Here is a 72,089-nt window from a genome sequence, read left to right as displayed (position 1 = left end):
TGCTGATTCCATATCATTTAAGATGATTATATATGTTTATCAACACTACAGTTAAGTGGATTAAGTCATTTAAGGCTAGGTACTGCATTTTGTTTGCCCTACCCATCATGAAAACGCTTTTGTGAGATAGTGTTTAGATTAGAGGCCACATGGTGGTTTTGTTGCGAGGAATATTACCTTTCATATGATTTATTAAAGGTTCAGTTAGTGAATTCTATTCAATTAGAATGTTATAGCCTCAATTGGGGGATGGGAGTTTTTGATTCAAAATACTTCTGTACATTGGATTAAGCACTGTAACTTATATTGCAAGGATTTGAAGTTCATAAGAATGGGCGTGTGCAACCCAAAAACTGCTTTATCCCATTGGGTGTCACACTTTGAAATGAAATGAATGAAAAGCATTTTTATTGAGCGCAGCAGCTGCCCTGAGGCGTCCAGGCGCTATAACTGAAACCGAGTCTTCCAACTTGAAGAGCCAGGGAAGGTCAGAAATTAATGGAACAAAAAAGTTTTGAGCTGCTTCCGAAAGCTCGTCAGATTGGAGTTGCTTCTTAGGAGATAGGGAAGGGCATTCCATAACTTGGAAGCATTGTAGGCAAAGGAACGGCCTCCTGCTCTAGCTCTCTGGATCCTGGGGACTTTAGCCAAAAAGGCATTAGATGAACGGAGCAATTTATTAGGTTGGTAGGGTAGAATCAGGGGGTGATTAATTTCTGGGTGATTAATTTCTGGGTGATTAATTCCCAGAAATATCGCTACCCAGCTCAAATAACTGCATCTGAATAGGACCTTTGGTGCCTGGCAGGGAATATTTAAATAACAGAATCCAGCACACCAGGCAATGTTCTCAATATAACTATTTAAAATGTAGTAAAGCTGGTATAAAATCCATGGCTGATGTGCCTTCCCCCTTTCAACCATCTCTTTCCCATCCACCTACAGGACTGTGTTGCAAAGGATGTCTTTAAATCCTCATCTTAAATCAACAAACGAACCGAACACCCATGATGTGGCAAAAACAAATCCATTACTTCCTGGCGAAATTATGAAGGATGGTAATATCATGGACCTACCATGTAACTTGATATTAAATAACATTAAATAACATTAAATATTTCGGAGTAAGGAGACAATATGTCTTTGATTGTACTTGCTTTAGGTGCAATGATGTTGTAATTTTATTTCAATTTGCCTAATTAATTAAAACTTGGCAACATTTACAATAAAAAGAGCACCCGGAATTAAAATAAATAAATAAATAATAATTAAATAAAACCGTATCATGCAATTTTGTTGAAGTATTATGGAATATATTTAGAAACTGCCCTTTATAAAAGAGATTCATTAATTGAAACCATGGGGATGGCCAATCTGTGGAATATCGAACAGCATGTTAAAAACCGCTATAAGGAAAGTTGTAATTATTTCAATGATATATCGTGTCATTGCGGTGAACGATACAATATGTGTCACGTGAGATCAAACTCCTGGAGATAAAATACTTTGGTAGGAAATAAGAGTGCTGAAGAACTAATCTAATTTTGTAAAGATATGGAAGTACAGGGCACAATCTCGATCAGAGCATGCTTTTGATCTGTGGGAAATAGCCCACAAAGAGACCATCCACATAGCCCTTCAATGATGAACATTTTATAAGTTCAAACTCTACATTCACCATTAATTTGAGGAAAAGTCTTCATATTCTGAGGGATGGCTCTTTAGACTTAGGTTTCCAAAAGTAGGACTCTTCCCAAGCTCCTGTTTTAGAATTTTGTAGTAGAGTCCTACTGTCTACCAGTGTTGTCAAATTTGCTGGAAGTAGTGACCAATGCTTAAACATGGACAAGACGGAATGCCATGCATTTAAAGAAGACTGGTGCGGAGTAGGTCTTCCTGGCTCTGATTACCGTGACCTGCTCCCAGTGAACCTCACCTTCTGCGTAAACTAAGCAGCTGGCACTAATCTAAGGTTGCGCGCTCTAAGGACCAAGCGGAGGGTAAAACGTATTGTGGTATTTCATTGGGTTTGGAGGCGGAGGGGCGCTCAATATTGTCGACTCCATCCTCCTTCACACAACCCACCGACAAGCGGCACAGGCCACGTGCCCGGACTGCGCGCACATACCACCTTCAAAGACAACCGGCTGGCTCTGGCAAAGAATCAGGCACCAGGGCACTTTACATAGCGCCAGTTTCGTTACACAAGGACACATTCATTTTTTGTTCGACACGTGGAGATTAAGTGATTTGCCCAGAACCACAGGATGTTGATTGAGCGTCGTTGCCGAGGCTCGAATCTTGTGCCCCAGCATCGACATCAACCGCGCTGGCAGTACGGCTGCATCATCGCCAATAGCACTTGAGGAAGCACAACTATAGCGCCACGCTGCGGTTGTTTCAGCCGCAATTGACATTTTATTTCAGTCGTATCCGTGCTTGCTAATACTCCACAATGCTTGTTTACTCGTTTTGCAAGTGTTGCATAATGCATCCTGAACTCACTGCGAACAGCAACAACAAACTTGAAATAATATGTAAAAGTGTGACAGCAATTTCAGTAATGGAATTCTCATCCACTACAGCTCCTTCCCCATAAGTACCTGCATTCACGTGCGCAGCGAGATTTGCGCACTCCGGTTGTTTCAGGTGTTTGGCTGCGATATCGCAATCAGCAAGAGCAAACTAACTCCAACATGTTTAAATTTAACCCGCACAGTGCTAAAGTGCGTTCAGACTCCGAACTACTAACCGCCTCCATGCAGAGGGGGGCTGTGACGCATCTGGGCCACAGATTCAAGTTACAGCGTGTCCACTTAAATTTAACAAAGCGGTCCCGTTGTGTAACCTACACATCAATTTACAGCGTGTCCACTTAAATTTAACAAAGCGGCCCCGTTGTGTAACCTACACATCGTTAAACCGCGCCACGGCCGTACTACTAAATGTTGCACTGCAGAGCGAGGGGGGGTGTTTGTGGCGCACTGGAGCCCAGATTCAAAATACAGCCTGACCTTTCGAAGTTAATTAGCCGTTTCGCTGGGTAACACTAAACATCTGTTATTCGATGCCGGACCGCTCCATAAAGTGCAGGCTGGAAACAGACCTCGGACGCCCTGCTTACTAGACCGCGTGTCTGATTGCATGTAGCGAGAAACAGACCTCGGTCGCCCTGCTTACTAGACCGCGTGTCTGATTGCATGTAGCGAGAAACCCCGAGCACCTTATTACGGGTATCGCTGCAGACCCTGCAATTGCTGCGGAGTCCCTGGCGTGCTGTACTAGACCACGAGTCACAATGCGCGAGTCCAAAATTCCCCGAGCTCCCGTTATGCTTACCGCTGCAGACCCCGTAAATTGCTCCGGAGTCCTTGTGTGCCCCATCCCGCGAACAACTCCACGTAATCAAACCATGCATACATGACTACCGCCCTGATAAAGGGATACGTGGGGCGGAGCACAAAAAACGGCAAGGAGCGAGGAAACCCTGTCTGCTATCACTCATTATAGCCACCAAACTAATGCCTAAACGCAGTGAAAATGGGCCGTTAAACTAGTTCTCCGTGTATCCCGGCTAGGCCCACCTTCCCGCTGCGGGCAGCCGCCATGCGGCTGGCTGGTAACCCCCATCCGCCGGGCCGCTGCCGAATGCCGCCATGCGGCCGGACCGGTGAGGCTACTTATGTAATTGGGGCAATTGCGCTTGAGGGCTCGTGCACCTCGTGGCCGAAACCCTGGTTCCGTCCCCTTGTCTCCCGGAAGCCCTAACTCGCTCTGCTGGAAATGACCGGTAACCGCCGCTAGCCGCCATGCTGCCCGGCTGGTAATCCCCATCACTGTCGCATGCCGCCATGGGGTCGGACTGGTGAGGCTGCGTGTGCGCTTTGGGGCACATCGCGCGTGAGGGCTCATGCACCTCGTGGCTGAACCCAGGTTCAGTCCCCTCGTCTCCCGGAAGCCCTAACCTGCTCTGTAACAAAACAACCGGTAAACCGGAGCTACGGGGAGGCGCGGGCAGGCGGCCTTCGCCGCCGTAAAGCTAAAAGCATGGCGCGATCAACCTCAATCTGTCGACCGGGGCCAGGTGGCCCATCCGCTTCCCGGCCATGTAGGGGGCTGCCCCAGGGATATATGTGCCCATAATGCACTCCCTCCCCCACCGACCCGAACCCGAGGTCGCTAACCCATCCGCCCGCATCCAATATTGTGGCTACAACTCACCCCCCCCCCCCGTGGTCATCAACCACTGGGGCCCTGTGCAACCTGGTCATGCCCAGGGACGAGGCCCGGGGGGAGGCGAGAAAGCAGCTCATACCTGATTTAAGAAGGACGACGACGCACACGACGAACAGCGCTTGGGCCGCGGGCGGACAGCTTGCGAAAGAGGCCGAGCCGAGGGCAGCCGCTGTATTAATAGGAGTTACGCCCCTCCCGGCAGGTAGGCCCAGCCCTGGCCGGAGCCTGGTGGACACGGGGAGGGGAAAGGAGCCCCGCCTACCTCCTTCCACGCCCCCCCCCCCTGTAATGACTGGAGCTCGACGAATGGCATTAAAGCGCTGCCTCGCTCATGCTCCCCTGCAGGTCACGCGGTCAGCGGCAGAGTGAGAGAAGGAGTCAGGGGTCCACTGGACCACCAGGGATGAGGCGCGGGTGTAACCTGCGGGTGGAGGAGGGCCTCGAATACCAGCACTACAGGAATGCAGGGGCACAAAGAGGGCCTCACTTGGTGGTGGAGCTGCGGGGGTGGGAGAGCAGTCTTGCTGACAAATGAGTCAGTGGTATTGCTGTTTTACTCCTTCACAGCCTGTGCTTAATTTGTGAAAAATAAAAATCATAACATTTTAAAAAATTAAAAAAGGAGCCCATGTGTTTTCTTGAGAGCTTGAGCTGCTTATGCTCCAAAATGCCTGCGTTGCCAAACATCAAGTCTGACTAGTTTTGAGTCCATCTTCCTCTTTTTTATTTATCAACCTAGACTTCTTGTCTCTTTATGGCATTCTTGCGGGCCCTTTTGCAGGTTTGTCAATGTGTGAAAAATAAGTATTGTCCCAAAAATGAGTACAAGTGCCCACCACCTGTAACCACCAATTAAGCAGTGTCCCTCCCATTTTGTCTCGAGAACCGAACTCTGTGTATCTGCTTCACGCCAAACCCCCACTCTCACCCTTTTGATGAAGAATCAGGGATACTAATCACACACTGAAGCATACAAGTGACACACTAGGGCCCAGATACACATGTCATGCAACACAGCACAGCTTCCAACCATGCTCAACTGCAGTGCTCGAATGACAAGCCATAGCACCATATTTACAGAATTTGGGCTGCTGCTGGCGCACAACAGGCTGACATGCACAATGCACAGCCTTGCACTATGGTGCAGTGGTGAATGTGTGTTACGCAACATAGGATTTTTACTGGAGGTATACCCTTCCAGCAGAAATTCATGTAAGTATACAAAGTCAACAGGTTCCCACATTGGATGTGTGCAGAGCACTGCATTGCATATGTAATGTGTCGTTGTTTTGCAGAAATAAACAAATACATTTCCATCTTTGCACCTGCTTCCAGCAGGCGTTTGTATTTGAAGTAAAGTCTGGTCTGGATAGTTTAGTAGGTTGGCTTTGAGTCAAATCCGATTGGCATTTGCATTGATCTGCCCCAGAAGCAGCCCCTTGAGACGAAGTAACACAAAGTGGCACAAAGCAACGTTTGTATTCGTAAAATGTCATCCCCCCAGTGCAAAACTCCGTTTGAGCTGGACAACAAATAACATGTATCTCTTTGCATTACTTTGCTTAGTTCTAGCTGTAGCACAAGGCCTTAGTAAATCTGGGCCTAGGTCTAGTTTATAGTTTAGGGTTAGGGTGCTGGCAGCTAACAGTACATTCTATGGAGGCTTCTCACTTTGCACATCTTGCCTCCTCCTGCATACAGTGAGCATCTGCTGGTCTCATCAATGTCAGTTCTCACCTGTATTTCCGCAAGAGCGATCAGGATATAGTGACACATGGTCCCATATTTCTCCCACCACTGAGACCTCACAACACTGTCAAAACTAGTTGAGGTGGAACAGGGAAGAGGGAAAGGAAAGAGAAAAAGAACACAAGGCCCCACAGAGTCAGTGCAGGGAGGGTGGTGATACCCAGGGAGCCTCTGTGTGTCACTTGCATACAAAGAAGAGAATAGGGATATCGTTATATGTGTGAACCCACCAGGAATTATTCGACAGAGCTAACAGTGATTCATATATCTATATGACTGAATAGAAGTACCTGTAACAATACCCTTTTCCATAACTTAAGTTAGTGACTGCATACACAGGAGTGGTATACAATCAATGAAACAGAAAGAGAGAGCATAGGTCTGAGAAGTATAGCAGGTTATCTATTGTTTATACAGAAAGTCGTAAAATGCAAACATACCTAAAAGCTTTCTGTAGGAGGAGGAGCTACGCTGCGAATCAAGATGGCCGCGTAATCTCCCGGCTCCGCTAACCTCCACCAACAGCTCGATTATCCTGTCTTTCATCCTGTCCTTACACCTGATTTCCTTGTCTATGAAGGTCTACTGCTTCCGGAGGAGCAATCCAGAGATTTCTACCTTATCGGCTGACGAAGATACGCCGTGTTTCTATTCTCGGCCTAACATCGTGTTGAAGCCGGGGCCTTGATTTCTAGACTACCCGAGTCAGAGTTGAACAACATCGGCCGTGAGACCTGGACTGAGCCCGGTCTCCCGAAGAGTGCCTGAATTGTTGATTTTTCTGCGGATCCTTTGAACGATCCACACCTGGGACACGCCAGCGTGCCACGCCGGCTGCTGTGGCGGGGGCCCGGTGCCCGGTGCCCGGAGACCTTGCTGCCCCGTGGGGGTCGACGGGCTGGGTCCTCCCTGACGGCGAAGGTGTGTTCTATAAGACGAGGAGCGCCCATTATTTGTGATCAGATTTGCGTGACCTGTGACTCCGGAGCAGCCGGCCTCCGGGGTCCGAACCCGGCTCTGTCTCCTACTGAGAGGGGATGGAGCGGACGGAGGGCACACCATCGCTACGGGCCGTTGTGGCGGCCATTGGGGCGCTCCATTCGCACACAGTCGCTGTGTTCCGGACACTGATGGTGAAAGTGGACGGTATCCTGGAACCTGAGGACGACACCTCGTTTGGTCTCCAGCTGGAGATGGTACCAGCGGTGCATTGCATCTCAGAGGTCGAGGTCCCTGTGCATCGCCCGGAATTTATAAATCTCGACGGTCCCCTATTGCCGGCAAGCCTGTCCGTGCTTCCCGCTAGTGTCTTTTGCCTGACCCTGCTGCCACCTATCACATCTATGGACGATCTTCCATGTGGCCACGAGTTACTTGTTGATGGTTTCGGATGCTCGCTGTTTTTGGACATCTTTCCTAGTTCGAGCCGTGAACTTTTATCCTGTTTTCGATCCTCTTATGCTGAAAAGAACTTTTGTGCACGCTTTGCCTTTTCCATCAAAATGGCGGCTCGAGTGGCAAAGACTCTTCTGACGGACCGTACTGGCCAGGGCTGAACTTTCTAGCTGGATTCCGATATATTAACTTTCCGTAATGCCGGGATTGTGCCTATATTGTGATGGGAATTGGGTGGCTGTTGTTTATCCTCCCGTGACTGGTTTGTATAATTGCTGAATATTGATTTTATCGTGTCTCCGGGTGGTTGCTGTTGGCGGTGGGCATGGGAGTCCGGGAGTGTGTCTGCTCTCTCCTCCTCCGCTTTCTCTTTTCCCTTCCTTTAGGGTAGCTCTTGGGCGACAGGCACGCTGCTAGTGGGGTTAGGCCGTAGCCCTTGCAGGGGTGCAGGGTGGGGGGTTAGGGGTGGGGTTTTTTATTTTGCCTTTTTTATGTTCTATGGCCCCTTTTGCTTTCCCTTTTCCTTCCACGAGAGGTGGGCTGTTTATCTTTCGCGAATCCTTCATTGTTCGGGTGTTTTTCGCTGACTCCATTATCCTGTAACATTGTGGACGAGGTCGTGCGGGTGGGATTGCTTAGCTTGATTCATAGACTGCTTATTTCCTGTTTCCGCTATGTGTACCTGTGATGGGCCCTTTATTTCCTACAGTGATCATTGTTCGTATTATTCCCCCGCCTGGTCCTTATTCTGTGTTTTATTGCGAAACACCTGATGTTTGTATTGCCTACTCTTGTCTTACTGTTAAATAAAAAAATATATAAAAAAAAAATAAAAGCTTTCTGTAATCAGCGATAATATAAGGCCCCAAAAATGCAGTAATTCCAAATCCTGGAATAGTATATACATTAACTTCTGTTAAATGTATAGGGCCTCTTTGTCCTTATACATATATTTTCTTTAAAAGCAGAAACTATGTACTAAGCAATATTTTGTCTTTTTCCACAGGAATGCCAATACAATGAAAAGAACGGGTTCTCCAATGACTAGAAGAAAATATCAGAAAAGTATAGGCATATAACTCATAGTAGTAAAGACCAGGCTCAAAGCGAGTTACCACCTTTGTAGACTTGTGACACTTTATTTTTTTATTTTTTTTTATATTTCTTTTTATTGAAACTTTTAACAACATAAACAAAAAGAAATAATCAAGGCAGTACAATCAATCGAATGGCGGTGCGTCCTGCGGGGAGGAAAGCATAAGATCATAATACAATCATTGACATTGCAGGATGGGATGATTGAGGGATACAGCAAGTCCTGAGACAATCAAAGCAACATGATAGCAGGAATGTCGGGTCAAGGGGAGGGAGGATCCGCCACCAAGTGTGTGAAGGGGGGTGTACATATATCTCCCCGGTAGGAATTCCATTGACCCTAAATCTTACCCCACTTGCTGGGCCTGCCACGGGCCACATACACCGTCTTCTCCTTGAACATACACCAATCCATATTCTCCTTCCATGCCAGAACTGTGGGTGGCCTCTGGGAGCCCCACAACTGGGCGATATCCCTCTTAGCGATCATATTGCCAAGGGTCACCCACTGAGTCTGTGACAAATCATAGTGATTCGGTTCCCACACATTCAACAAGCATCGTCTAGCTTCAGGCAACAACGCAACACCCGTACCCTCTTCCATTACTGCATGCACTCGATTCCAGAAACGAACAACCGCCGGGCACTCCCAGAGTATGTGAAGAAAGGTGCCCGGAAGGCCACAACCACGCCTGCACAGCCCATCCGAAGCATAACCCATACTGACCAAGCGCGGACCAGTAACATAGATCCTGTGGAGAATCTTAAGCTGTACAAACCTAAGGCGGGCCGGAATTGCGACCTCTTTCGGCGAGGATATGGCCAGCTGCCAGTCTTCATCATCTAACTCCAAACCATCGCCAGTCCAAGCTTCCCTGAGTCGCTGTAAAAGGTCAGTCCTATCGTTTATCAACCTTTTATAAATAAGCGATATCGTACTGTCGGGAACGTGCCCATCCAGCACCCGATCCTCAAGTGGTGACGCCTCCGGAACAGTAGTACCCGGAGGGAAAACCGCCATCAGCGCGTGTCGGATCTGAGCATATCTAAAAAACTCCCTGTCACTCAGGTCGTACTCCAATCTCAACTCGTCGAAGGTTTTAACCCTACCCTTAGTCCACACATCATTCACCCTGCATATACCAATCACGTCCCATCTATCAAAGCCTTTCGTCTTCCATAGGGAGCCCAGCCTCTCGGAAGCATAAAGCGGAGTAGCGCGTGTAAGTCTATTCTTCCATCCCATGGCATCATTCGCACGATGCCCCACTTGCACCGCTATCTTGGTAGGGCCAGTGAGCAGCTTCCCTGCAGATTTCGTTTAAAGCGCCCTATTGTAGTCACCACCAGGCAGCAACCATCTATCCATTTCGAACGCGGGGTTCGACGCGGGATCGTACGTGCCGTGATTAATCGCCCCCAGTTGGGAGGCCCAGTAGTAGCGCTTAATATCCGGGAGAGCAATTCCACCGTCATACCAAGGAAGTGTCAACTTGGCAAGTGCTATGCGAGACCGTCCACCCCATATCAGTTGTCGCTGCAAGCTTTCAATCTCCCGAAAATAGCTGGCCGGGATGGTATCGCAAGTATTCTGTAGGGCATATAAAAATCGGGGCAGTGACATCATCTTAAATAGAGCCGCACGCCCGAGCGGGGACAACGGAAGCCTACGCCATGCCACAACATCGGATCGCAAGCGCTGAAGCGGGGGCAGCAGGTTACGTTCATAACGAACCACAGGATCCAAGGTGATAAACACCCCCAAATATTTGAAACCCGCGTGTACCACCTGTATTGGGCACCCACGCGGCAGGAGAGGAGGATCTCCCGAGAGAACGTACACGCAGGACTCGGACCAATTGATCACAAGGCCAGAATTTTTACCGAAGGAAGTCAAGACATCAAATAGCACTACCAGTGACTTCCGAGGCGACGTGAGATATAACAGGATGTCATCAGCGTAAAGTGATATCCGGTCCTCGAAATCAGGGGTCCAGCGTATACCCTTCATTGACGGCTCCCAGCGCAGCCAAGCCGCTAAAGGTTCCAAAGCAAGAGCAAAAAGAAGCGGAGACAACGGGCATCCCTGGCGAGTACCCCTTCCGAGAGAAAATGAGCCAGAAACACGACCGTTAACAACCACCTGAGCCAAGGGGTCTTGATATAATAGTTTCACCCAACTTATGAAAACTGGGCCAAAACCAAAACTTAGCAAGGACAGCCCAGAGATATGGCCATTCCAGCGTATCAAACGCCATTGTGGTGTCCAAAGAAGCCAAAATGGCCGATTCGTGCAGCGAGGACGCTCTCGCAAGGGCGCCATGTAGACGCCGAAGGTTCAGCGCCGTGTTCCGGTGCGAAATAAACCCGGACTGATCCGGATGGATCAGGTCGCAGACGACAGAGATCAAACGATTCGCAAGCACTTTTGCGAGGATCTTAGGCTCAGCGTTTGAAAGCGAGTTGGGCCTGTACGAAGCGCAGCAATCCCGCGGCTTCCCTTCCTTGTGAATCACGACGATAGACGCAAGCCTTTGATCGGATGGAAGGGTACCCGCGTCTAGCGATTCTAAAAACATCGAGCGAAGATGTGGTGCTATTTTGTCTGGGCGCAGCTTATAGAGTTCGATGAGGAGACCATTCGGACCCGTGGCCTTTCCTGATCTCACAGAGCGGATTGCGGTCGCTACCTCCTCAACAGAGAGTGTCGCGTCCATCAGTTCCCTATCCAGATCCGACAAGCAGGGCAAAGCAATGTCTCTCAGAAGCAAATGCGAATCCTGTTCCGGTCTGTCCGATACAGGGGAGTATACGGTTTGAAAATACTCAGAAAAACACTCCACAATCTCAACCGGGTCAGTCACTCTCACTCCATCCGCCCTAACAATCAAAGGAACCACACGACTAGCCCTCTCCTTCCTGTCCAACCAAGCTATCAACTTTCCGGCCTTTTCACCCACATCATACAAGCGGCCTTGCTGCTCTCTACTCATCACCTTGGCGGCATCAGTGACCAATGCTCTATAGTCAGTTTGATTGAGGCTAAGAAGGTGCAACCTGTCCTGGGTAACATCAGATTCCAGCTCTCTTTCTATGTCTGATATCTCAGTTTCAAGTCGGACCACTGCCTCGCATTTACGTTTCTTAGCGTTATTAATTAACGATAAGGCCTGGCCGCGGACTACCGCCTTATAGGCTTCCCATAGCGAGACAGACGATGACACAGACCCCACATTCTCCACAAAATAATGGTTGAGTAATTTGATCAGTTCCATACGGATATTAGGGTCACGGAGATACCAAGGGTTGACCGGGGCTACCCGGCCCTCAGTTTCCGGACCTGTTTCCATTACAAGCCATAAGGGGGAGTGATCTGAAATACCCCTAGCCAAATGTCTGATCTCCTTAACAAGAGGGGCCTGTGTCGCGGGCATCAGGATATAGTCAAGTCTGGAAAGACTACCGTGTGCACCAGAGTGGAAGGTGTATTGTAATTGTCCAGGGTGCAGCAGCCGCCAGCAGTCTATTAGACCCAGAGTGTCAAGGAAGCCACCCAGCCAGGACTGTGACCTCCCAAGATCCCTGGGTGGGTAGCGATCGACATGTCCGGAGACCACAGAGTTAAAATCGCCACCCACCACAAGGATGCCTCCGGGAGCCCCAGTATCACCCTCCCCAGGTCAGCAAAGGTCGCAGTTTGAAGGCCAAGCGGGACATAAACGGAAAGCAAAGTGACGACCTTTCCTTCCCACCGTCCCGTAATGGCAGCATATCTCCCCCTGTCGTCAAGGATGACAGCATCGATCTCAAGCTGGAGGGAAACTCTAACCAAGATACCCACCCCCCTAGAGCCAGTGGTAAAGCCGGAGTGTGCCAGTAGACGGTAGCCCCTACGGTTCATAGCCTGGCATGTGTTGCCCATCAGATGTGTTTCCTGCAACAGCACAACATCAGGGGAAAGACGTCTCAAGAGTTGTAACACCACGCTCCGTTTTATCCTGTCCCCAACCCGTTAACATTCCAAAACAGCAATTTTACCCCCCTACCCCCATCCCAAACGTAGTCGCAGCATCCACCCCACATTAGTCGCAGCAGCCAAGTCCAAATGTCCATCAATATAGTGCCTTGAAGGGAACAAAACAAGAACAACTCCCCCCCACCCCCAAACCTACCCAATAAACAAAACCCCCCACCCTGCACCCCTGCGTTAGACTCAAAGGCCCCCCAACTTGCAGTGTGCCTGTCGCCCTAGCAAATAACTAATCTACGAAAAGAAACCCCAGAGGAGGAGGAGACTCACTCCCCCCGCCACCCCTGGAGGGCCACCGTAATTAAAGAAAGTTAAAGGATCCGCAAACCATGCCGAAAGATCTATGTGCAGTCCAGCGAACCAAGTCACATTACTATTCCTGGTCTATCAGTCCACCCTCAGCTCCACCAGAATGTTCAGGGTGTTCCCGCTGCCTGGGCAGCGTGTCGAGCCAGTCACTTGCAGCCTCAGGGCGGTCGAAGAAGAACGTCCGATCCCCATGTTCCACACGCAGTCGGGCTGGAAATAACATTGCGTATTTCATGTCCCTGTCTCTCAATCGTCTCTTCACTCCTTGAAACCCCATTCTTTGCTTCTGTACCAACTGAGTGAAGTCGGGATAGAAACTCACCGTCGTGTTCTCAAATTTCGTGGGGCCACCCAAACGCGATGCCTGCAGGATAGCATCCAGATCACGGAAATGAAATATCCTGGCGATGATGGGCCGCGGGGTAGCACCCAGCTTAGGTTTACCGCCCGGCACTCTGTGAGCCCGCTCCACTGCAAAGAATTTACTCAGGCCTTTGGGTGCAAGATGGTTGACGATAAGGTCCTCTACAATAAGATCGACATTTAAGGTGTCTTAATTCTCAGGGACACCCACAATACGAACGTTGTTCCGCCTAGAACGACTTTCAAAATCTTCCAAGCGACGGGAGAAGGAGTCAGTAGTGGACTGTAGATCGCGGACCTCCGTTTGTAGATCGGAGACATCTGCCGTGACGCTGGAAGTCTTCAAGTCCAGGGATTTGACTTTTTCATTCGTCTTAGCCAAATCCGCCCTGATCAAGGTGACATCGATCGCCACTGTATCCAGTTTTTGCGCCAGGGTTTCATACTGCGCACCGATGGAGGCCTGCATACCCGCAATGGCGCCCATGATATCGTGCAGAGTCGGGTCTTTGTCCGCCGTAAGGTCATCTCTCTTGTCCGCTGGAGGCTTGCCAGTCCCACTGGGGGACCCCTTGGGATGAGTGTATCGGTCCATGACATTAGATTGTACGGAGCCCCCACGGTGAACAGCCTTGGTCTTCCGCTTGTCAACCTCGGGCTTGCCGGCCATCTTGGACGCTGGGCCACCGAGGGGACCCCGAGATCTGGTGAAAATGGCTACTTCAAAATCACCGACAGACGCTCAACCAAAGGACGGTGTGTTCCAAGTCACACACCGAGCGGTGATATACAGTCCTGGTCCTAGAGTGGGACCGGGAAGTGAAGTGATCCATGAGCGGCGGGGCCAGATCTGCTGCATGAAGGGGTCTGGGCCAAAAGCGAAACCGAAAGCCAAGTCCAGGGTCGAAAGTGGGACCAGGGAAGCCGCTGTTGTTCAATTACCGTCCAGGCAGTTCACCAACTCGAGCCCGGGGCAGGACCATGGAGCAGGCCAGGAAAGTTCAAATCACCATAGAATCGGTTCTCTTGGACCAATTCAAATTTTGAAAGCAGCTATCATATCAGCTTGGTTTCATCTGCGATGGTCCGTAGGCATATCCAGGATTATAGTCAGGATAAGTGCTGGAGGTGGCGAAGGTCTGGGAGCCCTGTGCTCACGCGACCATCTTGGTTGCGCGCGAAGCTCCTCCTCTGACTTGTGACACTTTAAATGGTCTTGTCATTATGTGTTGCAGGAAGTTCCAGTCAAAGGATCAGGAGCGGAGCATAAGCGGAAGAGGACGCTGAACAGCTGCCCACGGGACGCAACGACCGCGATGTTTGGCGAGCCCGGAAGACAACAAGGTAAGTGAGTGAGGGCGGAGGAATCGCATGCGTGTCAACTAGAACGTGGAGCGATCTTCTGCCCGGGAAGGCCAGCTCTTTGCTGGCAATACTTCGACCCTGAGACAGGCCCGGCTGGGAGCAGCGCAAGCCCGACAATCAAACCTCTTGTGATGTCAATGTACGCAATTATACGTGTATGTACAAAAACTAAATCGAATCAATGTTGTCGAAATTCCCCGATATGTCCCTCTCTGTCAACTCCGAGACAGAAATCCATGGTCAGGAAGGCCTTGCGCCCGAGGCCTGTGGCTACTGATTGACAGATCACAGTCACAGGTGGGGTGGCACATAACCAGCAGGACAAATGCACGAACAAGAAAAACCCAGATTAGGCCCACAGATAGACAGTGATACCACTATGGTCCTGTGAGATGCGCCCACCAATGGTCAGAGGGACACAAGTTCTCAAAACACCATAAAGTTAGATGCCACATGAAGTTAGGAACACTCAGCCAATCAGGACACAGCACACACGCAGTGATCACAAACTCCCTATGCTGTTCATTTGGACATGTTACCCACTGGCCCTCATTGTGTCCACGCAAGGTCAAGACCCACCTGCACTTGTCATCAGGTGGAAGTAATTTATGGCCTCATGGCAAGACCCACATTCCACTCCCGAAACAGGATCTATTAATTGTTTTATGATGCTTCAAGAAATGAATAAAAATACATTCAATATTATTGTACTTAGTCAGTATTTAGATCCGTTTCTATATGCTACACTCCCGGCTGTAGTGTTTGATTAAACCAACTGTTCCCGTTTTGCCAAACGCCTCTTGTCTTTGTTTTTTCAATGTAAATTCATATTTGACTCCCACTTCCACCTTCAAGTCTACACTGTTGCCGAACAAGAGCTCGATCTACCAGGAACCTTTTCAGTGAAAGAACATTGACAGATCTTCTGCAATTGGGTTTTTTAAACATAAAATCTTCAGAAGCAAATTGACCCAGGAACAACAGATATATTGTTGAAGTGTTGAAGTTACCAAACAGGTAAATGTATTACCTAAGTGGAAAAGACCTAATGTTTGTATTGAAAATCTCAGTGCTCCATGAGATGCGTATGAAACAGCAGATCAACATAGCTCACACAGCAAAAAGAGCACTTTCACTTTGCAGGAAGTCATGTTCCTGTCATCTGGGCATGTCGTTCGCCTCTAGTTCAGGTGCTGGGTGGTTGTGCCTACTCTTGTCACTTAGAGAACAAAATGATTGAAAGAGACAAACGACTTAAACAGGGTAAATGTTACACACCAGGAGAGATAAACCCATTGCAAACTGAACTATATTATTTGAAGTATGCAAATACATTAATCTAGAAGAGCACTGCAGGAGGTCAATGTAGTGATGAGGAGCCACAAAGTACGAAGCATGACACCTTTTTTCCTTGCAGTAAGATGCTTCCACACATTTATTTTATTTATTTATTTTATATGCTTATTGAGCGCCAGACTAGACTCCCGAAGGAGTATCTCCGCGCTATAACTGCAGGTATGAGTGAAATTAACAGTGTGACCAGAGATGATAAAATCATTGGTTGGTGGGAAACAGATAAGTTTTTAGATTCCTTCTAAAGTTCATATGATTGGTAATGGACCTTAGTTCCAACGGCAGTGTGTTCCAGAGTGTGGGTCCGGTGTAAGCCAATGCACGGCCACCTTGCCTGGCTTTCTTAACTCTGGGCACCTTCAGTAATTGCTGGTTGCTGGAGCGTAAGGAGCGTCCTGGGATGTAAGGCTGAAAGGTGTCAATAAAATATTTAGGGCCCATCCCTATTAGGCTCTTATGTATAGTACATAAGGTCTTGAACTGAACACGCTTCTTCACAGGAAGCCAGTGTAGACGAGTCAATAGGGGGCAGGAAGGTGTCCTAGGTGGAGCATTCATGACAATCCTTGCTGCAGTGTTTTGAATAACCTGCAGTTTCTTGACTTGCTCCTCGTTGACTCCAAGGAGCAAACCATTGCAATAGTCTACCCTACTGATAACAAGAGCATGGACCAATGTTTTCCTGTAATGGTCTGGTAGATAGGGAAAGACCCGCCTTAACATCCCGATAGCCCGAAAGCAGGTGCCGGCTACTTGATTAGTGTGATCCTTGAAAGTAAGTTGTTGGTCAAATAGTACTCCTAGGTTTTTGACCCTGCTATTAGGAGTAGGGACAGGGCCTAGTTCTTGAGGCCACCAATCCGATGACCAGAGTGCCGTCGCTTGACCAAACAACATTACTTCGGTTTTCCCGACATTACACTGCAGACAGTTAGATGACATCCAGTCTGCAATGGCACTCATGCCCTCTGCAAAAGATTTTTTAATTGCAGGTGTAAGATTTTTAAAGGGAAAAAGGAGTTGGGTGTCGTCAGCATACGACACGGGGGTGAACCCGAAAGATCTTGCTAGGTTGGCTAGGGGGGCCACATAAATATTAAAGAGAGTGGGGCTCAAACAAGAGCCCTGTGGCACTCCCTTATTGAGCTCCCTATGGATGGATTTATGGGAGCCCAACCTAACCTCTTGGGAACGCCCGGACAGAAAACTCTCCAACCACGCCAGGGCCTCTCCTTCTATTCCCACCTCCCTTAGGCGATGGAGAAGCACCTTGTGAGACACCGTATCAAAAGCGGCGGAAAGATCCAACAGCACCAGAATCATAGAGCAACCATCATCCAGGGCCATTTTGATGTTATTGGTCACTGTTTGAAGTGCTGATTCTGTGCTGTGGTTCGGCCTGAACCCAGATTGAGAATAGTCCAGGCCGTCCGTCGCTTCAAGATGTTGAGAGAGATAGGTGTTCACGTGCTTCTCCGTGATCTTGCCCAGGTAGGGTAGGAGAGAGATAGGGCGTAAGTTGGAAAGGTCTGTCCAGGGAGATGATGACTTTTTCCTTATCGGGTTCACCACTGCCTTTTTCCAATCTGCCGGGACCTGGCCAGTCCTGAGGGAGATATTGACCACTTCAAGGATGTGAGGACCTAGTAAAGGGATCAGGGGACCAAGCATTTTAGCTGGAATCAAGTCATTAGGGGAACCTGTTTTTATATGGTTAGAAAGAGTAAGAAGCTCTGTGTGATCAATCGAAGGGAATGACGTCAGAAAAGGTTTATTATATATGGAAGGAGTTGGAATAGAACAAGTTTTGATGTTATTTTTCCTGACGTTATTAGCTACTACTATTTTTTCATAGATGATGTTAATTTTATCTTCAAAAAATAGAGAGATTTTGTCACACAGATCCTGTGAAAAATCATCGGAGCTTTCACATGCCGTGGGTTTTATGAAGTTTTGCAGAATATGAAAAAGTTCCTTGGGGCTGTTGCCTGCTTCTGCTATTTGCTGAGTTAATTGTTGTTTCCTAGCCAACTTTATGTTTTTATAGTACTCTGCTTGAGCATTCAGAAAAATTCTACGACTATCATCGGTTTTTGTTTTCCGCCAGGCTTTTTCAGCTCGTCGGCATTTTTGTTTCTCTGCTCTCAATTCCTTCGTGTACCATTTTTCTTGTTTTGACATTGGATGTTGTTTATGTCTTTTTAAAGGAGCTATAGTGTCGATGGCTTTTTTGATCGACTCATTCAGCTTGGCCAGCACTGTATCTGCTGTGTCGGATTCCAAGAAATTGGGGTCTGTCCATGCTTCTTGAACTGTATCGAAATTAACTTTATGCCATTGACGTCTCCAAGAAGGGGGGAGGGGAGCATTTCTTGTGGGCCTTTCAGGGGTTATTAGCGTAAATTCCATATTGCCCCACTTTCACCCTAACCGCCACTCTGTCTCCAAAGTACTACAGCTAGATCAACAGAGCATGAGGATGCACGTAGAAACATAAGGAAGGGAAGCCTGAGGGAAAGACAAGGAAGGTGGAACATGACACATCTTAAAACAATGCAAAACACTACATCTGCTTCTTCTTTTGAAGAACTCAATCTTTTAAACCAGTGGTTCTTAACATGGGGGTCTAAGAGGTCTGCTCTGAGGAGTCCCTGATTCTTTACAAAATTAAATAATGTTAAAATTAAATAATTAAAATGTATAAAGTATATACAAGTAAAGATGCAAATTGAAAGTTTTAAAACCTTTTTTTAATTGGGAATTAAAAAACATATTTCAGTATTTTAGCATTTGCTTGGTGTATACTTGTGTTTGCATTTTTGAGGATTGTTTTGAGGACCAAATCATAGAAATTGCTTAGGGTGGAGGCACCGCTTCAACAATCCTACCTGCTTTGGTTGACACAAGGGCATTACCACAAGTCATGCCAGTGGTCTTTGTTGGTGCTGCATCAGAGGAGGAAGAAACGGCCGTCATCATGCCTAAGGATATTAGCAAAGCCACCAACGTTCTACTCATTTTTACATCCCATGGTCTGAGGCGATAATGGTCTGATTAGGGGAGACACTCGCATAGCACCTGTGACATTGCAGCGCTTCCAATTCTCCAACATCAATGCTGAATCAGCGGTTTTAACCAAAAGCAAGTGACCACTAAATTTGCCACCACCGTGGTTAGTGGGTCGGCATTAGATCTCAACTATGTCCCCTACTGGCAGCTGATTTCATTCTAATGTAATTTTATTTAGTTCTCTTTTGCTTTTCTTCTATGTTTCTTAGCAAAGCATTATTCATTCATGCATGGCCTGGTATTCCTGGAACATCTCACGTCCCTTAAACCAAGGGAGGCACTATTTGATCACGGCCAACCTGCCTCTCAATATTTGAAAAGTGGTCCTGCCAAACGCATTGTGGGAAGTGGTGTGATATGCCCACAACAGTATTCTCAATGCATTCTTAACAGATACGTCCCTCTTAATGGCGAACCGTATAGTTTCCTTGTTTAGTCATTTGGAGTGCCTAACTTGCCCATTACTCTGGGGGTGTTACAGCGATACTTTGCAGTGGGTGATACAGTTCAAGTGTAAGAAATTTGCAGTTTTGAGAGAAAAGAATTGACAACTTGCCCAAGGAACACTTCTCTGCAAAATATTTGCTTAAAGAACTCAAGGGTGTCCTTAGATGCAGGACATTCTAACAATTTAAGGCCAGTCCATTTGCTGTGTAAATCTACCATGAATACAGCATAGCACATGGCCAAGGGTAATATGTTCCTTGTTATATCAAATCTACACCCACCTTTTGCAACAGGCTTTCAGGTAAACTCATAAGCGTGGAATGGTTTGCAAGCACCTTAAGTGTTTTTTCAAACTTCCTGTATGCTCGGCACTCGCACACATACACATCAATATCTCAGTCCATAGCAGGCCATCAATAGTACATTAGATTTCCTTGGCGCTCCTCATTGCCCCATGTCATTTATGATGAAAGGCTTTGAGATACAATGTGAACAGCACTGGTACAAAGTGTCATTCCTTTTGATAATCTCATCATCAATGTTGGTGCCTCTCTAACCTTCCCGTAATCTCTTAAACTATTATCCCGACTTTTTATTTTTAGCTAACCTTCAACAATAACATTTGTGAATATGGGATACCCACGATCATCTTGAATGGCATTCAGTCAGTTCTGTAAAGTCACAACAGTCTTAATATTGGGCTCATCAGAAAAAGTGCTACTGCCACATCATCCACTTTCTCATACCACTTACTATCACAAATATCAGGATCGCAAAGCATTTATGATAATAAAAAGCACTGATTTGTTTTTATCCGGGATGTACTTCACAGTGAACACATAACTTGCACATCAATTTGGTAATATATGGTAATACATTCTCCTAACCACCCTTCCCCAGTGTGCATATGAGAAGTTTGTGATCAGTTCCTTTATGTAATGGCCTACCCAAGACAAAGCTTTTGAATGTAGTCAATGCCCAAACACATGCCAAATGTCCCCAATTCTATTACAGAATATTTTGTTTTGGAACCACTCGATTTGCGAGAAACAAAGGCCTTAATTCATTCTTCATGTGATCCAATCTGGCTCAACACAGCATTGAGACATGCTTGACTGGCATCTACAGTTACAAAAGAATTTGTCGATTGATTGAATGATTTCAAGGAGAGGGCTTCTTACAACTCTTTCTTAGTTCTGGCATGCTTTTCTCGCATTTCTCTCCCCAAACGTAGTCTACTTCCTTCTTAATTCAACATCGCATTGGTTACTTTTTCACTACCTTGTTTTTTCTGAATGTTTAAAATTATTCACAGTGGCAAGAGAAGGATGCAAGTTCATCCTTGTTAGTAGATTTGGTGTCTTGGTGATGAAGGAGCCCAAACTTGGTTTGGGGACAACTTTGTTTATGCTCATAATGTGCCCCAAATACTGGCTTGTAATGATTCACACTTGTCTCTTTTAAGGGTTAAGCCATTATCCAGGATTCTTCTCATGGCCTCATACAATGCTTTAGTATGTTCCTTTTGGGTTGTGGAATAAATGGGCACATCTTCTTGGAAGGCATGAAATCCTTCCATGTCTTCATAGAGTTTGTTCATGATATTATGCAACACATCAGAGAGGCAGAGTTCCGGCTTAAGGGCATGCAACACATTTTGAATGCAACCTGTGGTGTAATAAATGCTATGAGGTAATATGACTCCTTTTGCAAAACAACTTGGTGGTATGCAGCAATAAAATAAAATGTTGAAATGATTCTTGCATCCACAAGCTGGCCACCATTTTGTGGGTGAGAGGCTGTGGTTGACTCTCCATTATCACCTGATGGATAATTCGGCATAGCTCAATGCACAGTCTTATTTTCCTATTTTCCTTTTACCTACAACTATGGGAAGTAGCCATTTGGATGCAGTGAATGGTTCAATTGTGCCATCAGTCCGTTGTTTGTCCATTCTTTCCATTCTTGAAAGCAGAAAGTGGAGAGCTGCATACACTTTGCTTCACTTGTTAGGCTCCTTCATTTAGTTTGTTTGATGCAGAGCTGGACCTCTTTGAACCAACCCAGGTCCTGTAAAAAGAATGTTGAAATCCTATAGGTCAAGATCATTCTCAATCGTGCTGAATCCACATGGCGCTTTGCAAGAATTCATTAACATGTAGATTTTGCTGCTCAGTCAGTCCCAGGATATTTACACATTGGTTGACAACATAAATCCTGGTGGAAGTTGTCCTACATTCAAAGCATAGGCCTGCTTCAAAGACACCTTCAAGTTTGTTCTTATGATCTGTGTAAGCACACTGTGACTATACTACAGTCTTTCCTTAGTAGGTATGTTGTTATAATTATCCTTACAGCCGATGGAGACTCTCAAACCAGTATTTACGAGGACCTCCACGTCGGATTGATTGACCTGTACCACTCATCTGGGTTGGATTTTCTCATCGTACTTGTCCAGGATCACTAGCAACAAGGCAAGGTCCTACATGTACTCCTGGGTGTACAGATCATCCTTGTTCTCATCCTGAACAGTGAAGATCTTCTTGGGTACAGTTATAATGGGGCTGTGTCCACTACAGAAATTTAGCATGGAACCTCAGGTCGATGTCTTTTTTTACCTGCTGAGAAGTATAAAGGGGAGAAACAATGCTTCACAATTTAACTTTCCAACCCAATCAGGACTCAAGGACCACAGACTTCAATTTCAGTTTAGGGGTTTATTACAAAGCCAAAAAAAACCAGGACGTACAGGCTCCTCAACACAAGCTTGTAGAAATGCATGGGAACTAATACCAAGTCAAATCTCCTGATTAATCTACTCCGGTGAATCATTAAAAGAATAAAAAAACTCAAAAAATATGACACAAGCAGGGACTGTTCCTACATTTAGGTCAGACTTCATCTGCCCTGAAAGGGAAAACATTATTGACTATCCCTACACTATCTCTAAGGTGACATCCCTACTTAGCATTTGCCAGGCAAAGTCAGTAAAAGGTGTTAGCTTGTAAAGACTTCCTGAGAAGTGCATTCACAGAGTAAATCAGTAGCCAAAGCTACAGAGCTCGTTCTAGGTTGATCTCCTTACTCCTAACTCATTCTGCCTCCCCCTATCTCTCTGAACTGCTCTCTTCCTCTTCTGCTTCTCTAACGCTCCTTCTTCTTCTGACTCTCCTCCCGCGGGGTGCTTTCCCTAATACAAAATACGAAAAAAGTAGAAAACGCCCACAGATAACCTCTCTAACGGACACCTCTCCTAGGTAGTTTTCCACCGTCTTCTACGTATGGATTCTGTTGACCTTGGTTTTCGGGCCTCCTCAGCGAGAAAGAACACCGGCTCCCAATTATCTCTTCATTCCTTACATTGTTGCACATCTCCTCCAAGCCTAACTCCTAAAACAAAAGGCGTTAGTTCTAACTAACAAAGGCAGCTTTTTCCACCTGCAACTGAAACGTGAGAACAGAGCATCCTTGCATACACATGAAATTCACTGACTACCTCTAAATGCGAGAGCACACCAGGGAAAAATACATTTTCAGGCCTACACAGTTTGGCCAATATAGGAATAAAGGAATAGGCCCTTCATATTCCAACGTGAACATTTCATTTAGGCCTTTACACATCAAATTATACACTTGAGTTAATAATGCTTTGCACTACAGCATCTACAATTCATACACGTTAGCCATTTCACATTATTTCTTCGTGCAATCTTCTTCTTGGTGCACATTTAAACTAAAATGTATTTCATTACACATAAACGTTTCGTTAAGCAATAACAGCACACTAAAGATTACAATTTCAGTCATGATTGTCATTTCAGTTTTCATCGCTTGGCACAAATACACTTCTATAGTTTAACTTCACATCATTATAACACTACTTCTAATAATTACACGTTAACACTAAATATGTATATATAAATATGGCGCGGGTTATCCATGATTATATATATACATTTTTTTAGCACCATCACGCTCTATCAGTTACTTGTCTTGCACACTTTGGAAAAACTATCTTTTTTACTACGTTTCTATTATGACACCATCAATGGTCTTAAGAGTCTCGAACAACCTACCTCAGGAAGTCACTAGCCAGGCCATACCTAGTGGCAGAGACACAGGACGCGCTCTACAGTGCCGGGCATATTTTTTACCACAATGTGACAGTCTTCTTGAAAAGCAGGACAGTTCGTGTATGATGCCTGATGGTTACTGGACCCACATTGGTAGCATATGCTCTTGTTGGGCTCTTCGAACTCGGACTTGCTTCTGGAGAATCTACTTCTGGAACTGGTAGCGTTTTTTCTGGTCTGCACAAGGTTAACTTCGATTGCCTATATTTATTGCTTCTTCAACATTTGTATTGCTCATACCGAGCACAAACGCAATTTCAAAACCTGAGTAGAGCTAGCATAAATAGATGTACATATCAATAACAACACTCTCTTCAAAAGAGTAAAGTTTATTTTCTTCTCTTTCATTGTTCCAATTTCATGATTTCTTCATATTGATTCAGTTCTCAATTCTTTCCAGTCACAGGGTAACCATATTAGAAATTCTTGCCACAGTCCATAAATAGGAAATTTCTCAGCCAATGAAAAGCCAAAGGATCTTGCCAACACGTGTTTCGTCAGGCTTTTATGCCAACAGAATTTGTCAGGGCAAAGATATGTGTATTATTAAGAGGTCATGAGACACGCGCTGTGGATTACTGCTCTACCTGACACTTCGGTCTGAACTCGGTGCACTTACCGGGATCTCGTACACATCTACTTGTCCTCCAGTATGAGGATAGATGACAGATTTTCTTACTGAGGAATTTGAATTAGTCTGGGCGTATGGCCTTTGGACTACTCACTGTATTGTTCTGTTACCTCTTAATAATACACTTATCTTTGCCCTGACGAAGTGGCTGGAAAGAATTGAGAACTGACTCAATATGAAGAAATTATGAAATTGGAACAATAAAAGAGAAGAAAAGAAACTTTACTCTTTTGAAGAAGGTGTTGTTATTGATATGTACATCTATTAATGCTAGCTCTGCTCATGTTTTGAAATTGTGTTTGTGCTTTAGGATAGACTTGTGTATATCTGTGTTTACAACTGTTGGCTGTGTTTGCATTCATTCCTTTGAGCATATGCTATCTTGGAATATTGATAGAAATTGTACACTATTTCGCGAATTTTTCCCCTACTGCCATTTTTTGTGAATTGTTTTGCTCATGCCGAGCATTTGACACTTTTGAATGTGCTGATGACTTTTTCCAAGCTTGGGCTCTTAAGCCAAAAGCAATCTTTCTTGCAAATTGATAAAAGTAGTTGGCATCACCCCTTAACTGAGTATAATCTCATTGGTGCCTCTGAACGTGTGATGCCACCATGCTTAGGGTTACTGCATAGTCTTCGTTGGAGCCCCCAGAAACTTGACACCCATAACTAAAATTGTGGCACTCCATGATTATACTGAGAGTGGTATCAAAGTGTTGTTCCATCCTGTTTTTTGTCTCGGTATAAGCAACCCATACTACCTCTCCTACAGGTGTCTACATTGGTGTTATGATGCCAAATCGGTGCCTTCGTTCAGATCTTAGGCACTTGTACAGCAGAGCCTGTTTCCTATGGGCACTATAATCTGTATCAAGGATAGCAACCAAATGCATTTCCGTACTCTCAATCCATTGCCCCCAGCCTTCTTTTGGTGTTCAATAAATTTCAAGAAACGTACTGGCAATATTACAGCCTTCATAACTCCTACCATTATTATGTGGACACAACTCCCAACAAGAGCTCAAAGTGATGACTGAAGGAATGGCGTCCTGGGACTTCTTAAACTTAGTGCCGCTGAGGGTGCAGCGCTGGCGGAATGCCCGGGACACGGATCGGAGACACCAGTGCATGAGGAGGGAGCCCCGCTGGACAGAGGGTCGGCAAGGGAAGGAGTGCAGTAATTGCGTTGAGTGGTCAAGAGGCAAAAGTCACATGGAGACAAAGATGGCACAATGGAGAACCAAATGATTATTAATGAGATTAGCAGTATTAATCAAAACTGAGATAAGGCCTAGTTGAGGCTTAGTTACACAAGGCAAAGCAGAAAAAAAGTGAAATGGTGAGTGCACACCTTCCCATCTGTGATAATTGAATTTTAGCTGTAACTGCAGGTAAATGCGTGCCTGACAGCGCCATGACCGTCCCTTTTCACAGCTTCTCAAAGATACTTCCAAGAGGGCAACACTAGTGCCCCCTGCTGCTGCACTGCTGAAATGAGGAGACTTTCCTCCGAAGTAAACCATGTTTCTCTCAGTAATCCGTAGAACTCCATAATAATCCAGTAAAGTAATCCATGTACTTCCACTTTATTGAATCACTCCAGAGACAGCCTGATGGTGCTAGAATGTTTATTGCGCATTTTCAGATACCATATGTTGCCAAAGGAGCTTAAACATAGATACGTGCTTTTAACATTCCTTCGAGCCAGCACAGTAAAAACCCAATGCATTTCGAACTCTCATGAGTTCTTCCTCAGGGGAACTGTAATAAATCAAAAGAGTCTGTATAAACAATGAGTCCAGAGCACAAAGCATATACGGATGTAAATATTAACATTAACAGAAACCTCTCCAGAAATTTTCCATGACCCACCTCTGCTAAACTCTCCTGGTAGACTCTTGTGTTAAATTAATCAAAGTGATCTGGAGTCCTCTCCTAACCCCTTATTCCTATAAACATCCTAAAGTCCAAAAGTGTTTCCCTATAATCCATCCTACCTAATTCCCAAGTGATCATAAGTAAAAAGCAAAGGCACGATATCGTAAAAATGCTCTCCCCTTTCCCCATGCTGTTCTGACATCTGTAAAAGTACAACGGTGTTCTCTTTACCTCGCTACCGAAACTGGTGGCTCCAAATATACGTGCCTTCTGGCGTGTGCAACAAAAAAGAATCAACCTACCGCCCACCAAAATCTTCTTCAAATCCAACTTTAAAGAAGATTTTGGTGGGCAGTGTCCAAGAGGAGTGGACAGTTGGCCACTGATGGTTTGGATAGTGAATGATGTGGTGTTTGACATAGAACACACACACGCATGCATACACACACAAACTCACACACAGTCCTCGGCATTCCATCTTGCAGTTATGTCTTCGAGACACACTCTACCAGTTCCTTAGCCACACCATCAACCTCCATGGGAGCTAGCCAGCTTCCCAGCCACAAGCTCCTGAATCACGTAGACTCGGGCAGATGGCTGGCACCCTTCCTAATCATCTGAGTGCTTGTCTACCCCACCAACGTCACTAAAATCGTCGATCTTGTGCCAAAATCAGGAGTCTCAAGCTAAAATAGGGAGCCTCATTCTGAAACTGGGAATCTCATGCTATAATCTAGGATTCCATTTCTGGTTGCCAACATTCTGGCTTGGAAACCCTTTTGATGAACAGAGGAATAGGCTGCAGGTCACAGTGGGAGTGTCTGTTTCACTGTCATTTTGCTGCTAGCACCATGAGACCTCCTGGTGAGTTTTGCGCTTTACAAGAATATCTGACATTGACATTAACAGGGGTGGGCGTGGGGTCTGCAGCTGATGGAGCGAGGGTAGAAACAAAATTTTGTATACCCCTTGTCGATTCACTCTCTCATAACAGTAACATGAACTAATTGAATGGTTTGAAATACTAATCAATTTAGAATAAAATTGCACCTACACAAGTACACGTGAGAAACTAATTTTGCTTAAGTTGCAATCATTATTAACTAATAAAAGCTATTTCGCCGTGTCCTAAATTAATAAGCAGCTTTAAACTACCCAAAAGCAGCATAAATGTGCTTTCTGTTTTGTCTGTTTGTGGCAAAAACATGAAGATGGGTAAGCACATCAAGCATATTTGTGGCTTTATTTGCTAGGTAATAACTAACAGGGATACCTTAGTAAAGGGGGAGGTCAACAGAATGGGTTTTAATTCAATAATTAAAAGTTATTTTTGTTTGTTTCTATAATAGTTCCGGTGTGGACCTCTGAGGCCTACTTAAAAATGGACGCTTGTATGAACTCGAGCTTGAGATGTGCTGCGCATGAGCAGAGTTGCGAAATAGACTACAGGCGAGCTTGCGAAGCCTCTAGCTGTACAAGAAGGATCAAGGACAAGATGGCCTGAAACCTTGAATGACTGCCAACAAAACGGAAGTCCGTATTGAAACCGTGTGAACCAAAGGCAATATTACAATTTAAGGACACGAGTGACATGAACATTTACAGGGACAATGGCCATATTTAATTTTGCTGATTCCACGGAAGTCGAATAATGAAACGATGAGGTTATGCTCATCCACCCCTTGGAAGGACCAATCAAATGTGTTTGAGACCCCAAATGTTTCAGAAAATTAGTTAGTTTAGTTAGTAAAAAGGGTATAAAAGAAGGCGTTCCGATGAAGTACAACAACACTCTCTTTTCTGATTCCGTCTTTGTGTCCTGACATGCTGCCGGAATGCTGATTGAATCCTCATGCGTAAGAACTCTCTCTATTTTCTTTAAAATTTGAACTTAGCCTGAATGGAAACGAAGTCTTTAGGTGAGGTTGACAGTTAGTGAGATAGGAGAATGAGTATGGGAACTCTTATGTCTTTTCTCTAGTATCAGTGTCCTTTGCATTTAAAATTAATGTTTTATTTCTGAGCTTTACTTAAATAGAATTACATTTATGAATTTTAGATTAATAAACCTGAATTAAATGTTACTAAATTGCGTGAATAAAATAAGTCATGTCAAAGAATCTTTGCTAAATAAAAATTAGATAAATGAAGAATTAAGCTGGTCTTGTTCATCCTTAGCCTAATTTTTACTAGCATGATCCATCCATATGGCGGTGTGTCTGAATAAATTGTTTTAATACTAGAACCATGGTAAATGAATTTAAACTGCAGATGTACACATTGTAAATAGTTTAGCTTAATTTAGGCACTCCACAAAGATCCAGCTATTCTCCTTTGAATCTCACCAATCCATGAAGTAGAGAGAAAGTGTGTAAGTGATTTCAGTGTTATGGGCCCCACTGATGAGTAAATGTGATAATTGTGACTTCAGGGAAAGGTGATGATGATTTAAGAAATTATTTCCAGAGTGGCGCTGCATCAGTTTTAAACTTTGTAGGAGAGCATTGGTTGCTATAGAATTAGCTAGGATAATGTATAAGGTGAAATATATAGAAGTAAATGTACAGAATTACGACTAACATCTGTTGAGTCTGTATTACGTTATATCTAGTCTTGAAAAGGCTTCCGAGGATTGCGTGAAGCTGGTGTCTCTGTCTGCAGGCAGAGGAAGTGAAGTCGTACATCGCATAGTTTGTTTCAAAAAGTAGTATCGTCGTATACTGCAGTGGTATCGTCATATATCACAAGGGTGTCGTCGCACATCACAAGTTTAGGGACTTTACGTGTGAAAGCATAAATGCATAGCAAAGACAGCCTATAAAATCTTGGCTTTCGAGTACAGGGATCATTGCGTATCCTGATTTAAAACTTGCTGCCAGAAGAGTTATAGAGCTTAACCCGAGCTTGAGAGAAGGGTAAAGGTAGAGGTAGGCGCTGCTTTATCGGCAAGTGTAAAATTCTGTGGTAGAGAAGAGGTAAGCACTGTCTACTGGAAATACAGCATACTTGTGTGATTGAGAAAACTATCACTTTTGTTTAGCGAAACAGACGAATGGAGTTGTTTTGTGTAAGTTACTAACGAATTCAGTCAATAAATTTTGTAAAGGAGGGGTCAGTCGGCTCTGCAGAAGCCGGAGCGCTGTTGAGGTCAAAAGTGTCACGCAGGGATTGGTCCTCGTGACCAAGACAGAGTAAGGGCTGATTGGTGCATTAGCGAAAGCAGCAAAGCAATTGGTTAAGCACTAAAGAGACGTATCTTGTTCTAATTGGTACGCTAGTGTAAACCGTGCTGTGATAGGTTGGTGTTACGGAGCAGCAACAGAAAAGTGAGCGATCTTTTGAAAGACAGGAAGACAATCAGGAAATATGGATTACTATTTCAGAGAACACAGGGAGAAACATTCATGGTTTAAAAGATTGAAAAATTTATTTCAACCAGATAAAGAAATAGTGACAAGAGAGGGAAAATTGTTACGTCCGGTAAAAACGCCTGCTTCTTACATGGCAACAAAATTTGGATATCATACTTGTATATGGTTAGAGAATTGGGCTAAATATACTAGAAATGATGGTGCTGTAGCATTTCCAGAAGTAGGATCTATAAATTCGGCTGTTTTGCGAAATTTAAGAGAAAAATGATGTGACTTGAACCGAGACCTAGACTAAGTCAGTTTTAAGCTTTAGCTGAATGGGAAGATGAGATGCATGAGTTGGAAAGAGAAAGGTTGGAAAATCCACGAGGAATAAAGGGTAGGTTACGTGGATTATGGGGAGAACTACATGAGAGTAGAATGCGTCGATGGAGAAATGCTGATATGTGTGTTGGAATGTATCCGGTTAGATTAGTAGATGACATGGTAGGGTGAAAATGTGCTGAGAAGAGAAATAATGTGGAAATAGGAAGAAAGAGTTGTGGAGAGAGCGATTCGGAGGAACGCGGTACTGGAAGAAATATTAAATAGAAGACCGCCACCTTATCAGCCAGGTTCTTTATGGACTACTCCTAATGCTCCAACAAGAGAGGATAGGTTTAATGAAACCCCAAAACTATTTTCAAATGTTAGGGCCCTTCGTGAAAGGGTAGAAATGAGATATGATTCAAATACACCAGTGTTAGACACTAGACTTACTGGTACTCCTTTGCAAAGTAATGACATTCATAAAAGCGTAACAAGAGTAGGGAGACAAGTTGGAAAACAACAAAGTACTTCTGAGTATATACGTTCTACAAATGAACTAACTGAAAAGATACAAGAACTTACTAAAAACATAGAAGCTGTGACAGTCACCATAACTATTGGTCCTGTAATTCCAGTGTTTGAAAATCGGAGAATAAAAGAACCAACTTTGACTATTCCTTTAAATCAGAGCTTGCAAAAAGTAAAAGAGAAAATGTATCCAGATGTATCTGAGATCAGGAGGACAAGTAACGAAATTCCGCCTGATTTGACTTTTAATCAAAGTTTATCGTATAAAGTTCCAATTGGAGCAGAATCTCACTCTGCAACACCGGAGAGAAATGTAGAGAAAATAGACTTGACACAAACCCCAATTGGTCCGTCAGAGCAAGAGTTAAGTGATTGGCTTAAAACCCTAAAAGTAAAGGATAATGAACCCAAAGTATTGAATGTCGCCAGTCTAAAAATAGACATGGAAGAATTAATTATTGCGACCATTGGAACTGATAGACTGAAAGCATATCAGTATGATGAATTAATGTTCATGTGCAAAAGTATTACTTGGAAAACCAAATTTATACATGACCAGCTGGAAGGGTTAGCTAGTGAATTAGAAGTGGATTTTGCAAAATGTAAAACATTACTGAAATCGTACAGAGTAGATTTTACAGAAAAAGACATTGAGAACATGAACACTGCAGGAAGAATAACCCAAATAAAGGAATTAATTGTGTTACTGAGGAGATGGGGTGATGTGAATAAATGGAGAGTAAAATGGGCAAAGAAAAAAGAAGCCAGTGATAAATCCTCATTAGCATTTCCTGTAAGAGAAATAGAGACAGTCATAAACAAATTCCCTATGAGGGAAATACCAGGAGGAGGATATGTACATGTTCCCTGGACTAGACAGGATGTATTATCTTTTACAAATGACTTTCCCCGGCTGAAAGAAAAACCAGTCGAATGGTATCGACAGGTAGATCGATTTGTGAAAGTCTCAAAAGTGCTGTGGATTGATTTAGATGGATGTTTTGACATAGTTGTACCTGCAGATTTGTGGACTGAGTGCAAGATAACTGTAAATTGGCCAAGAGAGGAATACCCTTGTGATAAAGTAACGGGTGCCCCATCACCTGAGGTGATGCATAAATATGACCAAGTAATAGTGTTTTTAACCACATCGCTGCTTGCTAGTTCCCCTCCTGTGCTGGACAGCAACGAAAACGGGTATGGTCATGATAAGCTCAGCTCGTCATGAGCAACTGAGAGGTGTATGCCATGACGAGCTGAGCTCGTCATGGGCATGGAAGGGATTAAAGAATGAAATTCCACCAAAAGAAACAGATTGGGTTAAAATAGACAGAACAATACAAGAATCAAAAGAATCTGTACATGCATTTTATGTAAGACTGTTGCTGGTGTTTAAACAATACAGTGGATATGAAGAACTGAGCGAAGAAGACATGAGCCATTTTGTGTATCGATTCATGTATGGATTAAGACCAGAAATTGGGGATATGATCAGGCATAGTCTAATAGGATGGCAGTCAAGTACTGTAGATGAAGTGTTGAGGCAAGCCAAATACTGTAGTGATGAAATTGAAGCTAAACAGAAGAAGCTAAAAGAAAAAGCTATGTGGGCACAAGTAAAGGTAGCAGAACTACAAACAGCACAATTGGAGAATAAAAATACTGATACAAGTCAAGGAAAACCGAGAGGGAATTTCAATAAAACAAAATTGGTAGGAAATATGGAAGAGCTTAAGAAAAAGTTCCCTTGTCATAATTGCGGCAGGATAGGGCATTGGAAGAAAGAGTGTAAGTATCCACCAAGAGTTAATCCCAAAAATACATCATTGAATCCGCAGATGCAGAGTGAGATAAATCAGCAGCCACGGCTACAACAACAGGTAGTTACTCAGCAAAGTCAGGTGCCAGAACCGCCACTTCCACACTGTGTAAATCTACAGAGATACAGTGCAGAAACAGGATTCAGCGGAGGCGAACAGGTAAACCGATCGCCCAAAGAGAATGTGAGCCCTCAGTATTGGTTGCAAGAGGAAAACAGGAGTGAGTCGGACAATGGTTTATCACGGTGCCAGAGAGAAGAAGAAGAGTGTGTGCTTGGAGCCACTCTTGAGGTAGATCAATCTGGTCAGTTTGTGAGTGGAAAAGTAAATGATGTAGAAATAACTTTCCTAGTGGACACAGGTGCTACCCGTTCTACTGTTAGATCAGTAGAAGTCAAAAACCTTCCTCTCTCAGGAGATCAGATCCAAGTTGTAGGGGTAGCGATTAAACAGATTAAAATCTCCTTAACAAAACCAGTTGAAGTAGAAATCGGAAATTTCAAAGACATGCACCGATTTGTGGTGTGTGACAGCAGTCCTGTAAATTTGCTAGGCAGAGATATTTTGTGCAAAATGAATTGCGCTATATACTGTTCATCAGATGGTATAGAACTCCAAACTCCAGATGAAGATAGCCTGTATAAAATGACTATGTCAATGGTAGAAGCTGAGAAAATACCACCAGAACTAAAAGAAACAGTGAAAGAGCAAGTGTGGGATTTTACAGGAGAAGATATTGGCTTGATGAAAGGTGTAGATCCTGTAAAAGTTTCTGTAAAAAAAGGGATCAGTTACCCAAACGTCCCACAATACAAAATAACAGCAGAAATAATCGAAGGGATAACGCCAATAATAGACAAAATGATTGAACAAGGTATCTTGAGAGAAATAGAAAGCAGCCCTTGTAATTCACAGATAATGGGATTGAAAAAGCCAAACGGAACATTTAGGATTGTACAGGATCTTAGAAAAATTCATAAAATTGTTATCCCATGTTGTCCAATTGTACCAAATCCAGCAGTGATTCTATACCAGATTCCACATGATGCAGAATGGTATACCGTTATTGACTTGTGCAATGCATTCTTTACGGCTCCATTACATCCAGAAAGCCAGCCAATATTTGCGTTCCGGTTCAGGGATCATATTTTTTTTCCACAGGGGTATACTGAGAGTCCATCGATTTTCAATCAGTTGTTAAATAAATCATTAGAAGGTATGAGCATGCCTGGAGAATCGGTATTGGTCCAATATATTTATGACCTATTGGTGGCATCAAAAACAAAAGATGAATGGATTACAGATACTGTTGCATTTTTTAATCATTTGTCTGAAGAGGGTCATAAAGTGTCCCCATCAAAATTACAGTTCTGTCAGAAGGAGGTGCAGTACCTAGGTCACAAGATTGCAAAGGGAACTAGACAGGTCACTGCAGAAAGGATAAAAATGATACAAGGAATGCAACCACCAAAAACACAGAGGCACGTAAGAATGTTTCTGGGAATGGTAGGTTATTGTAGGTAGTGGATAAGTGTATTTTCATTGATTGCAAAGCCTTTACAGAGATTGACAAAAGCAGACATAAGAGACCCTATTGTGTTAAACAAAACTGAGATGGAAGCGTTTGAACAGCTAAGGACAAGTCTGTGTGAAGCTCCAGCATTAGGGATACCTGACTATGAAAAAGAGTTTGAGCTGTATTGCAGTGAGCGAGAAGGATGTGCATTGTTAGTACTAATTCAAAGACATGGAAAACTAAGGAAGCCAATTGCATGCTTCTCAGCTGTTTTAGACCCAGTTGCAAAAGCCTTGCCAGGTTGTTTGAAAGCAGTAGCAGCCACAAGTGTGAGTTTAGAACAGAGTGGAGGAATTGTGATGGGTTTTCCTGTGAGGGTATATGTGCCTCACTCTGTGGAAATTCTCCTCACTAGAACCAAGACGCAGTACCTCACCAATTACAGAATAACAACGTATAAAAAGTCATGCTGGGAGCAGACAATGTAATAATTTCCGGTTGTGTTAATGTAAATCCATCTACATTACCACCTGATGCTCTGGAAGCTGAAGTAAGAAATAAAGTTGATCACAAGTGTTTGGATGTTCTTGAATATTGTACCAAACCAAGACCTGACATAAGGGATGAACCATTGCCTGAATCTGATTATGTGATGTTTGTTGACGGTTCATGCCTAAGAACGGAGGAAGGTATTTTGAGTGCTGCCTATGCAGTGTGCACAGTCGCAGATGTTTCGGAAGCATCTTTCTGAAATTAATTTGTTCTGCTCAAATAGAGGAATTGATTGCTTTGATTCGAGCATGTGAGTTGGGAAAAGAAATCCGAGTTACCATAGTGACTGACAGTCAGTATGGGTTTGGGGTTGTTCATGATTATGGGCAACTATGATCCCAAAGAGGTTACTTAACTTCTGCGGGATCCCCCATCAGGAATGCTGAGTTTGTGAAAATGCTGATTGATGCTATTCAGCTGCCTGACAAGATTGCTGTGGTAAAGTGTGCCGCACATAAGAGAGGAAATGACTATATAACTCGTGGAAATAAGTATGTTGATTCAATTGCAAAATACTGTGCTAAGAATCTGGCACCCATAAATCGGGACAGAAAAGAAGAACATGTTTCAAGTCCTTTAATGCTAACCATAATAGTTGAAACTTGGCAGGAAGTGAGACAAATGCAGGAAGATGCTAGTGAGGAAGAGAAAAATACTTGGCTAAAAGCAGGATGTAGGCAAAGAGAGGAAGATTAAATTTGGGTTTACAAAGATGAAAGACCAGTAATGCCTGACAGCATGATTTCCAACATGGCTCGAATGTACCATGGTCAAGCCCATATTGGGAGGGATGCCATGATTAGGTTGTTCAGACAAACCTGGTACAATCCAAAGTTCAGAATAATTGCTGAAAGCTTGTGCCAGAGATGTCTGATCTGCCAGCAGTTTAATCCAAACAGAAAAACTGTTGTAAGTTTGAGAACCATAGAACGGGAGGGAGGTCCATTCACACAAATGCAGTTGGTTTTCATTTAGTTGCCACCTTGCAATAGACTCAGATATGTACTGGTGATCATTTATTTGTTCTCTCGGTGGGTTGAAGCTTTCCCTACCAGGAGAAATGATGGAGTAACTGTTGCAAAACTGCTTTTACGTGAAATCATACCACGATACGGGTATCCAGTAATGATTGAAACAGATCGTGGACCCCATTTTCAGAACAAATTGCTACAGATGATATGTGAAGCACTGGACATTCATCAGAAACTACATTGTGCTTCCAGACCAGAAGCTTCAGGGGTAGTTGAGCAGGTGAATGGAACAATCAAAAACAGGATTCCAAAAATGTGTTTGGCAACAGGACTGAAATGGCCGGATGCATTACCCCTTGTTTTGATGACCCTGGAAGCATCCCCGACAAAAAGACTGGATTGAGTCCACATGAGATTTTGATGGGCAGGATCATGAGACAGGCATTTGTACCAGTTGATAAACTGTTAACTATAAATGATGACATCATACTGGATTACTGCAAGAATCTGTCTGACGTGATAACTTCTGTGTTCCATCAGGTGGGAACTGAATCAAACACGAAAGAGACACATCCAGCTCATGATCTAGTTCCTGGAGATTGGGTTTGGATAAAAGTACATCGAAGAAGAAACTGTTTGGTGCCTCGTTGGCAAAGGCCAAGACAAGGTATTCCGGTCAGTACAACTGCAGTTAAGTGTGCCTGAGTAAAAAGATGGGTGCATGCCAGCCACACCATGTCTGATCCTGAAAATCTACACGAAGAAGGTGAAAGCACAACTGACTCTGAGTCAGAAGGAGAACCAGAGAAAAGTCCAGATTCTGAAGCTCGACAAGAACGTCGATATCTGGAAGTATCAGATGCTAGTTCTGCATCCAAAGAAGAAGGTGAAGTTGTTGAAGTACCAAAGTCTGAAGATCGACCTGAATGTCGAGATTTGGTAAGAGCTGAGATCAGTGAATGTGTCAACCAAAGTACAGAAAAGACTGATAATCAAGAAAGTATTGAAAAGCAGTCAGAAAACTCTGAAAACAGGGACCAAAGTCCTGACACTGGAAAAGCGGAAATAAGTCATGACAATGGATGAGATTCCAAGTACCAGTTATGGAGATGTTCCTAACAGAGTGAAACTGCCGAGAAAAGAAAAACTTGATTTTGAGAAAGATACAGACATTATAAAAGTCATTATAAATGAAACTGTTGAAAATACAGAAAGTGAAACTGATGACAGTGATGATGAAACGCAATTAAGGAGAAGCTCCAGGTAAAGAGGTTGGAGAGTGGATCACAATACTGTAGAACCAAAGACAAAGCTCGAAAAGGAGATAATTGGCCTAAAGAAAGTGACGGACTGAGATTCAAACTGATTAACAAAGCAAGAAAACCAGAAGATCAAGTGAACGAGATAACAAGTCAAAAAGAGTCATTGGAAAAGAGAATTTAAGTAGTTCAAAGGCCAAAGAGAGTAAGGAGACCAAATCAGAAATACAAATCACCCGAGTGGACATACATAATTTTGCCTCCTATAGAAGAAGTAGGAAGCAGCCAAGAAAATCTGAATATCATAGATTTGGAAAAAGAAAGTGAGTAAAAGGAACTGAAACTAAAGAGAAATATTGATTGAGAAGGCTTGAAGGACGAGCCAAATTCAGAAAGACTGACATTGAAAAAGCGTTATTAATGCATACTGAAATATTAGTGACAACAAAATAAGAGTAAAGAAAATTGTTAGAAAAATCGCTGTGTAAAAAAAAAATGGCTACTAATGAACAAGTTACTAAGTGTTCAATTTTTAGAAAATGTTGCAAAATGCCAATGATATGTATGGTATTATTAATTTTAGATTGGTTAATTTTAGCTGTTAGTATTCCTTTTAGACATGATTTTGAAAAGTTACGATCTAATGTGACTAAGAATGAATTCAAAACAGAAAAGCCACCTGTATATAGACCAGAAATTCACCAGGATAAGTTGATTAGAGATTTCTCCAGAAATACTTTTTCAAGGTTGCTATCTGAATATGTTAGAACTATGGATGCTAGCGATTGCTATGTGTGTGTGAAATTGCCAGCCTCAGTTTCAGAGGATGTCACGTACTATCATATTCCACTTACATATGGGGTGACATGTAGTGTGATAGCAAGTTTATTTTATAATACAGGAAAATTAGAATATTATTATTCAAATTCTGATTATATTTTTGCGAAACTGAAAGTTGAAAATACGTTAAATAAGGTCAAGCCAGCCAAGGTAATGGGAGAATTTTTCTTAGTGGCACAGGAATTAACACATGAGTATGCCTCTAGACATAATCTGACTTGTAAAATGAGAAATGAAGAAAAAGCATTTCTAGAAATGGTTGAAGAAAGGAGGGCCATGTACAAAAGAAATGAGAGAATGAAGCATACTAAATCAAAGTTTTGGCAAGCTGATGATGAAAAATTGAATGGTGAGAATATGAATGTTGCTATAAATATAGACACTCCATCCTTAGGAAAATGTTGTATTCGCAGAGACAATACTTTGTATGACAATTATTTTGTGGGAGCGAGTCAATGTGAAGATACATATCGTATAATAGGGGGATGGGGATTTAAAGGTGGTAGAGATCCAATTTTTCCTGGGATATATTTTATTTGTGGGAACAAGGCTTATTATAAGTTGCCAGATCATTGGTACGGGACATGTTATGTTGGCTTGGTCTTTCCAAAAATCTTTCATGTGGATAGAAGTACATGGGGAACATATGAGTTAGGTAAACATTTAAGTCGTAGAAAAAGAGAGAGTGTAGCGGAAATAATTGGTGACATTTTTGGAGCACTGATACCAATGGTGGGGATATCTTTTAATGCAAACAGAATTCAAAAATTGTCAATGATAGATCGATTGTCAACAGATACTGCAGGTGGATTCTTAATGGTAGATACTGAATTAGTTGCTATGAGAGCTATGGTGATGCAGAATCGTCTTGCTCTTGACATAATATTTGCAAAAGAAGGAGGAGTTTGTGGAACCTTACATGTACAACACTGTTGCACATACATTCCTGATAAAAGTCAAAACATTGAAAAGTATATTAGAAATATTACAGAGTTGCGTAAAGAAATTGAACCACTAGAGGTTGATGGTGTCTTTGAAAGAATTGGTAAAAGTTTTACAGCCGTCAAACATTGGTTACATGAAATAGGTAGCTCTTTTATAGGTAAGATCATTTTTCCAGTGATAGTAATAGCAGTAGTGATACTAATATTAAGAGTATGTTTCCTGATTAGAAAAAGGAAGAATGTTGAGAAATCAATGAAGAGAATAAGTAAAGAAAGACAAGATGGAGAACGTGAAAAAAAGACATTGAGAGGGATGAGTTCCAATCAGTAGAATATCAAAATAGTAAAAAGATAGATGAAACGAAAATTTAGATTAATACTAACCAAAGAATTTGAAACATGTTTTATTAAATTTTGCTAAAATTTGGGAGAGGTTTGCTGATAAGATCACCAAAGGAGGGAGTTGACATTGACATTGACTGGGGTGGGCGTGGGGTCTGCAGCTGATGGAGCGAGGGTAGAAACAAAATTTTGTATACTCCTCGTCGATTCACTCTCTAATAACAGTAACATGAACTAATTGAATGGTTTGAAATACTAATCAACTTAGAATAAAATTACACCTACACAAGTACACGTGAGAAACTAATTTTGCTTATGTTGCAATCATTATTAACTAATAAAAGTGATTTTGTCGTGTCCTAAATGAATAAGCGCAAACACAACAATGATGGACAGAATAAGCAGCTTTAAACTAACCAAAAGCGGCATAAATTAGCTTTCTGTTTTGACTATTTGTGGCAAAAACATGAAGATGGGTAAGCATATCACGCATATGTGTGGCTTTATTGGCTAGGTAATAACTAACAGGGATACCTTAGTAAAGGGGGAGGTAAACAGAATGGGTTTTAAATCAATACTGAATAGTTATTTGTGTTTGTTTCTATAATAGTTCCCGTGTGGGCCTCTGAGGCCTACTTGAAAATGGACGCTTGCATGAACTCGAGATGTACTGCGCTTGAGCAGAGTTGCGAAATAGACTACAGGCGAGCTTGTGAAGCCTCTAGCTGTACGAGATGGGTCAAGGACAAGATGCCCTGAAACCCTGAATGACTGCCAACAAAACGGAAGTCCGTATTGAAACCGTGTAAACCAAAGGCAATATTACAATTTAAGGACACGAGTGACATGAACATTTACAGGGACAATGGCCATATTCAATTTTGTTAATTCCACGGAAGTGGAATAATGAAACGATGAGGTTATGCTCATCCACCCCTTGGAAGGACCAATCAAATGTGTTGAGACACCAAATGTTTCAGAAAATTAGTTAGTTTAGTTAGTAAAAAGGGTATAAAAGAAGGCGTTCCGATGAAGTACAACAACACTCTCTTTTCCGTTACCATCTTTGTATCCTGACATGCTGCCGGAATGCTGATTGAATCCTCATGCATAAGAACTCTCTCTATTTACTTTAAAAGTTGAACTTAGCCTGAATGGGAACGAAGTCTTTAGGTGAGGTTGGCAGTTAGTGAGATAGGAGAATGAGTATGGGAACTAATATGTCTTTTCTCTAATATCAGTGTCCATTGCATTTAAAATAATTTTTTTATTTCTGAGCTTTACTTAAATAGAATTACATTTATGAATTTTAGATTAATAAACCTGAATTAAATTTTACTAAATTGCGTGAATAAAATAAGTCATGTCAAAGAATCTTTGCTAAATAAAAATTAGATAAATGAAGAATTAAGCTGGTCTTGTTCATCCTTAGCCTAATTTTTACTAGCATGATCCATCCATATGGCGGTGTGTCTGAATAAATTGTTTTAATACTAGAACCGTGGTAAATGAATTTAAACTGCAGATGTACACATTGTAAATAGTTTAGCTTAATTTAGGCACTCCACAAAGATCCAGCTATTCTCCTTTGAATCTCACCAATCCATGAAGTAGAGAGAAAGTGCGTAAGTGATTTCAGTGTTATGGGCCCCACTGATGAGTAAATGTGATAATTGTGACTTCAGGGAAAGGTGATGATGATTTAAGAAATTATTTCCAGAGTGGCGCTGCATCAGTTTTAAACAGAGTGGCGCTGCATCACAGCACTAATGCTTCATTTAAGGTGGGAACTAGCTACAAATGACAGGAGTGTATTTGGGGGACACATTTTAGGGGGCAGTTATAATTCATTGACTGTGGCCTACTAGCACCGCACCTGGGTGTCAGTCAGGCCACCGGCCTGTCTCTGTGTGGCCACTTACATATGACATCACCGCTTGATACCCTGGGCAGAATCAGTGACCATTCAGACCCGACATGGGATTGTCAACTGAGTGAGTTACTCAATCTGACGTGTGCGAGTTACTGATCACACGTTCTACAGTTGTCTTGTGGTCCTACCTTAGTCCATCCAGATGCTCTTGTGTTAGCACGTTCTACATACCACATTCAGTAAAGATACTGACATGTCGTCCTACAATGCCCTATCTTTCCCATTCCCCCTTCCTGTTACGTCAGTCGTACTTTGTTTCCCGGAATGTCCTGTTTCTCACATGCTTTATTATTACTCAGTTTATGTCAGTCAATTTACCCACCTCGGAAGGGGGGAGCACTTCCTGAGATTCGAACGACCAGCGTCCAGATTACCGCATTTATAGATTACAAACGATTAGATCGCTGAGCCATCTTCTGGACCCAGTCTCAATTGTTTCCCATCCTAGAATGCCATCGGTACATTATGCCATGCCCCAAGATCACGTAATTCCCCTTTATATTACGTTACAGGTACCATATCCTGCAGTGTCCTGTCACTGATATTCTGTTAGGTTGCTGGTACCAAAATCCTACAGTTCTTTGTTTCTCCCATTCTACCATCCATCAATCCCCTTCCTATTACGTCACGGGTGCTACCACTTGGAGTGTCTCGTCTCTCCCATCCATCTCCCTCTTCTTGTTGCATTGTTGGGACCACAACCTAAAGTGCTCTTTTTAGGTCTCGCTTGGCGTTAGCAGCGCGCTACCCTCCCCATGCCAGGCCTTTTGGAATCAATACACTTTCGGAAGGAACTTCATCCAAAATGCGACGGCAAGACTTTTGTGCAATGTGCCTAGCAGAGAGAGCGTACGCAGTCATCTGAAGGAACTACACTGGCTGCCGGTGTCTCAAAGGATTACTTTTAAAATCCTAACATTTGCATTTAAAGCAGTTAACGATCTTGGGCCTGCTTACCTGAAAAAAAGATTCAGCCGGTATATTCCTACTCGATCTTTACGTTCAGCGGATGGGAATTTTCTGAAGATACCCCGCTTTCGGCGCGCGCGCCTTGGCGGCCAGTCAATTGCCGTCCTGGCAGCTTCAGCCTGGAACACTCTGCCGCTGTTCTTGAGATCGATGCAGAACTTTGTCCCTTTTAAGAAAGCTTTGAAAACGCACCATTTTAGATCTGCGTTTTAGTTCTTCGATCACTTTCTGTCTTTTTTGGCCACATGCTTGTTCTCTTTTTCTCGCGCCAGGATACTCTGGTAGTAATAGAGCGCGTTATAAAACTGCTTAAATAAATAAATAAATAAACTTTAAGCCCCGCCCTTGTTTTCAATTCGCAAGTGTCATTGTTCATGTTAAACGCTGGCGCATGATTGAAAACCGGGCTTTGGGGTTACCGCCTTATCCACTTTTAGGACAGCCCATCTGGACAGGCCGACGCTATCTTGTTTACGATTATTTTCGTGTGGGCTGTGCCTTTGCTATTTGTTGATCTATACGTAATACTGTTTTGATATGATTCGCCCTTTAAATTGCTTTTAGCTTGTTTGTTTTACTTACAGCGTGATGCGCGCTTTAAAATGCTTTTAGCTTGTTTGTGTTATTTTCAGGGTGATGTGCGCTTTTAAATGCTTTTAGTTGGCTTCATGTAAATTTGCTTCCTACTTAACTCCCACAGGAGCACTGTGATATCGCCTCCCTGCACTGCTTCCCTCTCTATAGCTTTCAAGGGAGCAGTAAAGGTGTGCGCGTCTATCTCCAGCGGAGCAGTGATAGCGCCCACCCGTAATCCCTTCAACTGGATTTATTGCTCCCAGGGGATCGGTAAAAACCTGTGCCTGCACCCCCGGTCACTTGGATCCAAAACTACCACAGGAACAGAGATAGCGCCTACCTGTATTGCTGACCCTAGATCTATAGCTCCCACAGGAGAAGAGATAGCGCCTACCTGTATTCCTGCCGCTAGATCTATAGCTCCAACAGGAGCAGGGATAGCGCCTACCTTTATTCCTGACGCTTGATCAATAGCTCTCGCTGGAGCAGGAAAAGCGTGCGCATGTATCCCCAGCTCGCACAGAGCTTGTCGGCACCCCCTGCCCACATGGGTAGCGACAGCTCTCGCCTCTACTCCCGAAGGTGGGTAATATGTTAGCTTGTATTTTATTCTGATGGCTATTTATGTATGTGTTTAAAGGCATGCTTCCCTTGTCCTCCCTGAAATATTGTCCGAGACCTTTCGCTCTCTGTGCCCAGAAACACATTACCCACGAAACAAACCGCGTCCATCGCCCGGAGCGCGAGACGGCGCCCTATTGAGTGCACTTTCTGTTGATTATTGTTAACGGCAGAGGCCCGTGCTTAAGGTTTAAAGTAACAAAGAGGGGAGAAAAGAGAACAGCTCATTAATAAAAAAAATAAACAATCGTACAGTATAAACAGGGCTGGAACAGACGATGGAAAGAGTAGTTTCACTGGACAGGCCCTTTAAACCTTGCGAGTGCCCTGGGGTTTCACACGGGCTTGTGAAGGTTTGTACATTAGCTGCGCAGGCAGGCCGCAGTATACTGGGGCAATCGGGCAAATGGGAACGCTTCAAGACATGCCAGTGCGTTGGAAAAGCGTTAGGGCCGGTGCAGAGTCAGTCACGTGTCAGGCTGCTGTTTCCTTGGGGCCTCATGGGCTGGGCAGAGTCACTCATCTGTCAGGCTGCTGTCTCCACGGGGCCTCACGGGCTGGGGAAGAGTCACTCATCTGTCAGGCTGCTGTCTCCACGGGACCTCACAGGCTGGGGCAGAGTCACTCATGTGTCAGGCTGCTGTTTCCAAGGGGCCTCACAGGTTGGAGCAAAGTCACTAATCTGCCAGGCTGCTTTCTCCTTGGGGGCCTCATGGGGTGAGGCAGAGTCACTCATGTGTCAGGCTGCTGTTTCCAAGGGGCCTCACAGGTTGGAGAAAAGTCACTAATCTGTCAGGCTGCTTTCTCCTTGGGGGCCTCTTGGGCTGGGGTAGAGTCACTTGTGTGTGAGGCTCCTGTCTCCATGGGGCCTCACAGGCTGAGGCAGAGTCACTAATCTGCCAGGCTGCTTTCTCCTTGGGGGCCTCATGGGCTGGGGCAGAGTCACTCATGTGCCAGGCTGCTGTCTCGACGGGACCTCACAGGCTGGTGCAGTGTCACTAATCTGCCAGGCTCCTTTCTCCTTGGGGGCCTCATGGGCTGGGGCAGAGTCACTCATGTGTCAGGCTGCTGTCTCCAGGGGGCCTCACAGGCTGGGGCAGAGTCACTCGTATGCCAGGCCGCTGTCTCCACGGGGCCTCACAGGCTGGGGAAGAGTCACTGATCTGTCAGGCTGCTTTCTCCTTGGGGACCTCATGGGCTGGGGCAGAGTCACTAATCTGCCAGGCTGCTTCTTCCTAGGGGGCATCATGGGCTGGGGCAGAGTCACTCATCTGTCAGGCTGCTGTCTCCACGGGGCCTTACAGGCTGGGGCCGAGTCACTCATCTGTCAGGCTGCTGTCTCCACGGGGCCTCACAGGCTGGGGCAGAGTCACTCATCTGTCAGGCTGCTGTCTCCTTGGGGGCCTCATGGGCTGGGGAAGAGTAACTCATGTGTCAGGCTGCTGTCTCCACGGGCCTCACGGGCTGGAGCAGAGTCACTCATCTGTCAGGCTGCTGTCTCCACTGGGACTCACGGGCTGGGGCAGAGTCACTAATCTGCCAGGCTGCTTTCTCCTGGGGGCCTCATGGGCTGGGGCAGAGTCACTAATCTGCCAGGCTGCTTTCTCCTGGGGGCCTCATGGGCTGGGGCAGAGTCACTCATCTGTCAGGCTGCTGCCTCCACGGGGCCTCACGGGCTGGGGCAGAGTCACTCATCTGTCAGGCAGCTGTCTCCACTGGGCCTCACGGGCTGGGGCAGAGTCACTCATCTGTCAGGCTGCTGTTTCCACGGGGCCTCACAGGCTGGGGCAGAGTCACTAATCTGCCAGGCTGCTTTCTCCTGGGGGCCTCATGGGCTGGGGCAGAGTCACTAATCTGCCAGGCTGCTTTCTCCTGGGGGCTTCATGGGCTGGAGCAGAATCACTCATCTGTCAGGCTGCTGTCTCCACTGGGCCTCACGGGCTGGGGCAGAGTCACTCATCTGTCAGGCTGCTGTTTCCACGGGGCCTCACAGGCTGGGGCAGAGTCACTAATCTGCCAGGCTGCTTTCTCCTGGGGGCCTCATGGGCTGGGGCAGAGTCACTCATCTGTCAGGCTGCTGCCTCCACGGGGCCTCACGGGCTGGGGCAGAGTCACTCATGTGCCAGGCAGCTGTCTCCACGGGGCCTCACAGGCTGGAGGAGAGTCACTCATCTGTCAGGCTGCTGTCTCCACTGGGCCTCACGGGCTGGGGCACAGTCACTCATCTGTCAGGCTGCTGTTTCCACGGGGCCTCACAGGCTGGGGCAGAGTCACTAATCTGCCAGGCTGCTTTCTCCTGGGGGCCTCATGGGCTGGGGCAGAGTCACTCATCTGTCAGGCTGCTGCCTCCACGGGGCCTCACGGGCTGGGGCAGAGTCACTCATGTGCCAGGCAGCTGTCTCCACGGGGCCTCACAGGCTGGGGCAGAGTCACTCATCTGTCAGGCTGCTGTCTCCACGGGGCCTCACAGGCTGGGGCGTAGTCACTAATATGCCAGGCTGCTGTCTCCACGGGGCCTCACAGGCTGGGCCAGAGTCACTCATCTGTCAGGCTGCTGTCTCCACGGGGCCTCACAGGCTGGGGAAGAGTCACTAATCTGCCAGGCTGCTTTCTCCTTGGGGGCCTCATGGGCTGGGGCAGAGTCGCTCATGTGTCAGGCCACTGTCTCTACGGGACCTCACAGGCTGGGGCAGAGTCACTCATCTGCCAGGCTGCTGTCTCCACGGGGCTTCACAGGCTGGGGCAGAGTCACTCATCTGTCAGGCTGCTGTCTCCACGGGACCTCACAGGCTGGGGCAGAGTCACTAATCTGCCAGGCTGCTTTCTCCTTGGGGGCCTCATGGGCTGGGGGATGTAGCAGCCTAACTGTAAGGTGACACCAGACGACAGGGCATTAGGACCCTGTGGGTCATAGGGCAGTGACCAGGTCACTGGACACCACATCCTGCAGGAACAGGAAGTGGACGGAGAGGACAAGGACGACGAAGAGGACAGACGTGCTGCGACACGCTCCCACAGATTGCCAATAAAGAAGTACACACACTCACCTGCTGTCATGTGTTGCATGCGCTGACTACGACAGGGACAACACGACATCTGGCGACGAAGGAAATGAAATCACCACTCGTGTGAAGCATTGGCCGATCATTAAAAGAAAGAACAACTGCAGCGGTACAAGAAGAGACGCAAGGAGCTACACGGGAGCCCACCCCGACAGCGTCCAACGAAGCGCAACAACTGACTGCGGTAAGGAGGCGCGAGTGCACAGAACAGAAGCGCGAGGTCCTCGCGCTCGAAAATCAAAAGTGCGAGGTCTCGCGAGAAGACAGCATTCTCGGCAGCCATATCTACATCAGGCAAAACAAGCCAATAGGAGCGCAGATACAACGCGGTGGCCATTTTAAAGACAGGCAACGCGAGATTTCGATCGTGAAATCTCGCGTGAATACAGCGGCCATTTTGAGTGTGACAGCAAAGGAAAATAACATTGGAAAGTGCCTGGCAGCCATCTTTCTTAGGGGCAGGCAAAACGAACAATAAGTGAAAATAAAGAGAAGAGACAACAAAAGGGACACAAAAGGAACCCCATAACAGGAGTAACAATATTAAAGAGAGAAACAAAAGAAGAAAGTTGGCAAGAGCACTACAAACACAGAAAATAAATAAAGGAAATAAAGGGGCAACAAAGTAAAAGAGACCAAAGATGCCTGATACAAAACAGAGTGCACAGTATCGCAGACCAATGCCATTCAGCGTATCAGAGCCACAAGTGGGAATAAGATGGGAGACGTGGATTGTGAAGTTTGAGCGATACATGGTGGCAACAGACGTAGTAGAAGGAAAAAAACTAGGACTATTCCTGAATTTGGTGGGAGATGAAGTGGACGACCTTCTGATAACACTCCCAAAGAGCGAGACAAGCACCTACAAAAAACTAATAGAGTGTCTAACAAATAAAGTCGATCCTCAAGGAAACATTGATTTCGAAAGATACAGTTTCAACATAGCTTTTCAACAGCCGGAGGAGTCAATGGATTATTTTGCAACGAGGCTAAGCAAACTAGTAGCCCATTGTGAATTTGAAAAATACGACAATGAGCAGGCCATCCGCCTAAGATTGATAGAAGGCTGTCGTGACACAGACTTTCGCATGAGAATACTGAAGGAACCGACCACGCTAGAAAGTATTCTGGATCTAGCGAGAGCAGAAGCGAAGGCTTCGGCGCATGCAAGACAAATGGACCGAAGAGAAGAGCAAGTCCACAGATTGACAGACACGAGTAGAACTGGAAACTGGAAGAAAGGATCGAAAGACCAAGCGACAAGGAAACAAGGATCCCAGTGTTACAGATGTGGTCTGGAATTTCCACATCGAGAAGCGTGCCCAGCGTTTGGTCAGATATGTCGAAAATGCAACCGAAGCAACCATTTTGCCACCATGTGCCAAGGAATGCAATTCAAGAATGAAAGGGGAAGACCAGGGAAACCAAGAACAACAGCAAACCGACATGTGCGACACATGGAAGCGACCACGAGGAGCTCGTCGCTGGAGCCGGGAGATGAAGAAGAAGAAACAGCAGGGAAAGTAGAACGCCTATACCTCATGTCCACAGATGAAGGACACGAGGAAGAACACATCAGACTGGTGGATAAACAGTCAATAAAGAAGACAGACTGGGTGACCATAGACGTAGGGACACACCAAGCAGAATTTGTGCTAGACAGCGGGCCACGTGCAACATCATGTGCGCCACCGAATACGAAAAAATGAAGAGAAAAACACACCTACAACCATCAAGTATACGAGTATTCACCTGGGGTGCACAAAATCCAGTAACCAACATGGGAAAATTCACGGATACCATGACGCACAAGGGCAAGACCGTCACAGAAAAAATTCATGTACTGCGAGGAGATATCCCCGCACCATGTCTACTAAGCAATGTCACAGCGAAGATCATGGGTCTATTACAGATGACATATCACATATCTGACAAAGGAAACATATTACAAGAATACCCGAAGCTAACAAAAGGACTAGGAAAGCTAAAGGACGACAAATCACACTGCATATCAACGAATCAGTCAGACCTGTCGCCCAGCATCACCGAAGGGTACCGATCCATTTACAACCGCAGGTGGAAGAAGAAATAAAGGTACTGCTAGAACAAGACATCATCGAACCGGCTGAAGGGCCAACGCCATGGGTGTCCCCAATAGTTGCTGTACCAAAAAAGGACTCTGCACAAATAAGAATATGTGTGGACATGAGGATCCCCAACACAGCCATTGAAAGAGAACGACATCCGGGGCCACATCTAGATGACATGATTAGCTGTTTGACGGGAATGAGAAGATTTTCCAAGCTAGACCTATGTAAGGGATACCACCAATTAGAGCTGGACCAACAGTCAAGATACATAACGGCATTCTCAACACACCTAGGTCTGTTTCGCTACAAGCGGTTAAGTTTTGGAATATCGTCAGCAGCTGAGATCTTCCAGGAAACAATCAGACAGATCATCAGACCAATCAAAAATAGTCTGAACTATAGCGACGATATCCTGGTGTTTGGCAAGTCGGACGAGGAGCATGACACAGCATTGAGGAAGGTATGCTCGCAGCTGGAGGAAGTGGGCCTGACATTAAATGAAAAGAAATGTGAGCTGGGAAGAGAAGAACTGGTGTTCTTCGGACACATCTTCTCGAAAAAAGGAATGAGACCTGATCGCAGCAAGGTGGACACCCTAGAAAAGGCAAAAGAACCAAAAGATGTAGCTGAAGTGCGTTCATTCCTCGGCCTTGCCAGCTATTGCGCGCGATACATTAAGGATTTCGCAACAGTGAGCACCCCATTGCGAGAACTGATGAAGCAGGGCCAAACATTCGAATGGACCACAGAATGCAGCAATGCATTTGAAGAAATAAGGGCGTCAGTAACGGCAGTAGACCACCTGGCATATTTTGACCCGAACTTATGCACCGAATTGACAGTGGACGCCAGCCCAGTAGGTCTAGGAGCAATACTGGCACAACACAAGCACGGAAGAGACTCGCCCCGACGTATAGTAGCATATGGAAGCAAGAGCCTGTCGGACATTGAGAGAGCATACTCTCAACCAGAAAAAGAGAGTCTGGCGGTAGTATGGGCTTGTGAGCATTACCATATGTTCATCTATGGGAAGCCATTTACGATTGTAACGGACCACCAAGCACTAGTTACCATCTATGGAAACCCAAACGCAAAAATACCAGCAAGAATAGAAGGGTGGGGGATCAGACTGATGGACTACAACTTCAAAATTGTCCACAAACCCGGAAAGGAGCACAACCCAGCTGACTATATGTCACGACACCCGCTCCCCCATCGAGAAAATGGCACCACCATGGCTGAAGAATACCTAAATTTCATCCTAAAACAGAACACTCCGGCATCAATAACGATTGCAGAACTAGAGCGAGAAACAAAAAGAGACCCGACAATGCAAGCAATAGGGAACATAGTGCGGCAACAGAGATGGAGACACATCAACAACAACAGCCCCGCAGGAGAAGGGGTAATAAAAGAAGAACTGCTGGCCTTCAAAAAGATAAGTGAAGAATTATCTGAAACAGAGAACGGAATTCTAATGAGAGGGTCAAGAATTGTGGTACCTTACCGACTTAGGAGAAGAGCAATTGAACTAGCTCACGAATCACATCGAGGCATTGTAGCGACAAAGAAGATGTTGAGAGAAAAAGTGTGGTTCCCAGGACTAGACAACATGGTGGAAGAAGAAGTAGCACACTGTCATGTCTGTCAAGTAACAGGACCACCTTCCAAACCGGCACCGTTGCAAATGTCAGAATTGCCAGCAGCAGTATGGACTGAGCTGGCAGCAGACTTTTATGGACCACTAGAGACTGGAAAGTACCTGTTAGTGGTTATTGATGAATTCTCAAGATTCCCAATTGTGAGGGAAGTGTCATCGACATCAGCAAGCGCCACACTACCAGTGTTAGACGACATATTTGCTGCCTGGGGCTCCCCACAAACACTAAAAACGGACAATGGCCCCCCATTTTCTGGAGAAGAGTTCCGTCGATTCATGGAATATTTGGGGATCAAGCATCGGAAAATAACACCCCTGTGGCCACAGGCCAACGGAATGGCAGAAAGATTTATGGGGACCATAAAGAAAGCCATCCAGCGAGCAAAACTGACACAAATATCGATTGGACAAGCACTATGTCAAGTGCTGAGAGACTACAGAAACACCCCTCACAGCTCCACAGGTCGATGCCCAGCAGAACTAGTGTTGGGTAGATCAAGCAAAACAAGACTGCCTCAAATAGACGCAAAGAAAAGCACGGATCGAAGTGACATAGTGGAAAGAGATCATGAAGCTAAGAGGAAAATGAAAGAATATGCAGACAAGAGGAGACATGCATCAGATCGTCAGTTAAACGAAGGAGACCTGGTGGTGGTGAGACAGAGACAGCAACGGAAGTCAGACAGCCCATTTTCAAAAGATCCACTAGTAGTAACCAAAGTAAAAGGATCAATGGTGATGGCAGAGTCTGACCTTCAAAGAATAACGAGAAACAGTTCTCATTTCAAGGAACTCAAAGCAGAAGAGGAAGGGCCAGTGATAACACCACCGAAAGCGGAAAACAGAGAGCAAGAAATCAGCAGAGAGACAAGACCAAGTAGAACATGCAAGAAGCCACAAAGACTAATTGAAGAGATGTAGATCAAAGAGAATCTCTTTTTCTATGTCTCTCATTCTCTCTCTCTCTCTCTCTCTCTCTCTCCTCTCTCTCCTCTCTCTCTCTCTCTCTCTCTCTCTCTCTCTATCTCCCAGCTATCAGCAAGCAGATGAACAAGAGGGAGATGTAAACGAAGAACACTGATGTACCATGACTTTGTGCATGTGACGAAAAACGTTTGTTTGTGACAAAGGGGGAGATGTAGCAGCCTAACTGTAAGGTGACACCAGACGACAGGGCATTAGGACCCTGTGGGTCATAGGGCAGTGACCAGGTCACTGGACACCACATCCTGTAGGGACAGGAAGTGGACGGAGAAGACAAGGACGATGAAGAGGACAGACGTGCTGCGACACGCTCCCACAGATTGCCAATAAAGAAGTACACACATTGACCTGTTGTCCTGTGTTGCATGCGCCGACTACGACAGGGACAACACGACAGGGCAGAGTCACTCATGTGTCAGGCTGCTGTCTCCACGGGGCCTCACGAGCTGGGGAAGAGTCACTCATCTGTCAGGCTGCTGTCTCCACGGGGCCTCAAGGGCTGGGGCAGAGTCACTCATCTGTCAGGCTGCTGTCTCCACGGGACCTCACAGGCTGGGGCGGAGTAACTAATCTGCCAGGCTGCTTTCTCCTTGGGGGCCTCATGGGCTGGGGCAGAGTCACTCATGTGCCAGGCTGCTGTCTCCATGGGGCCTCACGGGCTGGGGCAGAGTCACTCATCTGTCAGGCTGCTGTCTCCACGGGGCCTCACGGGCTGGGGCAGAGTCACTAATCTGCCAGGCTGCTGTCTCCACGGGGCCTCACAGACTGGGGCAGAGTCACTCATCTGTCAGGCTGCTGTCTCCACGGGGCCTCACAGGCTGGGGCAGAGTCACTCATCTGTCAGGCTGCTGCCTCCACAGGACCTCACAGGCTGGAGCAGAGTCACTCATCTGCCAGGCTGCTGTCTCCACGGGGCCTCACGGGCTGGGGCAGAGTCACTAATCTGCCAGGCTGCTTTCTCCTTGGGGGCCTCATGGCCTGGGGCAGAGTCACTCATGTGTCAGGCTTCTGTCTCCACGGGACCTCACAGGCTGGGGCAGAGTCATTAATCTGCCAGGCTGCTTCCTCCTTGGGGGCCTCATGGGGTGGGGCAGAGTCATTAATCTGCCAGGCTGCTGTCTCCACGGGGCCTCACAGGCTGGGGCAGAGTCACTAATCTGCCAGGCTGCTTTCTCCTTGGGGGCCTCATGGCCTGGGGCAGAGTCACTCATGTGTCAGGCTTCTGTCTCCACGGGACCTCACAGGCTGGGGCAGAGTCATTAATCTGCCAGGCTGCTTACTCCTTGGGGGCCTCATGGGCTGGGGCAGAGTCACTCATGTGTCAGGCTGCTGTCTTCACGGAGCCTCACAGGCTGGGGCAGAGTCACTCATCTGTCAAGCTGCTGTCTCCACGGGGGCCTCATGGGCTGGGGCAGAGTCACGCATGTGCCAGGCTGCTGTCTCCACGGGGCCTCACGGGCTGGGGCAGAGTCACTAATCTGCCAGGCTGCTTTCTCCTTGGGGGCCTCATGGGCTGGGGCAGAGTCACTCATGTGTCAGGCTGCTGTTTCCAAGGGGCCTCACAGGTTGGAGCAAAGTCACTAATCTGCCAGGCTGCTTTCTCCTTGGGGGCCTCATGGGCTGGGGCAGAGTCACTCATGTGTCAGGCTGCTGTCTCCACGGGGCCTCACAGGCTGGGGCAGAGTCACTCATCTGTCAGGCTGCTGTCTCCACGGGGCCTCAAGGGCTGGGGCAGAGTCACTCATCTGTCAGGCTGCTGTCTCCACGGGACCCCACAGGCTGGGGCGGAGTAACTAATCTGCCAGGCTGCTTTCTCCTTGGGGGCCTCATGGGCTGGGGCAGAGTCACTCATGTGCCAGGCTGCTGTCTCCATGGGGCCTCACGGGCTGGGGCAGAGTCACTCATCTGTCAGGCTGCTGTCTCCACGGGGCCTCACGGGCTGGGGCAGAGTCACTAATCTGCCAGGCTGCTGTCTCCACAGGCGCCTCACGGGCTGGGGCAGAGTCACTCATCTGTCAGGCTGCTGTTTCCACGGGGCCTCAGGGGCTGGGGCAGAGTCACTAATCTGCCAGGCTGCTGTCTCCACGGGGCCTCACAGACTGGGGCAGAGTCACTCATCTGTCAGGCTGCTGTCTCCACGGGGCCTCACAGGCTGGGGCAGAGTCACTCATCTGTCAGGCTGCTGCCTCCACAGGACCTCACAGGCTGGAGCAGAGTCACTCATCTGCCAGGCTGCTGTCTCCACGGGGCCTCACGGGCTGGGGCAGAGTCACTAATCTGCCAGGCTGCTTTCTACTTGGGGGCCTCATGGCCTGGGGCAGAGTCACTCATGTGTCAGGCTTCTGTCTCCACGGGACCTCACAGGCTGGGGCAGAGTCATTAATCTGCCAGGCTGCTTCCTCCTTGGGGGCCTCATGGGGTGGGGCAGAGTCATTAATCTGCCAGGCTGCTGTCTCCACGGGGCCTCACAGGCTGGGGCAGAGTCACTAATCTGCCAGGCTGCTTTCTCCTTGGGGGCCTCATGGCCTGAGGCAGAGTCACTCATGTGTCAGGCTTCTGTCTCCACGGGACCTCACAGGCTGGGGCAGAGTCATTAATCTGCCAGACTGCTTACTCCTTGGGGGCCTCATGGGCTGGGGCAGAGTCACTCATGTGTCAGGCTGCTGTCTCCACGGGGCCTCACAGGCTGGGGCAGAGTCACTCATCTGTCAGGCTGCTGTCTCCACGGGGGCCTCATGGTCTGGGGCAGAGTCACGCATGTGCCAGGCTGCTGTCTCCACGGGGCCTCACGGGCTGGGGCAGAGTCACTAATCTGCCAGGCTGCTTTCTCCTTGGGGGCCTCATGGGCTGGGGCAGAGTCACTCATGTGTCAGGCTGCTGTTTCCAAGGGGCCTCACAGGTTGGAGCAAAGTCACTAATCTGCCAAGCTGCTTTCTCCTTGGGGGCCTCTTGGGCTGGGGCAGAGTCACTCATGTGTCAGGCTGCTGCCTCCATGAGGCCTCACAGGCTGGGGCGGAGTCACTAATCTGCCAGGCTTCTTTCTCCTTGGGGGGCTCATGGGCTGGGGCAGAGTCACTCGTGTGTCAGGCTGCTGTTTCCAAGGGGCCTCACAGGTTGGAGCAAAGTCACTAATCTGCCAGGCTGCTTTCTCCTTGGGGGCCTCTTGGGCTGGGGTAGCGTCACTTGTGTGTCAGGCTGCTGTCTCCACGGGGCCTCACAGGCTGGGGCAGAGTCACTAATCTGCCAGACTGCTTTCTCCTTGGGGGCCTCATGGGCTGTGGCAGAGTCACTCATGTGCCAGGCTGCTGTCTCCATGGGGCCTCACGGGCTGGGGCAGAGTCACTCATCTGTCAGGCTGCTGTCTCCACGGGGCCTCACGGGCTGGGGCAGAGTCACTAATCTGCCAGGCTGCTGTCTCCACGGGACCTCACAGGCTGGGGCAGAGTCACTAATCTGCCAGGCTGCTGTCTCCACAGGGCCTCACAGACTGGGGCAGAGTCACTCATCTGTCAGGCTGCTGTCTCCACGGGGCCTCAGGGGCTAGGGCAGAGTCACTCATCTGTCAGGCTGCTGCCTCCACGGGGCCTCACAGGCTGGGGCAGAGTCACTCATCTGTCAGGCTGCTTTCTCCTTGGGGGCCTCATGGGGTGGGGCAGAGTCACTCATATGTCAGGCTGCTGTTTCCAAGGAGCCTCACAGGTTGGAGCAAAGTCACTAATCTGCCAGGCTGTTTTCTCCTTTGGGGCCTCTTGGGCTGGGGCAGAGTCACTCATGTGCCAGGCTGCTGTCTCCATGGGGCTTCACAGGCTGGGGCAGAGTCACTAATCTGTCAGGCTGCTTTCTCCTTGGGGGCCTCATGGGCTGGGGCAGAGTCACTCATCTGTCAGGCTGCTGTCTCCACGGAACCTCATTGGCTGGGGCGGAGTCACTAATCTGCCAGGCTGCTTTCTCCTTGGGGGCCTCTTGGGCTGGGGAAGAGTCACTCATGTGTCAGGCTGCTGTCTCCACAGGGCTTCACAGGCTGGGCCAGAGTCACTAATCTGTCAGGCTGCTTTCTCCTTGGGGGCCTCACAGACTGGGGCAGAGTCACTCATCTGTCAGGCTGCTGTCTCCACGGAACCTCATTGGCTGGGGCGGAGTCACTAATCTGCCAGGCTGCTTTCTCCTTGGGGGCCTCTTGGGCTGGGGAAGAGTCACTCATGTGTCAGGCTGCGGTCTCCACAGGGCTTCACAGGCTGGGGCAGAGTCACTAATCTGTCAGGCTGCTTTCTCCTTGGGGGCCTCACAGACTGGGGCAGAGTCACTCATCTGTCAGGCTGCTGTCTCCACGGGGCCTCACAGGCTGGGGCAGAGTCACTCATCTGTCAGGCTGCTGCCTCCACGGGGCCTCACAGGCTGGGGCAGAGTCACTCATCTGTTAGGCTGCTGTCTCCACGGGGGCCTCATGGGCTGGGGCAGAGTCACTCAAGTGACAGGCTGCTGTCTCCACGGGGCCTCACGGGCTAGGGCAGAGTCACTAATCTGCCAGGCTGCTTTCTCCTTGGGGGACTCATGGGCTGGGGCAGAGTCACTCATGTGTCAGGCTGCTGTTTCCAAGGGGCCTCACAGGTTCGAGCAAAGTCACTAATCTGCCAGGCTGCTTTCTCCTTGGGGGCCTCTTGGGCTGGGGTAGCGTCACTTGTGTGTCAGGCTGCTGTCTCCACGGGGCCTCACAGGCTGGGGAAGAGTCACTAATCTGCCAGGCTGCTTTCTCCTTGGGGGCCTCATGGGCTGTGGCAGAGTCACTCATGTGCCAGGCTGCTGTCTCCATGGGGCCTCACGGGCTGGGGCAGAGTCACTCATCTGTCAGGCTGCTGTCTCCACGGGGCCTCACGGGCTGGGGCAGAGTCACTAATCTGCCAGGCTGCTGTCTCCACGGGACCTCACCGGCTGGGGCAGAGTCACTAATCTGCCAGGCTTCTGTCTCCACAGGGCCTCACAGACTGGGGCAGAGTCACTCATCTGTCAGGCTGCTGTCTCCACGGGGCCTCACAGGCTGGGGCAGAGTCACTCATCTGTCAGGCTGCTGCCTCCACGGGGCCTCACAGGCTGGGGCAGAGTCACTCATCTGTCAGGCTGCTGTCTCCACGGGGGCCTCATGGGCTGGGGCAGAGTCACTCATGTGACAGGCTGCTGTCTCCACGGGGCCTCACAGGCTGGGGCAGAGTCACTAATCTGCCAGGCTGCTTTCATCTTGGGGGCCTCATGGGCTGGGGCAGAGCCACTCATGTGTCAGGCTGCTGTTTCCAAGGGGCCTCACAGGTTGGAGCAATGTCACTAATCTGCCAGGCTGCTTTCTCCTTGGGGGCCTCTTGGGCTGGGGCAGAGTCACTCATGTGCCAGGCTGCTGTCTCCATGGGGCTTCACAGGCTGGGGCAGAGTCACTAATCTGTCAGGCTGCTTTCTCCTTGGGGGCCTCATGGGCTGGGGCAGAGTCACTCATCTGTCAGGCTGCTGTTTCCAAGGGGCCTCACAGGTTGGAGCAAAGTCACTAATCTGCCAGGCTGCTTTCTCCTTGGGGGCCTCTTGGGCTGGGGTAGCGTCACTTGTGTGTCAGGCTCCTGTCTCCCTGGGGCTTCACAGGCTGGGGCAGAGTCACTAATATGTCAGGCTGCTTTCTCCTTGGGGGCCTCATGGGCTGGGGCAGAGTCACTCATCTGTCAGGCTGCTGTCTCCACGGAACCTCATTGGCTGGGGCGGAGTCACTAATCTGCCAGGCTGCTTTCTCCTTGGGGGCCTCATGGGGCGGGGCAGAGTCACTCATGTGCCAGGCTGCTGTCTCCATGGGGCTTCACAGGCTGGGACAGAGTCACTAATCTGCCAGGCTGCTTTCTCCTTGGGGGCCCCATGGGCTGGGGCAGAGTCACTCATGTGCCAGGCTGCTGTCTCCATGCGGCTTCACAGGCTGGGGCAGAGTCACTAATCTGCCAGGCTGCTTTCTCCTTTAGGGCCTCTTGGGCTGGGGTAGCGTCACTTGTGTGTCAGGCTGCTGTCTCCACAGGGCTTCACAGGCTGGGGCAGAGTCACTAATCTGCCAGGCTGCTTTCTCCTTGGGGGCCTCTTGGGCTGGGGTAGCGTCACTTGTGTGTCAGGCTCCTGTCTCCCTGGGGCTTCACAGGCTGGGGCAGAGTCACTAATCTGTCAGGCTGCTTTCTCCTTGGGGGCCTCATGGGCTGGGGCAGAGTCACTCATCTGTCAGGCTGCTGTCTCCACGGAACCTCATTGGCTGGGGCGGATTCACTCATCTGTCAGGCTGCTGTCTCCACGGGGGCCTCATGGGCTGGGGCAGAGTCACGCATGTGCCAGGCTGCTGTCTACACGGGGCCTCACGGGCTGGGGCAGAGTCACTAATCTGCCAGGCTGCTTTCTCCTTGGGGGACTCATGGGCTGGGGCAGAGTCACTCATGTGTCAGGCTGCTGTTTCCAAGGGGCCTCACAGGTTGGAGCAAAGTCACTAATCTGCCAGGCTGCTTTCTCCTTGGGGGCCTCTTGGGCTGGGGTAGCGTCACTTGTGTGTCAGGCTGCTGTCTCCACGGGGCCTCACAGGCTGGGGAAGAGTCACTAATCTGCCAGGCTGCTTTCTCCTTGGGGGCCTCATGGGCTGTGGCAGAGTCACTCATGTGCCAGGCTGCTGTCTCCATGGGGCTTCACGGGCTGGGGCAGAGTCACTAATCTGCCAGGCTGCTGTCTCCACAGGGCCTCACAGACTGGGGCAGAGTCACTCATCTGTCAGGCTGCTGTCTCCACGGGGCCTCACAGGCTGGGGCAGAGTCACTCATCTGTCAGGCTGCTGCCTCCACCGGGCCTCACAGGCTGGGGCAGAGTCACTCATCTGTCAGGCTGCTTTCTCCTTGGGGGCCTCATGGGGTGGGGCAGAGTCACTCATATGTCAGGCTGCTGTTTCCAAGGAGCCTCACAGGTTGGAGCAAAGTCACTAATCTGCCAGGCTGCTTTCTCCTTGGGGGCCTCATGGGCTGGGGCAGAGTCACTCATCTGTCAGGCTGCTGTCTCCACGGAACCTCATTGGCTGTGGTGGAGTCACTAATCTGCCAGTCTGCTTTCTCCTTGGGGGCCTCATGGGCTGGGGCAGAGTCACTCATCTGTCAGGCTGCTGTTTCCAAGGGGCCTCACAGGTTGGAGCAAAGTCACTAATCTGCCAGGCTGCTTTCTCCTTGGGGGCCTCACAGGCTGGGGCGGAGTCACTAATCTGCCAGGCTTCTTTCTCCTTGGGGGGCTCATGGGCTGGGGCAGAGTCACTCGTGTGTCAGGCTGCTGTTTCCAAGGGGCCTCACAGGTTGGAGCAAAGTCACTAATCTGCCAGGCTGCTTTCTCCTTGGGGGCCTCTTGGGCTGGGGTAGCGTCACTTGTGTGTCAGGCTGCTGTCTCCACGGGGCCTCACAGGCTGGGGCAGAGTCACTAATCTGCCAGACTGCTTTCTCCTTGGGGGCCTCATGGGCTGTGGCAGAGTCACTCATGTGCCAGGCTGCTGTCTCCATGGGGCCTCACGGGCTGGGGCAGAGTCACTCATCTGTCAGGCTGCTGTCTCCACGGGGCCTCACGGGCTGGGGCAGAGTCACTAATCTGCCAGGCTGCTGTCTCCACGGGACCTCACAGGCTGGGGCAGAGTCACTAATCTGCCAGGCTGCTGTCTCCACAGGGCCTCACAGACTGGGGCAGAGTCACTCATCTGTCAGGCTGCTGTCTCCACGGGGCCTCAGGGGCTAGGGCAGAGTCACTCATCTGTCAGGCTGCTGCCTCCACGGGGCCTCACAGGCTGGGGCAGAGTCACTCATCTGTCAGGCTGCTTTCTCCTTGGGGGCCTCATGGGGTGGGGCAGAGTCACTCATATGTCAGGCTGCTGTTTCCAAGGAGCCTCACAGGTTGGAGCAAAGTCACTAATCTGCCAGGCTGTTTTCTCCTTTGGGGCCTCTTGGGCTGGGGCAGAGTCACTCATGTGCCAGGCTGCTGTCTCCATGGGGCTTCACAGGCTGGGGCAGAGTCACTAATCTGTCAGGCTGCTTTCTCCTTGGGGGCCTCATGGGCTGGGGCAGAGTCACTCATCTGTCAGGCTGCTGTCTCCACGGAACCTCATTGGCTGGGGCGGAGTCACTAATCTGCCAGGCTGCTTTCTCCTTGGGGGCCTCTTGGGCTGGGGAAGAGTCACTCATGTGTCAGGCTGCTGTCTCCACAGGGCTTCACAGGCTGGGCCAGAGTCACTAATCTGTCAGGCTGCTTTCTCCTTGGGGGCCTCACAGACTGGGGCAGAGTCACTCATCTGTCAGGCTGCTGTCTCCACGGAACCTCATTGGCTGGGGCGGAGTCACTAATCTGCCAGGCTGCTTTCTCCTTGGGGGCCTCTTGGGCTGGGGAAGAGTCACTCATGTGTCAGGCTGCGGTCTCCACAGGGCTTCACAGGCTGGGGCAGAGTCACTAATCTGTCAGGCTGCTTTCTCCTTGGGGGCCTCACAGACTGGGGCAGAGTCACTCATCTGTCAGGCTGCTGTCTCCACGGGGCCTCACAGGCTGGGGCAGAGTCACTCATCTGTCAGGCTGCTGCCTCCACGGGGCCTCACAGGCTGGGGCAGAGTCACTCATCTGTTAGGCTGCTGTCTCCACGGGGGCCTCATGGGCTGGGGCAGAGTCACTCAAGTGACAGGCTGCTGTCTCCACGGGGCCTCACGGGCTAGGGCAGAGTCACTAATCTGCCAGGCTGCTTTCTCCTTGGGGGACTCATGGGCTGGGGCAGAGTCACTCATGTGTCAGGCTGCTGTTTCCAAGGGGCCTCACAGGTTCGAGCAAAGTCACTAATCTGCCAGGCTGCTTTCTCCTTGGGGGCCTCTTGGGCTGGGGTAGCGTCACTTGTGTGTCAGGCTGCTGTCTCCACGGGGCCTCACAGGCTGGGGAAGAGTCACTAATCTGCCAGGCTGCTTTCTCCTTGGGGGCCTCATGGGCTGTGGCAGAGTCACTCATGTGCCAGGCTGCTGTCTCCATGGGGCCTCACGGGCTGGGGCAGAGTCACTCATCTGTCAGGCTGCTGTCTCCACGGGGCCTCACGGGCTGGGGCAGAGTCACTAATCTGCCAGGCTGCTGTCTCCACGGGACCTCACCGGCTGGGGCAGAGTCACTAATCTGCCAGGCTTCTGTCTCCACAGGGCCTCACAGACTGGGGCAGAGTCACTCATCTGTCAGGCTGCTGTCTCCACGGGGCCTCACAGGCTGGGGCAGAGTCACTCATCTGTCAGGCTGCTGCCTCCACGGGGCCTCACAGGCTGGGGCAGAGTCACTCATCTGTCAGGCTGCTGTCTCCACGGGGGCCTCATGGGCTGGGGCAGAGTCACTCATGTGACAGGCTGCTGTCTCCATGGGGCCTCACAGGCTGGGGCAGAGTCACTAATCTGCCAGGCTGCTTTCATCTTGGGGGCCTCATGGGCTGGGGCAGAGCCACTCATGTGTCAGGCTGCTGTTTCCAAGGGGCCTCACAGGTTGGAGCAATGTCACTAATCTGCCAGGCTGCTTTCTCCTTGGGGGCCTCTTGGGCTGGGGCAGAGTCACTCATGTGCCAGGCTGCTGTCTCCATGGGGCTTCACAGGCTGGGGCAGAGTCACTAATCTGTCAGGCTGCTTTCTCCTTGGGGGCCTCATGGGCTGGGGCAGAGTCACTCATCTGTCAGGCTGCTGTTTCCAAGGGGCCTCACAGGTTGGAGCAAAGTCACTAATCTGCCAGGCTGCTTTCTCCTTGGGGGCCTCTTGGGCTGGGGTAGCGTCACTTGTGTGTCAGGCTCCTGTCTCCCTGGGGCTTCACAGGCTGGGGCAGAGTCACTAATATGTCAGGCTGCTTTCTCCTTGGGGGCCTCATGGGCTGGGGCAGAGTCACTCATCTGTCAGGCTGCTGTCTCCACGGAACCTCATTGGCTGGGGCGGAGTCACTAATCTGCCAGGCTGCTTTCTCCTTGGGGGCCTCATGGGGCGGGGCAGAGTCACTCATGTGCCAGGCTGCTGTCTCCATGGGGCTTCACAGGCTGGGACAGAGTCACTAATCTGCCAGGCTGCTTTCTCCTTGGGGGCCCCATGGGCTGGGGCAGAGTCACTCATGTGCCAGGCTGCTGTCTCCATGCGGCTTCACAGGCTGGGGCAGAGTCACTAATCTGCCAGGCTGCTTTCTCCTTTAGGGCCTCTTGGGCTGGGGTAGCGTCACTTGTGTGTCAGGCTGCTGTCTCCACAGGGCTTCACAGGCTGGGGCAGAGTCACTAATCTGCCAGGCTGCTTTCTCCTTGGGGGCCTCTTGGGCTGGGGTAGCGTCACTTGTGTGTCAGGCTCCTGTCTCCCTGGGGCTTCACAGGCTGGGGCAGAGTCACTAATCTGTCAGGCTGCTTTCTCCTTGGGGGCCTCATGGGCTGGGGCAGAGTCACTCATCTGTCAGGCTGCTGTCTCCACGGAACCTCATTGGCTGGGGCGGATTCACTCATCTGTCAGGCTGCTGTCTCCACGGGGGCCTCATGGGCTGGGGCAGAGTCACGCATGTGCCAGGCTGCTGTCTACACGGGGCCTCACGGGCTGGGGCAGAGTCACTAATCTGCCAGGCTGCTTTCTCCTTGGGGGACTCATGGGCTGGGGCAGAGTCACTCATGTGTCAGGCTGCTGTTTCCAAGGGGCCTCACAGGTTGGAGCAAAGTCACTAATCTGCCAGGCTGCTTTCTCCTTGGGGGCCTCTTGGGCTGGGGTAGCGTCACTTGTGTGTCAGGCTGCTGTCTCCACGGGGCCTCACAGGCTGGGGAAGAGTCACTAATCTGCCAGGCTGCTTTCTCCTTGGGGGCCTCATGGGCTGTGGCAGAGTCACTCATGTGCCAGGCTGCTGTCTCCATGGGGCTTCACGGGCTGGGGCAGAGTCACTAATCTGCCAGGCTGCTGTCTCCACAGGGCCTCACAGACTGGGGCAGAGTCACTCATCTGTCAGGCTGCTGTCTCCACGGGGCCTCACAGGCTGGGGCAGAGTCACTCATCTGTCAGGCTGCTGCCTCCACCGGGCCTCACAGGCTGGGGCAGAGTCACTCATCTGTCAGGCTGCTTTCTCCTTGGGGGCCTCATGGGGTGGGGCAGAGTCACTCATATGTCAGGCTGCTGTTTCCAAGGAGCCTCACAGGTTGGAGCAAAGTCACTAATCTGCCAGGCTGCTTTCTCCTTGGGGGCCTCATGGGCTGGGGCAGAGTCACTCATCTGTCAGGCTGCTGTCTCCACGGAACCTCATTGGCTGTGGCGGAGTCACTAATCTGCCAGTCTGCTTTCTCCTTGGGGGCCTCTTGGGCTGGGGAAGAGTCACTCATGTGTCAGGCTGCGGTCTCCACAGGGCTTCACAGGCTGGGGCAGAGTCACTAATCTGTCAGGCTGCTTTCTCCTTGGGGGCCTCACAGACTGGGGCAGAGTCACTCATCTGTCAGGCTGCTGTCTCCACGGAACCTCATTGGCTGGGGCGGAGTCACTAATCTGCCAGGCTGCTTTCTCCTTGGGGGCCTCTTGTGCTGGGAAAGAGTCACTCATGTGTCAGGCTGCGGTCTCCACAGGGCTTCACAGGCTGGGGCAGAGTCACTAATCTGTCAGGCTGCTTTCTCCTTGGGGGCCTCACAGACTGGGGCAGAGTCACTCATCTGTCAGGCTGCTGTCTCCACGGGGCCTCACGGGCTGGGGCAGAGTCACTAATCTGCCAGGCTGCTTTCTCCTTGGGGGCCTCATGGGCTGTGGCAGAGTCACTCATGTGCCAGGCTGCGGTCTCGGGGGGCTTCACGGGCTGGGGTAGAGTCAGCCAGGTGTCATGTTGCTGTCCCATGAGGCTTCATGGCCTGAGTCATTAATGCGTCAGGCTGCTGTCTCCACGGAACCTCATTGGCTGGGGCGGATTCACTCATCTGTCAGGCTGCTGTCTCCACGGGGCCTCATGGGCTGGGGCAGAGTCACGCATGTGCCAGGCTGCTGTCTACACGGGGCCTCACGGGCTGGGGCAGAGTCACTAATCTGCCAGGCTGCTTTCTCCTTGGGGGACTCATGGGCTGGGGCAGAGTCACTCATGTGTCAGGCTGCTGTTTCCAAGGGGCCTCACAGGTTGGAGCAAAGTCACTAATCTGCCAGGCTGCTTTCTCCTTGGGGGCCTCTTGGGCTGGGGTAGCGTCACTTGTGTGTCAGGCTGCTGTCTCCATGGGGCCTCACAGGCTGGGGAAGAGTCACTAATCTGCCAGGCTGCTTTCTCCTTGGGGGCCTCATGGGCTGTGGCAGAGTCACTCATATGTCAGGCTGCTGTTTCCAAGGAGCCTCACAGGTTGGAGCAAAGTCACTAATCTGCCAGGCTGCTTTCTCCTTGGGGGCCTCTTGGGCTGGGGCAGAGTCACTCATGTGCCAGGCTGCTGTCTTCATGGGGCTTCACAGGCTGGGGCAGAGTCACTAATCTGCCAGGCTGCTTTCTCCTTGGGGGCCTCATGGGGCGGGGCAGAGTCACTCTTCTGTCAGGCTGCTTTCTCCTTGGGGGCCTCATGGGCTGGGGCAGAGTCACTCATCTGTCAGGCTGCTGTTTCCAAGGAGCCTCACAGGTTGGAGCAAAGTCACTAATCTGCCAGGCTGCTTTCTCCTTGGGGGCCTCTTGGGCTGGGGAAGAGTCACTCATGTGTCAGGCTGCGGTCTCCACAGGGCTTCACAGGCTGGGGCAGAGTCACTAATCTGCCAGGCTGCTTTCTCCTTGGGGGCCTCATGGGCTGTGGCAGAGTCACTCATGTGCCAGGCTGCTGTCTCGGGGGGCTTCACGGGCTGGGGTAGAGTCAGCCAGGTGTCATGTTGCTGTCCCATGAGGCTTCATGGCCTGAGTCATTAATGCGTCAGGCTGCTGTCTCCACGGGGGCCTCATGGGCTGGGGCAGAGTCACTAATCTGCCAGGCTGCTGTCTCCACGGGGGCCTCACAGGCTGTGGCAGAGTCACTCATGTGTCAGGCTGCTGTCTCCACGGGGCCTTACAGGCTGGGGCAGAGTCACTAATCTGCCAGGCTGCTGTCTCCACGGGGGCCTCATGGGCTGGGGCAGAGTCACGCATGTGCCAGGCTGCTGTCTCCAGGGGGCCTCACGGGCTGGGGCAGAGTCACTAATCTGCCAGGCTGCTTTCATCTTGGGGGCCTCATGGGCTGGGGCAGAGTCACTCATGTGTCAGGCTGCTGTTTCCAAGGGGCCTCACAGGTTGGAGCAAAGTCACTAATCTGCCAGGCTGCTTTCTCCTTGGGGGCCTCTTGGGCTGGGGCAGAGTCACTTGTGTGTGAGGCTCCTGTCTCCATGGGGCCTCACAGGCTGAGGCAGAGTCACTAATCTGCCAGGCTGCTTTCTCCTTGGGGGCCTCATGGCCTGGGGCAGTGTCACTCATGTGTCAGGCTGCTGTCTCCACGGGGCTTCACAGGCTGGGCCAGAGTCACTAATCTGTCAGGCTGCTTTCTCCTTGGGGGCCTCATAGGCTGGGGCAGAGTCACTCATCTGTCAGGCTGCTGTCTCCACGGAACCTCATTGGCTGGGGCGGAGTCACTAATCTGCCAGGCTGATTTCTCCTTGGGGGCCTCTTGGGCTGGGGAAGAGTCACTCATGTGTCAGGCTGCGGTCTCCACAGGGCTTCACAGGCTGGGGCAGAGTCACTAATCTGCCAGGCTGCTTTCTCCTTGGGGGCCTCATGGGCTGTGGCAGAGTCACTCATGTGCCAGGTGCCAGGCTGCGGTCTCGGGGGGCTTCACGGGCTGGGGTAGAGTCAGTCAGGTGTCATGTTGCTGTCCCATGAGGCTTGATGGCCTGAGTCATTAATGCGTCAGGCTGCTGTCTCCATGGGGCTTCAAGGGCTGAGGCAGAGTCTTTCACATGCCAGGCTGTAGCCTCGACAGAGCTTCATGGCCCTGGCCAAGGTAGTGACATGACTGGCATCTCTATGGGGCTTTTTGGCTGGGACACAGTCCAGAACGTGACAGGTTGGTGTCTCTATGGGTCTCCATGGACTGGGCCGGAGCAAGCCACCTCTGCTGATGGTGACACCCCCCCGCCCCCCTCCCCACCTAACACAGCAGTCGAGACCCTGCTGACGGTGAGTGCAGACACATTATATCCAAAATATCGAAGATCACAAAACGAGGGAGACCCGTTTATTTCTTCCCCGGCCGCCTAAATGTTTAAAGATTTGTGTAATTTATTGTGTCCTGCCGCCCTGGAAGGGAACTCCCCTGAAGTGCTGAACCCTCATGAAGGGGCCTTTTGTGGTGAGGATGTGACGTATGCGGTGCCAGCCCATCCTGTGGGAACAGTTGCACATTTTAGTTTTGCAGAAAGCAGTGTTTCTCGTCTGCTGGGCATCTTTGTAATCCTTTTGTCTTCTCAGGTTATATGAATTTCACAGCTTGGCATGTGTTAACACTGCCTCCACTGAAACGGACTTAAAAACTGCTGCAACAATGCTGTGGGCTTTATCTCTGTGGCTGTGTGAGTTTGCGCGCCTGTCTGTCCTTGTATTTTCTTTATTTTGCTGATGCTGCTGGTCTCGAGTATTTGATTTTGGAGTATGGATACTAATAGTGTGAGCTCTCTGTGTGTGTTTGTGCTTTATATGTGTGATTATGTGTAAGCTCTAGACATGTGCTGTGTGTTGAGAGTGTGTGAAGTGTGATTATATGTATGTGAGTGCATAATACGTCGTACGTGGTTATGTTTCTGTGCATGAGGTGTCTGTATGTATAATGTGTGGTATGTAGTTGGTTGTGCATCATTTGTTGTAAAAGTTGCTTTTTTGTGAGAGTTAAACAGAATAATTTGCCCAAAAGCGAACCATGTGAAATATGATTTTTTTGTCGTTGTTGGACAGCACAGTGTAATTGATTTTAAAAAAAAAACCTCCTGCAGGCAAACTAGACAAGTATTTGTAAAGCAATAGATCTGGCAATACCTTTTATTTATATGCTGTTCTTAAAGCAGATACATAAAAGCCGTTGTAATTTACAATGCCAATAGCTTAAACTCTTGCAAAAGCGAGACCTAATGCATTGCAAATGCGTGTTCTCCTAGCCATCAAACCCCTCCCTATTACGTCACGTGTAATACCCACTCCACAGTGTCTCGAGGGAGAGGTGTGGCGCCGCGGCCAGGGCGACTGACGCTGGAATCTGGGGATCACGGTTCGATTCCCGGCTCCGGCGGCAGGTTAGCCCAGCACCATGTGACTCTGGGCAATAGCTTGCTTAATCTTCCCGACGGCCCCCAGCGCCTAGAGACCCTTACGGGGATTGTGCGCTATACAAATGTGGATTATTATCTTGTTTCTCCCATTCTGTTAGCTTTGCCGTTTTTTCAAAATGGTGACCTAATATACCCTTGTAGATATGGGCAATGAAAATCTCAAAGTAAAAGGTATCTACAATGTGATAGTGAACAAAAAACTCCAAAGCTTACTTAGTCATTCAAGTTTATTAATAACTTCGGCTTGAATGACTAAGTAAGCTTTAGAGTTTTTTGTTCACTCTAGCCACTACACCAGGGCAAAGGTGGTGACAATTTTAAACAATACACTAGTATTTCACTTGGGTTCTGAACAGATGTGATCTTTTGCCACATATGGAACTTCTCTTTCTCCACGCACACGGTCCTTCCTGATTCATTATTTTTGATATAATACAATATGATGAGTAAACTAATATGTTGTATTACATTTATATAGGGTCTATTATATATCTTGCAAAATAAATCATTGTCCTGAGGATGGTCTAAGGGACTGACGCCACAAAGACCGAAATGTCAACAGTTCCATGAACTCCCAAGAAAATTCTACAGTTGCTGAGCAATTTTTTTCTATGTTTAGTTAATTATTGCTTTACAATCATTTAGGAGCTGATGTAGGCGATGACATATATTTTCAAATAGATTTTGTATATATGTACATGACTTTTTTAGCTGATATTTTCTCCCCCTTGTTTTATGTACCCTTTCTTGTAATTTAAGATGAAAATTAGATAAAATCATTTTTGATATAAAATAGGATTTACCGTGTGCTTTTTCTTTCTTGAAATTCACTTTCATTATTGTTGTTCTAGTGAACACTGTGAAGTTTGTTCATTTGTGACTTACTTGAAATTACTTAAAGTGAAAGAATATATTTAATACAAACAAAATCCCTTGTAGATACCTTTTACTTTGAGCCCTTCCTATTACGTCACGGGTCGAGCACCATCTCCTGGAGTGTCTCGTCTCTCCCATTCATCTCACCCTGCATGCTACGTTGCCGGTGCCACGTCAAACGGTGTGCTCGTTCTGCCATACATCCACCCTCTTCCTATTATGTCACAGGTGGCTCCACTTGGAGTGCCATCTCCGAGTCTTGCATCCATCTCACTATCATTGAAGTTGTTACGTTGCTAGTACGACTTCCTAAAGTGTTCTGTCGCTCTCATCCATCACCCCCCTTCCTATTACGTCACGGGTACCACATCCTGAAGTGTCTTGTCTCTTCCACCCATCTCATTCCCTTTACGTTGCTGGTGCCACGTCTTACAGTGTTCGGTCTCTCTCATCCATCAACTCCCTTCCTATTACGTCACGGATACCACCTCCTGAAGCGTCCTGTTTCTCCCACCCATCTTCCTCCAGTTACGTTGCTGGTGCCACGTCTGACTAACAGTGTTCTCTTTCTCCCATCCATCAACCCCCTTCCTATTACGTCACGGGTACCACCTCCTGAAGTGTCTGGCCTCTCTCATCCCTCTCACACTTCCTGTTACGTTGCTGGTGCCACGTCCTACGGAGTTCTCTTTCTCCCATTCAACAGCCCTCAAACCTTTAGTTTACGTCATTGGTACAACCGCCTGTATTGTCGGTCTGGGTAACATTGCACAGTTACCTCAATGCTCGCCTTGCAACACTTCAGGGTAATTATTTCCCAGACTCTGTGATTTCGGCATCGCCTGTGTTTGACAATCCCGAAGTGCACAGCTGCCGGAAGCAGATGCAAGACAGTTTACAGGATAGAACTGGCTGTGTGCCAAAAGAAATGCAGGCACGGGCTACACCCTGTGCCTTTTCATGACTATACGTGAAAAAAACCGTCATTTGGCAAAGCAACAAATATATATAAATATATATCACTCTGGCGGTGATAGCGCTAGAGTAGTTAGTTATAGTTAGGGCTACCGACTTTATGGCATTTATTTTTTTAAACATTTCCGTCTGTATTCATCCATATGTATTTTTTTGCCATTCTATTGGTATGTTCCATATTTATTTTGAGAATAAATGTAGATGTAACATGGTATAGGTCTGCATTTATTTAACTGAGGTACATGCATGATGTACTTTGATACCTGTCACATTTCTGCTAATGAAGCACTCAAATATAACAAAACTCTCCACCCACAGTTAAGTATCAGCATTGTATACCAATATTTATTAACATAGGACTGTATTTAAGGATATTTAATGTTGTTTTATTTTTAACTCTTCATGATGTCTAACTGCTCGACTATTGGCTAGAATTCATGAAGGGCAGCATGGAGTGTCACTCACAAGAAGCATCATTTTCTGTATATTTCTGCTTTTAAAAATAAAACCTGACAGCAAACACATTGGGGCAGATTTACAAGAAACGATCGCACCTGTAGTGATGCGTCAGTGTTTCTGTGCCAGCCTGCGATACCCTTGTGCCACCATGAATGCACAGTATTTACAATGCGGCGCACCATGACGCAAGGATTGACAGATATGTCAGAAACTCTGACACATTCGTTGGCCCAAAAGTCACGCATTGCTGGAGTTGTGTTGCAAGCATGATGCAACTCCAGCAATGCATTTTGAGGCCTATTCAAGCGAGTGTCATTCCATCTTCCCTCGCCTGGTGTAATACTCTCTCCTGCTGCTTCAGAGAAAAAATTCAGACCATCCAGGCTACATTTCCATGTGGTAATGGCCGCTGTGTGGGACCTTTGGCTGTTCAATCTGCCGCCCTCACCTGCTCTCTGTCAGTATTAAGAGCAGTCGACCCCCTGGAATCTCTCAAAATCCTCAGGGGGCTTAAGTCCGGTTCTCCTTCGGACCCCTGCCCGGCTAGGCTTCTGGCTGCAGTGGCAGAGAGGGTGCATACAGAGGTGAACTGTATTGTTAACATGTCCCTTCAGACAGCAGTGGTCCCTCAGGGGTGGAAGCAGGCTAAGATCTTGCCTCTTCTTAAACAAGCATTTACAATGCAATAGGTCTCGCAGCATTAAAGTTTGAGTTACTGGCATTGTAAATGACAATGCTTTGCATTCATTTTTTTTTATTTGCAATTGGTATTTAAACGTTGTTTGTGAATGGTTAGCTGTGCTTATGCTAAGCAAAGTTGGCAGTAATATAGAGTGCTAGTCTTGCTTGTTATAAGCATGCTGATTAAAAAAATTATTTACCGCAGGAGAACCTTACCGACTACACTAAAGGGTAATAAGCTACATGAAAATAAAAATATTGCTTAATATGCTAATGTGCTCAGAAGCCAAGGCACAGGAAAACCAGTAAAACAAAAGCAAGTCGAAAATTCTAGTAGGACAAATGCTGCTGTACAAAAAAAACAGGACTGGGTAGAGGTGTCAGACTGGACATAGGCACTTGTTCTGCAATTTATGCATGTGTGCACTTATATATGAGCTGTCCGTGTATGCCTGTCCAATGTAAACCGTCTACGGGTACCCACGAAAAAGACAAAACTACATCTACCCACAATAAATTGTGACCCGCAAAACAAATCTCTCAGAAGCTTTAGGAAAGAAAGCTGAACATCTCCTAATTTGTTTTCCCAAAAATTAAATATGAAAAAATTATCTGGCCTTGCTGCTGCTAAAAACACACGTGTACCTTACAGTTGGCTGGATGAGAAAAAGAGAAACACATGAAAGGAGAGCATGCAATTGAAACACCAAACATTGAAGTGGAAGCGAGGGTGGGGGTTACTATGTTAGAGATGAAAGACGAGAGAAGCCAGGTTAGGAGTTAGATATTGAGACAAGGACTAAACACGTTTTAAACTACAGAGAGTAAGTGACATGCAAGAGGCGTTATGTGCGTACCTCGTACTGATTTGTGTGTTTTAAATAACAATGGCATGGAGGGACAGGCTGTTGAAACTACGAGATGAAAGCAAACATTCTTTTTTTAATTCACCAGGCTCCTACATTAAACACCCGCTGCTCACCTTTATTATGTTTCTGCTTAGCCTACCTTTGTGCCTGAAGTGCGAAAGCATTATTGGGAGCAAATCAACCTTTAAAAAAAAGAAATGTCACCACACTCAGCTTCGTAGTGCAGCCACCTAAATTTAACACCAGCTGCTCACCTTTAATACGTTTCTGTGGAGCCTGCACCTGTGTCGGAGGGTGGTGGAAGGGCATCAGAAAAGACGGGAATAGAGCAACAATTTGTTTTTCTAAGTCAGCACACTCAGCTCTATAGTACACCCACCTCCCTGAAACACCCGCTGCTTGCCTGTAATAACTCTCTGCAGAGCTCAGCCAAGCTGATCAGTGTGTTTTCTAGAGATCACGGAACGCCGGCAGTGTACATTGTAATATGTGAACATCGCATGTTTGCGAAGTGAGTGCCACTGATTACATTAAGGCAGTACAGCCACACACAAACAAATACTATTAGAAATAAATACAATGCCTCTGTAAAAATAACAACAAAAATAAAACGGAGTATGCATACAAGGAAAAAGCTATTACTTAAAGAGACGGGATATGCATTATGCCTTTGAGTTCATCCGGCTCTGCCTTGATGTTTATAATCGCAGCATTTGTGTTGGAGGGCAGAAGCAGTGACAGGGATGCCCCATGTTTAAAGAAAAATCTGCTTTTGAATTGGAGAGTGGTGGGAGGACAGAAGCAAATACGGGAGCAAAGCCATTAAAATAAAGCAACTTAATTTTTAAAGTCACCAAACTGAGCTCCAAAGTTCAGCCATCTACATTAAACACCCGGTGCTCGCTCTCCTAAGTATGGCCTCTCCGAAGTTTGTACTGAGCCCGCATCTGTGTTGGAGGGTGGTGGGAGGGCGGAAGGAAAGACGGGAACAAAGCAACAATTAACGGGTGATTTTTTAAGTTTGAACTGTGCCACCTACAGTAAACACCTGCTGCTCATCTACAATATGTTTCTGCTTAGGCTGTCTTTGTGCCGGAGGGAGGTGGGTGGGCGGAAGCAACAACGGGAGCAAAGGAACAATTTTATTAGGAAAAAGTCACCACATTGAGCCCCGAAGTGCAGCCATCTACATTAAACATTCGCTGCTCGCTCTCCGAAATTTGTATGGAGCCTGCCTCACTGAAGTTGGAACGGAGCCTGAATCAGATCAGAGGGAGACTCACACAGAGACGGGTTGCCTAGTACACAGAGCTTCAGTTAACCCAGGATCACACGCAGGAAAACCTAAGCTTGGCACTCTGGAGTCCGGAGTGACCTCCTTGCCCGGGAATCCAATTGTTTTCTGAAATCACCCGGAGTGAGAGGTACCGTCGCGGTCATGAGGCGTGAGGCCGACCTGCGCAGTCGGTGGCTCTAATTGCTGGCCCGGGGCTGAGGGAAGAGAGGGGAGGGGGGAGGAGAAATGCGACACGGCGGGAAGGGGCAGGCAGGATGACTCAGGGGAGGGGGCGGAGCGGGGCAGAGCGGCATGTGGGTGTGAAGGAGCCGGGCCTTTGAAGTGAAGCTAAGCTTCACTTCAAAGGTGTCGGAGGAATGCGGGCGGCTGTGCACGCGCTTTTAAGCTCAATGCACATGCGCATTGAGCTTAAAAGTCACGGGCACTGCAAGGAATCGCCACGATTCCTTGCAAGTTAGATAAAGAGTAGATGAGCCCCTATAGTCTCGCTTGCTCGATGCGCATGCGCATCGACAGGCGAGACCTAAAAAGCTTCTCTGGATCCCCTTTTTCCAGGGAATTATCGTCCCATCTCCCTCCTTCTGACCATTGCCAAGGTCTGTGAGAAGGTTGTTAATAATCAACTCACAGAGTATGTGGAGACAGAGGGACACCTGCACCAAGCACAATCAGGGTTTCGAGCCTCTCACAACACTGAGACTGTTTTAGTCGAGGTGGTGGAGGCTATTCGGGAGTGTCTTGACGCTGGCGGGAGGGCAGCATTAATTTTGCTGGACCTCTCAGCCGCGTTCGACATGGTCCCCCATGCTCTACTTTTGGCCCGACTTGCGGAGATTGGGGTATCGGGAGCGATTTGGGGCTGGCTTAGGTCTTTTCTGGAGGAGCGGGTCAAGCAGATTTGGCTCCCCCCTTTTTCTTCCCCCCCCCAGCTGGTCACCACGGGAGTTCCACAGGATTCCTCCCTTAGTCCGCTGCTCTTTAACATTTATGTTACGCCACTGATATATCTGGCAGAGGAGCTTGGGGCTAAGGTGATGGCCTATGCTGATGACACGCAGCTGCTGTTTACCTGGGATAAAACATCTGACTCCGTCTCAGCAGTGCAACAGTGTCTAGTTTCCATCTTTAAATGGCTGGTGGATGCACAGTTAAAATGCAACAAACACAAATCCTAGATCTTGCTTTATGGCAAGTTTCCCACTGACTTTCGTGAGCAGCTGTGGCCTCCTGACTCCCCGCTCCTCCCTGTGTCGGGACAGC

The sequence above is a fragment of the Lissotriton helveticus genome, chromosome 11 (assembly GCF_964261635.1).
Source record: "Lissotriton helveticus chromosome 11, aLisHel1.1, whole genome shotgun sequence".
Lineage (NCBI taxonomy): Eukaryota > Metazoa > Chordata > Amphibia > Caudata > Salamandridae > Lissotriton > Lissotriton helveticus.
This window is presented reverse-complemented; position numbering follows the sequence as displayed.